The following is a 72089-nucleotide window of genomic DNA, read 5'->3' on the forward strand; positions in this document are numbered from 1 at the left end:
TAGCCTTGTGCGTGTGGCGTTCAAGTAGTGTGACATAGCTTCGTAGGGGATGGGCCAGTACTTGGAGTCACGTAGAGCGCCAGATTCACTAGCAAGGAGCACGCAAGACCAACTCCAAAACTTTGCTTACTTTCTTGGGCTGCATGGCGAGGTGTAACTTTTGATTAACTTATTCATTCATAATCGTTATGTTCAGAATTTCATATATACCAAATTTAGCGACAATTCGTCCAGTGGCTTTTGTGTCAATAAATGAAAACTAAATTATGAAATACTCAGACAGATTCAAGACAGAAAATTCAGACTCGGCTAAAATATGTAAGTATAAAAGCTAGTGGAAATTCTAGTATTCAAGTTCATTTTCAACACGACTACTGCATTTTTTGAGAATATCGTAAGAACTTCCACATTACGCGTCATGTCGAGGTCACAGTAGCTGGAGAATCACCGTTGATATGTTTGTTTTACTCAGAAACGCACAATAAATTTAAAAATTCTTACTAAAATGTTTCGGGGGAAATGTAGGAATACGCAAGTGTATAGTGACCTTATGTCTTATCTAGGAAAACAGGTTAAAGAAATGCAACCCTACAATTATATCGTTTATAGATTTGACATTATTGACTGGACTGCAAACTTTGAAATTCTGAAGCAAGCAGAGGTAAAATACATCGACGAAATATAACTACCAACTCGTTCAGAAAAAGTCGAAGGGCATGAAAGGCAGCACTTACTGTGAAGAGCGTGAGGCGGCAGCCTATCCCTGATTCTATTTAATCTGTACATAGAGCAGCCTGTGAAGAAACGAAGGAGAAATTCGGTAGGGTAATTAAAGTTCGGAAGGAAAAAAAAAATTTGATGTTTTTAGTGACATTATACTGCATATCTGCCAGAGAGGGCAACGGACTTGGAAGAATAGTTGAACGGAACGATTCTATCTTGAAAAGAGGTTATAAGGCGAACATCAGCAAAATTGAAACAAGAGTAATAGAATGCAGTCGAATTAAATCCGACGATGCTGAGGAAATAAGGTTAGGAAATAACACCACAAGTAGTTGATGAGTTTTGCTGTTTAGGCAACAAACTAACTGGTCTTTGCCGATGTAGAGAGGGTATAAAATGCCGGCTGGCAATAAAAAGATAACAGTTGCCAAAAATTGAAATTTGTTAACACAAAATACAAATTTAAATGTTATAAAAGATTTTCGAAAGATATCTGTTCGAAGTGTAGCCTCGTACGGAAGTGAAGTGTGGAGCATAAACAGTAAAGAGAATAGAAGCTTTAGAAATGTGGTGCTACAGACGAATGCCGAAGGTTAGATGCGTTTATCTATTAACTGACAAGGAATTATTCGAATTGGGGAAGATGTGGTACGTGTTGACTCAAAGAAGGGCTCTGTTGAAAGAGCACAATGTGGCGGACAACTTGCCAAACTGACTTATCTCATACACGTTCGATAGGTGAAATGCCACACGAAGGTACGGACAGGGGATCAGTGGTACCCGTCGCTCACCGAAGTACACTTGCCCTCTCCGTCCACATGTGGCCGGACATTGTCCTGCTGAAATATGGCATGTGAAGCTTCCTGAAAGAGAGCCACTATCTCAGCACTTACCGAACGCTGTAAACTGTTGTTTACTGTCTCCATAATGTGCGACCAGTTTCGGTCGCAGAGGAATATCTAATTTTTGTTAACAGCAAGGGTAATTACATGTATACCTCTGCATATCTAAACATCACTTACAATTATTGTATTTTTGACACTGTGTTCTTTTTTGACGCATATATGTAATTCTATCTGTTATCAATGAACTCTTCAGGATAATACTCTTTGACCGAAACACGTCACATAATAAAGAGTAAATAAAACAGCAGCTTAACGTGTTATTCGATGTCATTTCTTCAGTTTATCAAAGCTATGGAACACAATTGATAAAACATATTTAAATATCAATTATGTTCAAATCACGTCAGTCTCTGAAGGATCGTGATCCTCGTTGTTATATTCTTCGCTCTAAAGACTAGTCTGATGCAACTCCACACGCTACTCTATCCTGTATAAACATCTTCAATAGAATAACTATTGCAACTTACATCCATCTGAACCTGCACGTAGTGTATTCATCCCTTTATCTCTCTCTTTACAACTCCCGACGTTGCTTAACTTCCGTAATCTAACGAGAACCAGTCTATTCAACGAGGCAAGGCCGTTGGAGTTTACAGCTATGTTACTATATTTCGATTTATTTCATTATTCGTTTATTTTTAGGTAACAACGATTTGGAGCGTAAGTTTCGTAAGGTGAGCTAAACTACTGTTTAGTTGTTTTTACAGTTTTTTGATGTCTTATTATCACATATGTGTCGTCTTGGAAATTTACCTCGAAATATGAATCACCTTCGTTAGCGATTTCTTCTAGTGGTTTTAGTCTTAGCATTATTGAAGAGTAAAAGACCAGTAGTATATTTCCTGCTGCGAAGTATTCTACATCAAAGGAACAAGAGGTAAGGCTCTAATTAATTCCCGATTGCTTTCATAAGGAATAAGAATCCAGAGGCCCCAGAATTATGAGATTAGTCCTCCTAGAGGTAGTGTCTCCTTTTTCTTCATCCGACCCAGCTAAACAGCTACTTATGAGGTTATCTAATGTTCAAAGCGAAGTCTTACCCGGGTTGGAAACTGCTGTACATTGATTGACAAGAGATGAAGGACAGTGGTAGCCTTACTTAGGAACGCATTTTATTAGTTTTATGATCCTGAGTCATGTGCTTACGCTGTAACAAGTTGTATAAAGATCGATCAATCACGTGGCAGTGGATGAGAAGTTTACTACAGGCCTGTGCCAACGCTCCCACAAAGCCAGACGGCGGAGGATAAGTAGCAAAGTTTTGTATAGGTGAAAAGAGCGAATGAAGATACGTTCTTAGTTTCTTCTCTAGTATATTGGTCTTACATCGGGTATCAAGTGCTCGTTCTTCAGTTTCCTCCGTCCGGTGCCTCTTCCTTAATCTGCTGCAGCCTTGCTTAATTTTTAATGTCATCAAACATTTCAAGCGTCTTCCTGCTATCACTCGTTTCTCTGCAGTCTTTTCTTCGATGACCCTTCGTTGATGACAATCGCTTTGCAATGTATGCCCCACCAGAGACATTTACCTGATTACTCTCTTTTCCGTTAAATAGCTTCACTCTCCTATTCTTAGACGTTATGTTTGATTCTTGATTTCGTCAGTGCATTTCATTTTAGACATTCTTCTTCACAGACATATATCGGAACTATCCAAGTCAATTTTCCTCTTTCTTTTTGACTATCCATGATTCTTTGACATATTTACACCACACATAAAACGTTTGGAGAATATCTTTCTTAGGTATATCGGAATTATCCTTGCTGTCAGCAAATATTACTTTTCAAAAGCAGGGTAGTCTGTATCGTATTTCATACACATAGCTCCCATTTTCTGTCGCTTATATTCTCATGTATCTAAAAGATTTTGTTTGTTTGATGATCTTTCCTTCCAACGACATTTTAACGAAACTTTGATTATTACTACATTTGCTCTCATTCAAGTCACTTTAATTACTTTTACAGCCCTTACCATCGTATACTACAGTTCTTCCTCTGATTCTGGTTATCAGAATTGACTGGAATAACCATCTGAAGGTCTTGAAAGATGTGGGTGTAGAGTGGATGGGCAGAAGATTAGTTTAAGGAACGGTACACTAGGCAGTACATGAAAATATGAATGAGATGAGATGGTTATTGGAAAAGGTGGTAGACAAGGCTATTTATCGCTAACGTTTTCAGTATTCAGAGTGTTTCACTATTATAGCTACAAACGAAGCGAGCAAGTAGAGGCCAATGATACACGCAAATTATCCTAGTAAACATAGGTTCGTAAACCAATGGTTTCACCGATACGATGTATTATCACTGAGTACATGAAACACATCATAAAAAAGTGCCCAAGGATGTGAACTACAGATATGCCGTCGAGGACAAACACATTACAACAGGCATTCCACGTGGCCACCGTTCGTGTAAAGAAAGACTTCAGCTCGTCTTCTCTTCGATTGCCGGACACGTTCAAAAATCCAAACCGCGTCCGAACTGCAATGCGTTCGTGGTGTTCATCTAGACTTTCAACGGGGTTTGGGGATGCCAGAGCTTTTGAATATCCTCACATTAAAAATATAACGGTTTCGCGTGGGGAACCTGGGAGCCCATGGCACTGAAAGTCTACGACCGATACAACTGTTGTGGAAACGCTGTTTGCTGGGACTTAGGTATCCGGAATGATGGTCAGCTTGAACAAGGGTAGTTTGTCACTTCGTAATTCACAGCTCCTCACTTGCCGTGTTTCGAAGTAAATGTAGCATTAAATGTTAGCAGTGTTGTTACATAGACATGACTGCATTTGTACTTGCGTCATATCGGAGCAACAATTGGCTTCCGGACTTGCTTTTTTCATTGCTCTTTTCTCGCCCTGTCGTTTGTACCTACAATCGTCAGATACAGTGCATGTGCTGAAAAACTAACAGAATCGCTACAGAAAGCAAGAGGCATAATATCAGAAGGCGAAAACGTAGAGACAGATACGTGTGAAGATGAACTAGCATACAGATGTGTAGGGACTCAAATAAGCTGTACTTTGAAGGTGACCACCACTAGCTGATCATATTCGATAAGTAAACACATTTGCAGCTCAGTCTGACTCCTTTCAAGTCGCATATGGTGCACACCATACACCGGCGGAAGCGCAAGAATACGCCTGTAATTCAGTGCTCTACCACTACCAATGAGTAGATTTCGCTCTTTCTTCTTTTTCCTGGCCTTCATCTCGTACCTTCGCGGAGTCTTCCTTATCGCTACCGCTTCCCCACCCGCCCTCCCTCCCCACCTCTCCATCAACTGTAAGCATATGCTGTTCTAATTAGTTTTCAACTGGAAAAAATTTAACTTCGACAAAACAAAATTTTATCCACATTTGCATTTTTGTTTTTTTGTTTCCAGCTTTTACCTTTAATTGTCTTCGACACACTTTACACGAGTGTTCGTCTGTTGATCCATGATTCCCATTTAGCTAAATACAATTCATTTTTGCTCTACCTTCCATAACGTCCTGCTGTTGCCATACGTAATTGGATAAACAGCGCATTAGAAAATTCATCACATCGTTTCCAAACACTATGTGGCACTAATAATGCTAAACCTATTTTCGTAACTTGTACCAGTATAATATCGGTACATTACAGGCAACGTTGCCACTTTCTCTTTGGAAATTTCGTACAAACGAATCACAACGAATACAGTTTCAAGACTTCCAGAAAATTAAAATTGCTTCATATATATTCATTCATCAATAAAGCATTATGTTGCTACTTAGCTTATAACATCATGTACACAAAACGTCAGATCCAAACAAGAACAAAGTCAACGCTGGTTCCAGATGATTTGTTCCTCAACAGACATAACTCATGGCTGACACTATCGCTCCAAGAAGCCCGTAGTTCACATCGACCCCACAATATGTCGGACCGTACAAGAGGTACGAATTTTATAGTAGTGATACAAGTTAGGAGCTGGTACAATATGGCAACCCTCACCTGTTCTACGAAGTTTGGAAAGTAGCAAACAGGTACTTGCAGGATTGTGAAGATGTGAGACCGGGCGCAAACGGTTCCTGGATAGCTCGCAGCCTATGAAAAGCAAAGTTCCGGCTACGACTTCTGCCCGGTTCACCGGCAGTAGCGTAACATCTCTCAGTGGCGGTACCGTACGTCTTCCTAAATCCGTTTTGCTGTCAGAAATCTGTGACACCAGGTAACAGTGTCGTAGTGTAAACAAGGCGTAAAGTTACGCCTCAGGAATCACTCTAATGATGCACAATATGACGAAGAAAACATATGCAAAGAACGTCCGCTTCTGTTGCTGCAGGAAAATGTGTACAAACAAATTTGCCTTTAGAGCAAAGAAGCGTACCAATTCTGAATACTTTGCAGATAATATGCTACTGAAACTACAACATATTTAGCCGAAGGTCCTCCTGCGAGGCCCAAGTTTTAAAACACGTAGCTTCAGGTAAGCAATCTACAAGTACAGCTATATTCTGAAAACAAGTATGAATGCTTTGGTTCTTCACGTTCGATTCCCGAATGCAGCATCGACAGAGTGACTGCTTAAATGCTTCTTTTCACTCTGTAATTCGTTAACCTACCTTCGTCGTCCTTATACAGTGTGTTTCCGTAAGAGCGTGCAAAAATGTAACAGGACATAGAGAATGCTCCACTGAACAATTTGTGATACGAAACCTGAGGTCGGAGAAGCCAGTTTAGGGAGATATGGAAGTAAACTTCCCTACTGCTTTGTCTAGCGTTACAATATTCCAACTTATTTACAACTAACATACGTAAGAGGTTACACGTACTGCGCTGTTTATTTGCATGACCATTTTTTTTATTTTCTGCAAGGAAACGAGGCAGACATGATGCAGGTTTTGCTTAGTTTACTTGTCCATAAGGTGGCTCTGTTGTATTGTATTTACATTGTACCATAACGAATGTGCTATGAATCAACGACAGACTCATTCATTACTCAGTGCTATTCAGTGATGTAAAGTACAATATTAAAGAGCAGTAACTGTAGCTGTCTGCGATGTAATTAGAAACACACCAGGGAGGATTGTTAGGGTGTGTCACAACCTCGTTAGCCGATATCATGCTTGCACTGAGGTTGGTGACCGTCAGTTTTAGCACATTTTATAAGGTACAGCACAACTGGTATGTTCATTGTGTCCATGATGGTATTTGCTGTTAACTAATGTAAATATAAAAGTAAACAGTAATGTGATTTTATTTCTATTATCTCCTTAAGGTGGCTTCTCTAACCCCAAGCTCCCTACGTCAAATTATTCGTTCAGTGTAGCAACCTCTACGTCCTGTTAAAGTTCTGCATGCTCTTACGGAGACACCCTGTAGAAGGCCATACATAAATAGCGCTCGCAACAGAAAACATGCGTATGCTGTGGTTTTAACTACTCATTTTTTTTACAGAAATAAGACTGCAGCCTTCAAAAGATGACACATAGGTATAAAACAAAGTATGGGTAGCAAGAACGAAAAAGATTGTGTTTAGCAGTGGTTTCTTTTTAAAAAAGCTGCAATATATTTAATTAGCAAACGTGAAAATACACAGCAAAATGAGCCTCTTATTTCAGCTACATTATTCTTTACGTTAATACCAAATAAAAATGGCAGATACTTGAGAAAAATGTAATTTTATTCATAGTGTCTGTTCTTTAGATTGCAGTGATTATGTGCAACCATTTTAAGAACACAGATTTCATTTCTAATTTTTTATAATTATCAGTACCACAATGATATTACCAGATGAAACATGTCACTGCGTTCTGTGAATAACCAGAAAACCCCGATTCCTTATGGAATAGAGCTCCCTTCTATAAAACACCTTCAAATATTTGATTACTTTACAAACGAATTAATTTGTTAAATTTTTGATATTAACCATGTAAAACTTCAAAACAGAGAAAACGTTTAGAAAAGCTTTGAAATATTGTTCACAGTTTGTTGAAATTCACTAAACGCTCCCATCATCAAACATCGGAGACGCATACACTGAGGTAGCAAAAGACATGGGGTAGCGATAACCAGGTACATAAATGGCGGTAGTCGCGCATACACATGATGCAAAACGGCAGTGCATTGCGGAGCTGGCATTTGCAGTCAGGTGAAACGTGTCAAAAGGTTTTCGACGGTAACTTACAGACGCTGAACGCAGAATGGAAGTTCGAGCTATTCTTTGTTCATCATAAGAATAAACAGACGCTATAATTGGTCAATAGTCGTAGTAGACGTACAATGGTATTGCTACGCTCTTGGAGGTAGGACCTACTTACGCATTAGATATCTTATAATTAAGTTGGCTAAATGAAACTTTAAGATATTTCAATGGGAAAACAGCCATCAACATTATCAATGTTTATTTTTAATCATGCTTCAGCAATGTAGATTTTACTTAAAATCGTATACAGTCGCAGTCTCTGTAATGTTGTACTCTGATTGTAGTGCTGTTGATCTGCCGCGTGCAAATGGTTGGCGCTGCTCCCTGCCCCGTAGTAAAGACATTGATGAGGGACGTTGAAAAATGGCGAGAAACCGCACGTTATTAATGTTTTCCACACCTCTACAGAAAAAAAAATTGGTGCTGAAATTCCCAGAGGAATTGTATTAACTACAGTCAACTCTTTAAAAAAAAGAAAAAAAAGAAAAAAGAAAGAAAGATGCTGTGCAAGCTGAGTTGGTAGTGTTGATTAAGGTAATCTAGTAATCCATGTACCGCTGGTTCTAACCCCGCTTATATCTTTCTTTTTTTCCGTTGAATTTGGAATACCCACATTAGTTTAATGCAGAATTGCTTAAATTTATACGAATTAACACATATCTTATGAGAAACGCACGTCTGCTTGTTCCTTAGTACATAGTGAACGCAAAATTACAGTTTTCGTTGCAAATGTATATTCTGAATTATCGACATCTTATAAAACATAGTTAATGAATGTTACGTAACACAATAAAATATGACAAATTCAATTTTTAGTACAAAAATAAAAAATGAAATATCCCTACCTTATATTTAGACTATGTCCATTAATTTACTTCAGATGTGGTTGCAGACGAACATGAGTGAAGATTGTCGTAGAAAATGGAAAATAACAACTGTCACAGCTTCGAGCACGGCGGTTGGATGGCTTCGTGGATTCTGTTGTTGGTCGACTTGCTATAAATGTTTGGATATGGAAGGAGTTCAGAGATTACCAGACGACTGACTGTAAGTAATGCCTTTAGTGGCTTCAGTACATAACTATACGGTGAAATCCCTGCAATACGCTTTTGCGGCACTCGTAGCTTGCTCGGAAAAATTACCCCCTGTTTAAGTTAGGAATTTTCTTAACTCTTGTGTTTAAGTACAGTACTATGTTAGCTACGAAAGAGGGCGTGGTATGTATTTCAAATGGTTCCAATGGCTCTAAGAACTATGGGACTTAACATCTAAGGTTATCAGTCCCCTAGACTTAGAACTACTTAAACCTAACTAACCTAAGGATATCACACACATCCATGCCCGAGGCAGGATTCGAACCTGCGACCGTAGCAGTCGCGCCGTTACGGACTGAAGCGCCTAGAACCGCTCGGCCACAGCGGCCGGCCGTATGAATTTCGTCTGGTCCCCTAAGAAGCGAGCGGCATTGCTGCAGTTACGCGAATAATTATTTATTCTCTTCAAAAACTAAATGACAATCGAAAGGGGGCAAGTATGAATGTTGGCCTATATTATAGCTCAGTTGATGTGTGCGTAACGCACGGCATAAAACGTAGCCTTATTATTATACTTGACTCTAGTAGATGCGGCTTTTTTCCCACCCCACGTAAAACGAAATCCAATGATTTATTACATGGTGCGAAGCTAACATCATGTTTATTATTACTACGAACATAGAATAGCCGGATGGGACAACCCCTTTTTGAAAACTGTTAGGGAATTCAATATTCCACTATCCACATTGCCAAGAGTGTGTCGAGAATACCAAATGTCTGGCATTACCTCTCACCATGGACATCGCAGTGGCCGACGGCCTTCACTGAACGACCGAGAGCAGCGGCGTTTGCGTAGAGTTGTTAGTGCTAACAAACAAGCAACACTGCGTGATACAGCCAGAGAAATCAATCTGGTACGTATGACGAACGTATTCGTTAGGACAGTGTGGCGAAATTTGGGGTTAATGGGCTATGGCAGCAGACGACCAACGCGAGTGCCTTTGCTAACAGAACGGCGTCGCCTGCAGCGCCTTTCCTGGGCTCGTGACCATACTGGTTCGACCCTAGACGATTGCAAAACCGTCGCCTGATCAGAAGGGGCCGGATTTCAGCTGCTAAGAGCTTCGTGGTACGGTGCGAATGTGGCTCATACCCCAAGAAGCCATCGACTCAAGTTGTCAACAAGACACAGTGTAATCTGGTAGTGACTCCGAAATGGTGTTGGTTGTGTTTAGATGGAACTGACCGGGTCCTCTGGTCGACTGAACTATCATTGACTGGAAATGATTATGTTCGGCCGCTTGGACGCCATTTGCAGCTATTCCATAAGTTGATGTTCCCAAAAAACAATGTAATTTTTATGGATGACATTGCTCCACATCACTGGGCCACAACTGAATTTGAAGATCTTTCTGGACAATTCGAGCGAATGATTTGGCCATCCAGATCGCCCGCCATGAATCCCACTGAAAATTTACGGGACGTAGTAGAGAGCTCAGTGGTGCACAGAATCCTGCACCGACGACACTTTCGAGATTATGGACGGCAGCCTGGCTGAATATTTCTGCAGGTGACATGAAACAAATCGTTGAGTCCATGCCAACGTTGAGTTGCTGCTCTACATTGAGCAGAACGAGACATTAGGGGGTGTCTCATGAGTTTCGTCACCTCAGTGTTCTCTGGGAAATTTGCGCTCCGTTCTGAGAAAGCATCTCAGTGTTTATAACGTCATATCCCTTGAACTTGGGAATCTTTTGTGTGACGTCTAGTGCGCTGCACTGCTGTTGAAATAGCTAGTTAATATTTTAAAAAATTTTAGATCTCATTTACTTATTTTAAAGTTTATTTGTGTTAATATTTGCCGTAAAAATAACTTATTAGTGGATTTTCATTAATATCAGGCTTTCTTCCTGTGTTATTGACTCGAGTGGTCTATTATTTGTGAGTGTGCTTGCGTCGTACGTCTAAGCCTCGCGCCTCAGCAGTGTGTTTACATTTTGCGGCGTGCACTGCAGCTGTAGCGGTTATAAAGCTAAGTACTGACAAACTTATTTGTGCTCTGTAATACAGTAATTAAATTTTATAGATTTCAGCGGCGTTGCGTGCCGTTTGTGGCGAAATAACGACTTAATAAACTTTTGTAATCGTTCGTTCCCTGTGTTTTTAGAGTTTTCAGTGCGTTGAAGTCGTTTAGTAAATTTCGTGACTTAGTTTTCAACTAACATTTATTATTGTTTCGAATGAAATATTTCAGTAAAATTTTCAGTGTTTTAACTTCGATTAATGTTACAGTGGCCGTTTGAATTTTTTGGTTTTAGCTAATAATTTTGTGAAGTTTTGTAGGTTTTGGTATTGCCTGTGTTGTTGTAGTATTAATACAAGTAGTTGCTTTCCTAGTAGGCGGAGAATTTCGAGACCATTATTGTTGGTTCTTAAATAGTTTTACTGGTGTAAGTGAACTTTGGTAACTTAGATGTACAGTTTTTTTTTTTCAGTAACTGTAAAATTTTACCACGAGTGAGACGTATGGGCTCTGTCGTATGTTTGTGAGTAGTGGATTACGGTGTTGAATTTGTTCAAAGTATTTTCATTGGGGGGGGGGGGGGGAATGCAGTGGAGAAGCCAGTGGTCATTTTAGTGAGATCCTCTCCTGGGAATGCAGAATCTGTAGTAGAAACAAGTTAACAGAGGAGCAGGAGCGTAAGATCTGTGCGCTTCAGGTGCAGTTACAACGCTCAAAGGAGGAACTAGATAGGTTGAGGAGGGTGAAGGGTGGTGGGGAATGGGAACTGGCAGTTGGCAAGAAGGTAGCTAGGAAGAGGAGGTATTCAGACAGTTTTACTTTGCATACATGCAATAGATATGACCAACTGGCAGAGTTGAGTGGAGAGGAGCCTCGTGTAGCTGTAGATGTAGGGAACTTGCAGCAGTCCTCAGCAATTACGAGGCCTAGGTAAGTTGCAAAGTCTAGTAGAAAGAAGGTTCTGCTGCTAAGTAGTTGCCACGGAAGAGGTGTGGGCCAGCAGTTGCAGGAAGTGTTGGGGAGTGAGTACCAGGTTACCAGCATTGTGAAGCCTAGTGCAGGGTTAGCTCAGGTGACTGAAAGCTTAGGGGAGTTATGTAAGAATTTTACGGAGGAGGATCAGGTAGTGATAGTGGGTAGAGCAGGAAACAGTCTCGATAGGGATAGGGAATATGATGTCGGTGGTGACTTGGTTAAGATAGCTACTCAAACTGGTGGCACTAATGTGCAATTCCGTGCAACCGTTTCAGCGTCATTAGCCTCACCTTAATGCGGCTGTTAGGCGCGTTAACGTGGGGCTAGGGAGGGCACTGGTGGCAGAGGACATGGATCACATCTCAGTGGTGCCAGTTGGGACTATCAGTAGATCGGGTTTCACTAGGCATGGCCTGCACCTCAACAGGTATGGGAAGGGGAGGCTGGCTAAACTTATAGGTGACAGTGTAGTGGGTGGTGGTGGTGGTGGTGTCACTCACGGAAAGATTCCTGTAATAGTTGGTGTCAGAACTGCACCTTTTTGAGACTGAAGTCAGCTGGTAGGTATACCTACTTAAAGGAAGTCCCTCTAACCAAGGCACTGGACTCGCATTCGGGAGGACGACGGTTCAATCCCGTCTCCAGCCATCTTGATTTAGGTTTTCCGTGATTTCCCCAAATCGTTTCAGGCAAATGCCGGGATGGTTCCTTTGAAAGGGCACGGCCGATTTCCTTCCCAATCCTTCCCTAACCTGAGCTTGCGCTCCGACCCTAATGACCTCGTTGTCGACGGGACGTTAAACACTAACCACCACCACCATCTAACCAAGGGCTCACCTTCAGAGGATGTAATGTTCCCAAGTAGGGAAGAAATAACCATATTTCATCAAAATATAAGAGGTATTAGAGATAAATGTTGACTCTGAAATTATTGGTGTAACAGAGCACCAGTTAAATAATTTGATAATTCAGAGGCTTGATTTACCAGGCTACAGATTAGCTGGCTCTTTCTCAAGGAGTTCTTTGCGGGGTGGTGGAGTGGCTCTGTACGTAAAAAAACAGTATTCCATTTGAGTCCATAGACGTATCACGACACTGCACTGAACATATATTTGAAAGTTGTGCAGCGTTAGTTGAATTTAGTTGTTTATAGATCCCCTAACTCCGACTTCAGAGCATTTCTGCTCAAGCTAGAGAGGGTTCTTCATTCACTTTGTAGGAAGTACCAGAAAGTAGTTGTATATGGTGACTTCAGTATTAATTTTGTGTAAGATTGTGAAGAAAAAGGGCGTTAGTAGATCTCCGAAATTCATATGATCTGATGCAGACTGTGTTTAACTAGGGTGCAAGAGAACAGTACCACAGTCAGAGACAATATTTTTATTCATTCTTAATTACTAGATGGGCATTCTGTTAGTAAAAGCGTGAATGGCTTTCAGACAATGATGCACAAATTTTAACACTAAAAGGCTTTTGTACTCAAACCAATGTCATATTTAATTAAAAACTATGTAGGAAAGTTAATGCAACAACAATAGTGAGTTTCTTAAACCTTGTCAAGGAACAAGAGTGGCAGGATGTTTATAGTGCCGATAACATACATGATACATGCTTTCCATAACACATTTCTCATGCTCTTTGGGCGTTGCTTTCCATTACAACATTCCAAACGGGGTGCTAGCAGTAATGAGCAGCCTGGTGGCTGACTAGTGGGATAAGTATATCATGTAGAACAAAGCGGGAATTATATCCAAATGTTAGTAGTCACAATCAAGCTACAGTAGCCCATTACAAACAGCATTGCAAAGTGCTTAAAAATGTGGTATGCAAATAGAAGAGCTAATTCACAGGATAAAATGAAAACCATATGGTCAGTTGTGAAGGAAGTGTCTGGTCAGGTTGACCCTACAACATCAGTTCGCAGTAAAAATATTTCTGTTACTGATAAATCAGATATATGTATAGTATTTAACAATCATTTTCTGAACATTGCTGCAGATTTAAATGAAAAATTTAGTTTCTACAGGAAATCATATAACTTTCTTGGCAAATGCCTTTCCGAGATTGATGTCTGAAATACTCATCTGTGATACAGACAAGAGGGAGATTGAGTCAACAATTAAATCACTGAAGACTAAGGACTCTCATGATTGTGATGGAGTGTCTAGCAGAATATTAAAGTACTGTGTTGCATATGTTAGCCCTGTATTTAGCCATATTTGTAATTTTTCCTTTAGGAATGACCTATTTCTATGCCATCAGTGTTTGTAAAACTTACTGAAAAGGCTGTGTATGTAAGGATAATTGACTTTTTTATATCATACGATTTGCTATCAAATGTACAGTTCGGCTTTAGAAGTCGTTAAACAACTGAAAATGCTGTATTCTCTTTTCTCTGTGAGGTACTGGATGGGTTAAACAAAAAGTTTCGAACGCTTGGCGCATTTTTTATTTAACTAAGGCATTTGATTGTGTTTATCACAAAATATTGCTCCAGAAGTTGGACCATTACAGAATATGGGGAGTAGCTCACTATTGGTTCACCTCTTACTTTAGCAACAGGCAGCAAAAGGTCATTACTCACAATGTTGATAACTACTGTGATGTGGAATCTGAGTGGGGTACTGTCAAGTGGGGGGTGCCCCAGGGACCAGTGTTTGGGCCGCTCCTGTTCCTTATTTATATAAACGATATGCCCTCTATTATTACGGGTAACTCCAAAATATTTCTCTTTGCTGATGACACTAGCTTGGTAGTAAAGGACGTTGTGTGCAACATTGGCTCGGTTTCAAATAGTGCAGTACATGACCTCAGGTCATGGCTTGTAGAAAATAAACTAACGTTAAATCACAGTAAGACTCAGTTTTTACAGTTTCTAACACACAATTCAACAAAACCTGACGTTTTAATTTCACAGAACGGGCATATGATTAGTGAAACTGAACAGTTCAAATTCCTAGGTGTTCAGATAGATAGTAAGCTGTCGTAGAAAACCAACGTTCAGAATCTTGTTCAAAGACTTAATTCTGCCATTTTTAATATTCGAACAGTGTCAAGAGTGAGTGATACTTTGACACGAAAATTAGTCTACTTTGCTTATTTTCATTCGCTAATGACGTATGGTATTATGTTTTGGGGTTACTCTTCCCATTCTACAAGGATGTTTTTGGCTCAGAAACGGGCGGTTCGGGCAATAAGTGGTGTGAGTTCACGAACCTCTTCTCGACCGCTGTTCACGAGTTTGGGTATTCTGGCATTGGCCTCTCAATGTGGATATTTCTTATTGTTGTTTCTTGTTACCAAAATTAGTTTATTCCCAAGAATAAACAGCTTTCACTCGGTTAATACTCGGCAGAAATGAAACCTGCATTTGGATCGGACTTCCTTAACTTTTGTGCAAAAAGGTGTGCAGTATACTGCTGCATCCATTTTCAATAAGCTGCCACTGGAATTCAAAAATCTTAGCAGTAATTCACACGCTTTCAAATCGAAACTGAAGTTTCCTCATGGGTCACTCCTTCTGTTCTGTCGAGGAGTTCCTTGAAAAATTAAGCTGATTCTTATTGTATTGCCGATAGCGTTCTACTGAAACTTATGGACTGACTTTTTTCAGGTTCATGAACATTTATTTTTATTTGTTATTACTTTTATGTTGTAATTTCATGCATTGACACGTTCCATGACCTTGGAGATTTGCTCCTCAGTTTGGTCCTACGAAACTTGACGTGTAAAAAAATAAATAAATATATAAATATGTGTCGTAAAATGACACAAGTTTGCAGATACGTTCAGTGGACTATATGTGCATATGCAAAATATGTTGCGAATGAAGTTAGTAGTAAAGAAGTAACAAATATAAACTTTATGCCTGAGGCTTAAGTTTTACATCATGAACAATGAAAAAAATGCGTTAAACTTTTTATCTTTCAATATTTTGTGGAGGGCTCCAGAGACAAAAATTTTCTTAGAGGTTCGAAATTATATTCAAAATTTGTTGGAATTCGCGAAATACTCTTTCTCAAATAATGGGTGAATATATAACACACTTTCTACTTGTAATGCTTGATTTGCTGTGTTGAACCTTTAACACGATATTATATCTATTAATGAGTATATTATGCCAGCATTTATATTTTTGAAGTCCGTCGTCGTATGAAACATTGAAAATCAAAATTTCGTTGCTTCTGGAAGGCGTTAGGAAGACAAATTACAACAGGAGTCGTGTGGCCGTGTTAGCCATTTCGTAGCGCAGATAATTATCTAATTGAATAATAACACTGCAGCTCTATCCGTCCTTGATTACGAACGCTTATTAACGGGAAGGTAATTGGCAAGACCAGAACGAAGCTCTGTAGTTAAGCACTACCCCCCTCATTTGCTCGAAATATGTATTGGAGCCATGGGAAAAGCAGATCGATGTGAATGGGGTCAGTAATAACCCAGATCCAGCATTACAACAACAAAAATCTCAAATTTCGTTTGTTTTAATCGTTTACAGTAATGACAGTAATTCGCGAGGTGGAGTTATGTATTTCTACAAAGACTATAAGTATTCTTCCAAATAAAAAAATCTAGGAAAAATATGTTTGTATGGGATACGTAACCAGTTTGTAGGAATGAGTATATAGCCCAGCTGGCTGAATCGCTGTCTACAGCAGCTATGTGTAAGTGAACCAACAGGGGACTTACAACGTAGACAAAGGTGAGCACTTGAGAATGCTGACAGGCTAGTACGACTATCAAGAGAGTTCAACACAAACGTTGAAAAGTCTTAAACTAACAGACACTCAAGGAAGGTGCTGCACGTCTCGTGAGATATTACTTGCAAAACTTCAAGAACCGCATGATATGGTAAATAACAGCTCGCTCAAGAAGCAAGCAATGAGTCATTCTTCCCACGTTCCATCCGTAACTGGTATGGAAAGGAACCTTAATATTTATTTACTGCTTATTAGCTCGATTAGATTAGGGCCCTCTCTCACATCTGACCGGGAACAACACGTACGACTGTTATCAGAAAGCATTACCAATAATACCTGGCACTAATAATTAAATAATTATGGAAAAGATTTAGAATGATACAGATTAGCATAGCACATACCAAGCCATGTCTAATACTATGACAAGCGGACTGGATAAAGGAAGAGGATAAGATTGAAAGGACAGTGATAACGGCTGTTACGAAAGAACAAAACATAGAGAACGTAGGAAAATAATGTGAAGGAGCTGAACAGACGACAAAGAGCCACACAGACTGTGCGAGAGTTGGCTGTTATTACAGGAGGTGGACCATTAGCTGTCTTGTGAAGTTTGAACGGTATTTAATTTATCTGATATTCTGAGGAAGATGTTCCAAAGTCGGGTTCATGATACAGAAAATTGTTTAGAGAACACTGCAGTGTTATGTGACGTTACATATTTTTTTTTTTCTTATGGGACTCAACTTCTGTGGTCATCAGTCCCCTAGAACTTAGAACTACCTAAACCTAACTAACCTAAGGACATCACACACATCCATGCCCGACGCAGGATTCGAACCTGCGACCGTAGCGGTCGCGCGGTTCCAGACTGTAGCGCCTAGAACCGCACGGCCGGCCAGAGAGAATTTTACTTTGTTGAGTACGAGTATGTATGCTTTGCTGTTCAAGTAATAGAGTGAGAGCTAAAGACAAATAAAAAGGAGTGCAAATGTTTTTTATTTCAGTCTTTGATCACAATATCAATTATTTAGACGATGACCGGTTTCAGTCCGTAATGACCATCCTCAGATCTACAATATGCACCTAGTGAGTGGTGTATCTTTCAACGTAATACAGCAATACGTATCACAGTATACTATCACGCAACCAGGGAAATGTACAGATAAAATACAGTAAAAAGTACCTTTTTTTATTCTGTGTCCTAAAGTGATAAGGCCATAATGGCATCGTCAAAACATATAATCACCACAGCATCGTCACATAGATCTAAAATAAGGTGTAGAATAGGCCACATCGTCCATAGTCATTATTGAAACTGGCTACTGACGTACAGTAGCTACCAGAAATCTATTTGCCTACATCCTCCCTAGATGTCGCTACTGTGGGCTTAGATGTAGTCATCATTTACGCAAGAAACATAATCTAATAAAAACACATTAGGTAAAATACGTGTAGCAGACTTTTAAAATTGGTAACTATCATAGAAACCAATTGCGATACATTAAAAGACGAATACAGTTACCCCTATAAAATTTTTAAAAAGAAATATCTGAAGAGAATAGGTCTGACCCTTTTTATGGTGAATTTACGGTTAACAATTAATATACGTAATACATTGTCTGTAGCTACCTATAAATTGCCTATGAAAGATAAAATGTCTATATGACTGCTGAACAAAAGCCAGATCAATGATCAGCGCCCTCTGTTGGGTCGGCCGCCAGGATGTTATATAGGCGCGCACCGATCGTAAGATGCTGTGCTGATTATATTCATATGTTTTGACGATGCCATTATGGCCTTATCACTTCAGCACATGGTGTAAAAAAAGTACGTTTTACTGTATTTTATCTGTACATTTTCCTGGTGGCATGATAGTATACTGTGAAGCGTATTGCTTTATTATGTTGAAAGACACAATGCTCACTAGGTGTATATATTTGTATATTGAAGATCTGAGGATGGTCATTACGGACTGAAACCGGTTATCGTCTAAAGAACTGATATTGTGATCAAACACTGGAATAAAAAAAGTTTGACAGTATTGGATCACTGTTGGTATACACGACTATGTCACAGTTGGTGAAAAAGGAGTGCAGTACTGAGAAAACGAGAGAGCAAACACAGACTGTGATAGTCTCTAGGCTTAGCGGCTTGTAGCTGTGGTGGTAGTTCGTAGGCTGGTGTGATATGGTCGAAAAACCCTGCGAAACAGATGTGTCGTACACGTTATTTCATCGCCAGTTGAGGCCTGCGTGAGATTTCGTATGAAATTGATCCTGAAGAATGGCATCACTATAGTCTAGTATTAGGTGTGTTAGCGTCTCTACGCGTTTATTTTTAAGCTCGAAAGGGAATAATTTTTTGTATGCTACAGTAAAAACTATCCTCTGCCAAACACTTCAGTCATTCACGGTGAATAGTTGTTGATACTCAAAACTGGGCGTCTCATATACAAATCCTCTCCATGCATCCACATTCATACTCCGTGTGGTTACGGAGGGAGGGTGTGTATTACAGCAGGCCAGAATAATTTTCCTTCCTTGCTAATCCACTGGCATATACTGCACTGGAAGAACGGCTGTCTCTCTTATCAAACTATGAAACAACACGCATTAGAACTCACACATACACATACACGCATACACGCGCGCGCCCACACACACGTGTCTGGAAAGATTCAAACTTCGTGAGCGCCTATCGAAAACAAATCTGTGAAAGAAACCACTGTCACCAACGTACCTGAGACGTAAAACTGTAGCAAAAACTATGTCTAAGCCACAGCAACGCAGTAGCTTCCTGAATTCATCAATGACCACGAGAAAACTTAAGTAAACGCTTTTAAGGATGTGTAACACAATCTATAAACACCAAACCACACGATATACTTTTTTCCAAACCGAAACCTCTAGTAATTTTACCGATATCCACATCTCATGTTAAACATAAAAACCACAATAAAAAACGTTAAGCAGGCAAATGAGAAGCAAGTGCAGCTCAGGACACGTCAACTATAGCAATGGTAAGGGTCTGAAAAGTGAATATGCCACTACTGAACCTCATACACAATTTAAAGGTTAAATTATAAACAAAAATCAATTCAGTCGTTGCTCTGACTTACCTGCGTTGTAGATGACACGCTGTATTAATTTAAAATTGTGGCTTATTACTATTGGCAGCCACAGCGCACGCAAAATGTAAACTAAATGGCAAAGTATATGTGTAATTTAAACAACAATAAAAGATGACGTCAACATGTTTCTAACTGACATAAAATTTGTATGTATACATTTCAGAAACAATAAAAGAACAAACCCACGGGCCACAACTATGGGGAAAAGACTTTATCGGCTAAACAAAACGTAATTTGTGTTCTCGCGGACCCCCTTTAATTCATTATTGCCTCTATCAGCTATGTCTCTTGCTCACTAGAGGAAAGTTCTTGTCCTGTTTGTCCCATTTCAACGCCCACATGCTATTCCTCGTCTTTTTATCCTACGCGATACTCAAAATGTTACCACCGAAACACAACGTAATTTGGCGCGTTTAATACATAGAGGAGGAAAATCTATAGAATAAGCATTCAGATGCGCATAATTTCTGTCGCCAACGTACATTGCCTCCTGAGTCTCTTGACTTTGTGGTACATAAATATGAAGTCACTCTTTCACATATTTCGATTTGCGTCTGTAGCAGCTTCAATTACACCATTACTGTTAGTCATAAATACGTGCGTACAAATAGTTCCAGTATGGGTGATATCATTGTTTCGATCTTAGTACAAAATGTAGGCAGACACCATTAAACCAAAAGACACTGGAAATATAACATTTAGTGTTGGCAACAAAACATGTGCAATACGCTATGCTCATTTCATACGCATTCCTACTCTACAGTTTAGTATAGATAAATAATCATACTAGAATGGGTCGAGTATTCAAACTGACTCACCATTTTATTTAGTACGATGCCGTGTTGCGTAATGGCGCAAATAATTCGCGCAAATCAGTATGTCTATTCTGTATAAGACGCGGCGTCCGTTGGTCCCGATCTGCACAGTCGTCTTCTTTCTGCAGACAGTTGAATGAGTTGCGGCAGCAGAGATGTTCCTACCTGATACAGAGAGCTAACAGAGGCTCTAATCCGGTAAAGCATAGCAGGCAATGACCATAGAGTAGGAATATTTATGGCGTGCGCCTTCTGATGCGCGGAGTCGAATTTTTGGCGCTAACGTACGTCTCCAAAGATCACGTGATTATGATGTAGCGCAAGGTTTGTTCGTAAGAACTCTGAAGATCTTCAATGCCATCACATCGCTAATAGAGAAAGATGTCGTTCAAAAGTATGATGGATTTTGCTAACACGTTTCGCAGGCCTCTTAATACCGTAGTTTATATTCGGTGTCTGGAATGAACCTGGTTAACGCCTTTAAGAGATAACTGCAGTGGCATTTTGCTTGTTTGCGACAAATGTTGCAGCTTATGTGCCGCTAATTATGTTGCTGTGGAAAAAAAAAGGAACAGCCACAGACACCTTTCAAGTTTCTTGCTCCTGTTTTCAGAAATTATACTGCAGCGGCATTGCGAAATGTCTTCCTATTGCGACAAAGTAAGAGTGCCCCGAAAAATATCGAATTTTGACCTATGACAACCAGCAAATTGACTGTTACTCATACTGAAATATTTTTAGGGATGATATTCCCTTTACAACTTCTGGTTGTCATATCTTTTGGGTAGCTAAACTATTAATCGTATATACCCTTTCCCCATTGTATCTACGAGCTTGTCACAAACAGTCTGAAAAGCTTGTGAGAGTGTTGCAGATAGGTTGTGCTGAGAAATAGGTGTTAAGAAAAAAATCGATACATAGGGCCGTTTCCGAGTTAATCAGCATTGAAGTTAGCCAATGGGATCGTAGCTCACGTAAATTCAAGCGGTCCGTCAGAGACCGCATCGCCAAACGAGACCTTCGTTTGGTTTCCTAAAACCGAACATGTCATCCACCCTATGAGAACGACTGACACTATTTGTATCTCGAAGGACACTTGAGTTTGCTCGCGAAACGACCTGACTGATCAACTTCATTGCTGATTAACTTGGAAATGGCGTAGTTTATTGAATTTTTTAACGATTATTTCTCAGCACAACAAATCTTGTAACACTTTAACAAGTTCTCCAGACTGTTCCTGACCGTCCTGTCTATTACTACATGACTATGCAGGGCCGCGCGGAGTGGGTATGCGGTTTGAGGCGTCATGCCACGGACTGCACGGCCCCTCCCGCAGGAGGTTCGAGAACTTCTTTGGGCATGAGTGTGTGTGTTGTTCTGAGTACAAGCTAGTTTAAGTAGTTTGTAAATCTAGGGGCCGATGACCTCAGAAGTTTGGTCACTTAGGAGTTCACACACACATTTTGACCACGCAAGAACCAGGTTACAGGGTGTCTAGCTAACGACCTTAGGGCAAGAACCATTTTATTTTCAACATTTCGCGGAATTATCGGCCGCATTTAAAAAGTTAAAAAGCTGTCATAATCTATCCATTAAGAGGTATAATCGTGTGTTGCATGTTTAAGACAATAATACAAGCATTACAGTTAGAAATTGTGTGTCTTGAAGGCTAGATTTATCTAGTATTTCAGAATGGCAGTACTTACTAATTTCCAACAAGTTTATACAGTTTAAAGCCTTAACCAAATTTTTCCTCGCTGACACCCCCACAATATGATGAAAGGTAAAAGTTTATCGTTTACTACATTATCGCTTTTCGTGCAGTCAACCTTCAGCACCAGGCATACTTACTTTCAACTCTGTTCGCAACAGTTTCCAGACAGTATCCACATATCCACACTGAATATATCTGCAGCTTTAAACAGAGGCGACAAAAGTCATGGCACACCTTCTAAAATCGTGTCGGATCTCCTTCTGCCCGGTGTAGTGCAGCATCTAAACGTGGGAGGCTCCTGCAGAAATACTGAAAGGAAGGAAGACTAGGTTTGATGTCCTGTTGACATTAGAAACGGATCACAAGCTGAGATTGTGTCAAGGGTTGGGAAGGAAATCGGTTGTGGAGTTTGAAAAGAACCAACCAGGCATTTCCCTGAAGCGATTTATGGAAATCACGGAAAGCCTAAATCTCCTATGGCAGGACGTGAGTTTGAACCTTCATCCTCCCGAATGCGGGTCCAGTGTGCTAATCACTGCACTACCTCCCTCGGTGGAAATTTTGAGTTAGGCTGCATCTAAGGCCGTCCATAAATGCGAAAGTGTTGCCGACGCAGGATTTTGTGCACGAACTGACCTCTCGTCTATGTCCCATAAAAGTTCGAAGCGATTCATGTCGGGCAACTTGGATGGCCAAATGTTCTTCAACGCAGCCGCGAACAGTTGTGACCATTTTCATCAACAAAAATTCCACCGTTGTTTGTGTACGTGAAGTTCATGAATGGTGGCAGATTGTCTCCAAGTAGTACAACATAACCATTTTCACTCAGTGATCCGTCTCGTTGGACCAGAGAACCAAGTCCATTCCAAGTAAACAGAGCCCACACCGTGATGGAGCCACCGGCAGCTTGCACAGTGGCTTGTCCGTGGAGTCTGCGATGCCGTCGGACACTACCACCATCTCTTACCAACTGAAATCTGGACTCATCTGACAATGACACGCGATTCCATTCGTCTAGGGGCCAACCGACGTGGTCAAGAGCCTTGTCCCGGAGGAGGTTCGAGTCCTCCCTCGGGCACGGGTGTGTGTGTTTGTCCTTAGGATAATCTAGGTTAAGTAGTGTGTATGCTTAGGGACTGATAGCCTTGGCGGTTAAGTCCCATAAGATTTCACATACATTTGAATTTTTTTGGTCAAGAGCCCAGGATAGGCGCTGCAGGCGATGTCGTGTTATTACAAGATAGGGTAAATAAAAGTGACCCGGGGAACAGAATTCCAAGGTATAAAGAATAAAACAGAGGAAAACAAATACGGTACTAACCTGCCTACAGCAGATGTTGAAAGTGGCCACCGTTCATCTCTTGGCATTTTTAGGTCCTGGTCAGGAAGTTGCTGAAGGCGGATCGAAGCTGGACAGCTGGAATTGCCGCAGTCTCATCCGAAATGTCCCACTGCAGTACTTGCAGACTATTAGGGTTGTTGCGATACACCTTAGACTTGAGGGCTCCCCACAAAACGTAATCGCATACTGACAGGTCAGGTGACCTAGGCTAACAACTCTGGCAGACGTGAAGATCGTGTAAATGTGTTCCAACAATCAAGTCCATTCGTATCCATTCGTCTGGGCCACTTTTATTTGCCTCACTCTCTGCTAAAGGCAGTAGCATCGGTCGTCTGCTGCCATAGCCCATTAGTGCCTAATTTCGCCGCATTGTCCTAACGCATACATTGATTTATGGGATTATTTCATGAAGTGTTGCTTGTCTGTTAGCACTGTCACCTCTACGAAAACTCACCTGCCTCGAGTGACTGGGTGTTTGTGTTGTCCTCATCATTTCATTATCATTCCTGTACGTGGTGACATTGGACTGAGCAGAGGTTGGGAATTTGTACGGGCGCTGATAGCCGCGCAGTTGAGCGCCCCACAAACCATTCATCACCACCTACGAAAACGCCGCTGCTCTCGGTCGTCAAGTGAAGGCCGTCAACCACTGCGACATCCGCCGCGAGGAGTAATGCCTGAAATTTGGTATTCTCGGCACAATCTTGACAATGTGGACGACGGTGTATTGAATTTCCTAGCAATTTCCGAAACGGAATGTCCCATGCGTCTAGGTCCAACTACCATTTCCGGTTCAAAGTCTGTTAATTCATGTCGTGCGGCCATAACCACTGCGAAAACGTTTAAACACGGACCACCTGAGTGCAGAAGACAGCTCCGCCAACTTGCGTACGCGATACCGCCGTTATCTGTATATGTGGGTGTCGCCGTCTCATGACTTCTGTCACCTGACTGTGCTTTAAAAGTGCGACACAACTCTTACAATTAGAAACTGTATACCTGTCTTGATTCGCTCAAGTACCCCTACTTAATTCATCCACTATTTCAGAGCGAGAGTACTTAGCAACATCCAACAAACTTCATCTATGTCAAGGCTTTATTAAACGTTTTCTCGCTGGCACCCCCACAACCCCAACAAAAATGACGAAAGGAAAACTATTTATCGCTTGCTACCTTTTTCCTGTTCGCGAAGTCAAACTTCAGTAACAGGCACGACAATTTAATTTATTTAGTCTTTACAACCAACTCCTTTGGTAACAGTTTCCAGACGGTATCCACGTATACCGCCGAATGTAAGTGTAAAATTATAGTATTGTTGGACACACAGTTCAGGAGATACGACGTCATAAAAATTCACATGCGTGAAAAACCAGCTTTTCGTAAAACGGAGACAAAACTACCCCATCAGGCTTTTGATAATGAGTGTGCTCAGACGACTTCAAACACGCTTTACACATAATTTCAATGCTTTTTAAAACTTTTTTTCGCTTACAAACCCTCAAAATAAGAAGGGAAAACAGTTTTCGGCTTATCTCCGTTGTTTATGCAGTACAATTTAGGTATCCAGCATGACGTTTTTGATTTATTCTTTCTTCACCAAGAACTCAATTCGCTACTCATTTTCGTACTGTATCAAAATATACCACTTTTATTTATTTAATAGCACGGCTAGGGCCCCCGTCTGGCAGGTCGTTCACCGGATGCCGGTCTTTAAATTTGACGCCACTTCGGCGACCTGCAGTCAATGAGGGTGATAGGATGATGATGACAGCACAACACCCAGTCCCTGGGCGGAGAAAATTCCCCGACCCAGCCTGGAATCGACTCCAGGCCCAGAGGATTGGCAATCCGTCACGCTGACCATTCAGCTAACATATACCACTGGGAAAGATCCAAAAATGCGGAAAACATAGTTCAGGAGAAGTTAGCTTTTCTGAAAAATGTTACTAGAAATACACTGACGGGAAAGAAATTGCAACACCAAATATAACTAACACAGAGTAACGAAATTTCGGAAATAAATTTGTCTAGGTAACATATTTAAGTGATTAACACTGCAAGATCAGAAGTTATGTAAGTGCAATATAAGCCATTACAAATGCGAAATATTGGTTTAGTAACAACCGGTGTAATCGCCAGAATGTTGAATGCTTACAGTTGCCGGACGTCAGTTTGTGGCATGGAGTTCCATGCCTGTTGCACCTGGTCGGTCAATACGGGGATGATTAATACAGTTGTCGTCTGCTGATGTCCCATATGTGCTCGACTCGAGACAGATCTGGTCATCGAGCAGGCCACGGCAACATGTCGACACTATGTAGAGCGTGCTGAGTTACAACAATGGTATGTGAACGAGCGTTACCCAACTGCAAACGATCACCTGGAAAGCTCTTCATGAAAGGCAGCACAACAGGTCGAATCACGAGACTGACGCACAGATTTGCAGTCAGGGTGCGTGGGATAAGCACGAGAGTGTTGCTGCTGGCATACGAAATCGCAGCACGCAGACAAGTGGCCTGCTTTGGCCAACACACGGCCATCATTAGCACCGATGGAGAACCAGGTTTCAGCAGAAAACACAATGGAACTCCACCCCACCCTCCAAGGAGGTGGGATTCTCACTGCCCGGGGACTGGGTGTTTGTGTTGTCCTCATCATTTCATCCTCATCACAGTGACTAGATGGGACTGTGTAAAAATTGGACTGCATAAGAATTGGGACTTCGTACGTGCAGTTGAGCGCACCACAAACCAGACATCACCATCTTCATCATCACCATCTTCATCATCACCATCTTCATCATCACCATCTTCATCATCACCATCTTCATCATCACCATCTTCATCATCACCATCTTCATCATCACCATCTTCATCATCACCATCTTCATCATCACCATCTTCTTCATCATCTTCATCATCATCATCTTCATCATCATCATCACCATCTTCATCATCATCATCACCATCTTCATCATCATCATCACCATCTTCATCATCATCATCACCATCTTCATCATCATCATCACCATCTTCATCATCATCATCACCATCTTCATCATCATCATCACCATCTTCATCATCATCATCACCATCTTCATCATCATCATCACCATCTTCATCATCATCACCATCTTCATCATCATCACCATCTTCATCATCATCATCACCATCTTCATCATCATCACCATCTTCATCATCATCACCATCTTCATCATCATCATCACCATCTTCATCATCATCACCATCGTCTTCATCATCACCATCTTCATCATCATCACCATCTTTATCATCACCATGACCATCACCATCATCATCATCATCCAAGGAGCTCTCGTCTGACACCACTCAAGTTGCAAATGGCGGTGGTTTGGGGTCAGTGGGATTCACGCTACAGGGTGTCTGACTAGGAGCTGTCGTTGAAGTAACCGATTTGTAACAGTTCGTTGTGTCATTGCAGTGCCAACTGCTGCTCAGATGGGCTGCTGCAGGTGTAAGACGATGCGCCAGAGCCATGTGCAGAAAACGACGATCTTCTCTCTCGGCAGTGCCACAGACCGCCAGAGCCAGGTCTTCTTGCGACCGTACATTCTCTTGACCACCGCTGCCAGTAACCATGTACGGTGGCTACATTCTTGCCAAGCCTCCCTGCATTATCACAACGGAACATCCAGCTTCTTGGATCCCTATTACACGATCCAGTTCAAATTCAGTGAGATGCTGATAATAACTCTTTGTCGCCTCACTGACGTTCTTGACTAACATCAAATGCTTCTACGATAATGATCGAAGCAGACGAAATGAATTAAAATTTGTGTTACGGCCGGGACACGAACCTGGGTCCTCTTCCTTCCTAGGCAGAAATGCTAACTATTATATTTCTGCCTAGCAAGCAAGAAGACCAGTGTTCGAGTCCCGGCCACAGCACAAATTTTAATTCATTTCGTCTGCTTCGATCATTATCGTAGATAACAAAAAGACAAATATCACAGGGAAACAATTATTAAGCGCTTCGTTAACCCGCAACGGCCTTGCCGCAGTGGCTACATCGGTTCCCGTGAGATCACTGAAGTTAAGCGCTGTTGGGCGTGGTCGGCACTTGGATGGGTGACCATTCACGCCGCCATGTGCTCGCCTTTTTTGGGGATGCACTGAGCCTCGTGATGCCAATTGAGGAGCTTCGGTCAAGGGTACCATCGTAACGACCGGGAGACCGGTGTGCTGACCCCGCGCCCCTCCTATCCTCATCCACCACTGAGGATGACACGGCGGTCGAATGGTCCCGATAGGCCACTCGTGGCCTGACGACGGAGTGAGTGCTTCGTTAACCCATATAGGAATCCCTGGAGGAAACACTACGCTGTTTTCGCAAGGAACTATAGCAGAAACTTAGAGAACCGGCATTTCAGGCCGACTGCAGAACGATTCTATTGCGCGAACGTGCATTTCGCATTAAGAGCCCCGAAGATAAGACGAGAGAAATTAAGGATCATACGGAGGCTTATAGACACTCGTTTTTCTTCGCTCTGTTTACGAGTGGAACAGGAAAGGATATGAACAATAGTTTTACAAGGTACCCTCCGCCATGGTCGTTACGGTAGCTTGCGGAGTACATACGTGGATGTAGATGTTGTTAAGAAGTCGCTTTTAATGTTTCTTCAGCATAAAATAAAAATAGGTTACGAGGCTGTAGTAGATTACTCTAAACGGGTAACATCATATAAACATATTCTATGTGAAATTCAACCAATCCCTGTCTGTAGGCTATATACTACGCTGCTGGTATGTGGTACGTTAAAATGTCTGTTATACTTAACGTTCCTCTCTTTCGCAAACGAAGACTTGTCTTGCCACGACCTAGACAATTGCAAGTCAAATTCGGTTGATTGGTAGGATACTAGGAAAGTGCACCCAGTCTACAAAGTAGACTGCTTACAAAATACTCTTGCGAGCCGTCCTAGAATATTGTGTGTGGTACACCTACCAAATTGGAGTATTAGGGGATATTAAACGTATGGAAAGCAGGACTTTATGAATGGTCACAGTCTTGTTTGACTCACGGTGGACCACTGTGTACATGCTGAAGAAGATGGAGAGGCAGCTGTACTACGAAAGTCTACTTACAAAGTTTCCAGAACCAATATTACGTGGGGAATATAGGAATGTACAGAGTGAGCATATAGTCTTTTCCTGATTACAAAAATTTTTTGCTAGTGAACTACACGGGATACAGCTATGCACTTGCTGCAGTTTGCAGCTTGACTCAAGTTTTTTGTGGATAAAAACTCATATCGCCATCGCAGAAGAACAATGACATAAGTGCCTAATGAATAGTTTACAGGAGAGGTAGAAAACAAAGCGACATTTTTTAAAAACGTCATAAAACAAAAGTAAAATTATCTACGGAACTGAAAGTTGGCCTATTTGTAACACTAAGTGTTCTCTACAAAATAGAAATATTATTCCCTTCAAGAAGAAGAATTAAATGATATGCTGAACGGAATGAACAGTTTAATGAGTACACAGTATGGTTTGACAGTAAATCGGAGAAAGACGAAGGTAATGAGAAGTAGTAGAAATGAGAACAGCGAGAAACTTAACATCAGGATTGATGGTCACGAAGTCAATGAAGTTGAGGAATTCTGCTACTTAGGCAGTAGCAAGGAGGACATCAAAAGCAGACTCGCTATGGCAAAAAAGGCATTTCTGGCCAAGAGAAGTCTACTAATATCAAATACCGGCCTTAATTTGAGGAAGAAATTTCTGAGGATGTACGTCTGGAGTACAGCATTGTATGGTAGTGAAACATGGACTGTGGGGAAACCGGAACAGAAGAGAATCGAAGCATTTGAGAGGTGGTGCTATAGACGAATGTTGAAAATTTGGTGGACTGATAAGGTAAGGAATGAGGAGGTTCTACGCAGAATCGGAGAGGAAAGGAATATGTGGAAAACAATGATGACGAGAAGGGACAGGATGATAGGACATCTGCTAAGACATGAAGGAATGACTTCCATGGTACTAGAGGGAGCTGTAGAGGGCAAAAACTGTAGAGGAAGACAGAGATTGGAATACGTCAAGCAAATAATTGAGGACTTAGGTTGCAAGTGCTACTCTGAGATGAAGAGGCTAGCACAGGAAAGGAATTCGTGACGGGCCGCATCAAACCAGTCAGTAGACTGATGACCAAAAAAAATTCCCTTCAAACAACATCGCATTCACCACCTTACAACCCTTAAAGTAAATGTGTCATTGTTCTTCCGACCTTGTTATCGAACTTAACAAATGACTAAAGAAGCCGTGTGGTAAAAAAAAAGAAATATATCTGTAAACCATAATTTTTGTTCACCCTTACAGTTTCATTGTTTTATCATTTTTATTATTTTCATCGTACAACTGACATAAAATAATATACTAAGTGAAATAAAGAACTTCCAGATGACATAAAAGCAACAAATTACGTGTCTGTGGAAAGAGACTCATAGAAGGTCTTGTAATATTTAGGAATGATTTTGCTGTTAACCAAATTGTTTAAATCTTGAATTCTGTTTCCTGAGAGCGTCATTCTTGTTGTACAGGCAGGTTTCAGATACAAATTACTCCCATCTACATTCCCTGTTAAACGCCTCTTTCTCCCTCTGAACTGAACTTGTACCAACTCGGACTGTTTGTAGCTGTTCTTATACTGAAATATATCACTTCCCTTTTCACATCGAAATAGTTTAATTTAGGAAACTTTGAAAATACTCCCGTCAACGTCGTTGGCCATTTAAGAAGCTATCTCATTATGCAAAGCTTTAATGTCATTGAAATCTGAAAAACGCATTTCTCTAAGATGTAGCACATTTCCCTTCTTTTTTGCATTTCAGATGACTGATATGTACTGATCGGAAACATAAATGGGCCCTGACTTCTTAGCACTCTTAACCGCTCTCTCAATGACGCTGTGAAATGCGTCTCCCTCATTCTCGGTGTCACCACGAATCAGATACGTGTGAGTAATGGGCCGAATATCCAGCCTGTGTACTGCACACAGATATGTTGCAGTCATGTATCTGAAATAGAAGAGAATGACCATTTTAATCAATGTGATTTTTGCAATAGAAATATTTTGTTGCACGATTTATGCGAATCAGTCTAAGTTTATGGTACTTACTTTTTCTACTGTTTCCCTCCACAATTGTAGGAGTAAAATACAACCGTCTCAGGAAAGTTCTTGGATAACTCTTCAAGATATTGTAATACACAAGTTGCTATTTCTACTCTGTAACTAAACATTTGCGGGCCTACATTTATATGAACATTTTTCTTTAGTTTTACGTATAGAATAGCACACTGAAATATTTTCATATCTTCGCGAATCACGCTGTATACTTACTCGCTACAGGCAGTAATGATTTTTATTTGGAAGATACTATACTGGTAATAATTAAGGTAAAGAAAGTCATTTTGTTACCAATGCAGTGCGCGTATTCGTATGTGATGATAGAGACAATCACATCCATTAATTTTGTAAAGCTAATTATTAATGTATTGTGGTGTCACCGCCAGACACAACACTTGCTAGGTGGTAGCCTTTAAATCGGCCGCGGTCCATTAGTATACGTCGGACCCTCGTGTCGCCACTGTCAGTGATAGCAGACCGAGCGCCACCACACGGCAGGCCTAGAGAGACGTACTGGCATTCGCCCCAGTTGTACAGCCGACGTTCATAGCAATGGTTCACTGACAAATACGCTCTCATTTGCAGAGACGATAGTTAGCATAGCCTTCAGCTACATTTGCTACGACCTAGCAAGGCGCCGTATTCAATTGATAATTAATATTATGAAGCATGTATCATCAAGAGAGATGTTCTACAATTGTGGATCAAAGTTAAGTATTACATCATCTACGTACTTTATTTACAATTCTCAAGATATTGTCCTGTTCCAGACCTCACGCCAGTCAGCGTGTAATTAAACGCGTGCATTTCGGCCTCCTCTAGAAAAAAAGTGTTGGCTTTTCTGCCAACACTACATGTGCAATCAGTTTATTTTGTTTTAATTGTGAGAATTATTAATTTTCAGAGAGTCAAAATACAAGTTTTAAAAGTAAGTGCCACATTTACTTACGGTGTAAGTCAATGGCAGTTCCAAGAACAATGTCGTTTCTAACTATTTTGCTCAAGAAGTTATAGTCTGTCATATTCGATTTAATAAAAATGTATGCTAAGCAACAGTCTTGCGCAAAAGCTCTGTGCCAACTATACAGTTTAAAGTACCAACAGAGAGCAGTACGAAGAGCATTACCATTGCGCAAATAAAGGTAAGAAATTTTATTGTTTCAGGGATAGCATTCATTAAGCACAGGGACCATTATTTTCATATTGATCAAGTTTTGTTTTATTACCAGGGCCAATTTCAAATCAATAGTGTTGCAACAGATTCAGTTTTTGCGTTACGTAACTTCATGCAGTTTTGGTTTGGTTTAAAGTTGTTGACAGTTTACATTCTCGCAGTCAGAAAAGTTCAGTACAAGGCAAAGTGCATAATCGAGGAGATAAAGTATACGTTCGCATGCCATTCCCAGTCTAACATATATGTGGCAGGTTACTGTCAGTTACGTTATATCGCACGTACGTGTTTCGCTTGGTGACAACTTTACGCAGATCGAAATTCTTTTTGGAGCCTTTTGAAATAATACATTCAGGCATACGCTCTGCTCCTCGTTATTTACTTAGTTAGTGTAGTTAGCAATTTTGATCTGCGCATTTACTAATCTGTGTCAATTATTCCTAACAGGTCAACGGCAAATTGCTCTTTATTTCTTGTCTATTTGTTTGTTCTTTGATTGTATCTGTACATCATGCTGCGTAAAACGATTAATAGTAGTACGCGTAGCTCAGTTATGGACAATGTTGAAAATTGTCTCAGTAACCGTTAACTCACGAGGTGTGGTCTCTCAGACCGAGCGAAAATTTTCGAGCTCTCTCTCCAAGACCACTTGTGGTGGAATGCTTCTATACTCCCCCTACCCTCCTTAAATTGCCAAGCCTACGATGTTTTCTTGTCGGTTGCGTCATCGCCTTCTGTGTTTATTATTGACACGTGTTACTGATAGATGTTGGAGTCTCCTAGAACGCGCCACGTGAACTACGTATCCGTTTTCTTCAGTACGGTGCCGTATAGCTCAAAATGTGTTGGCACGAGTGTGTCATTTTTAACTTTCTCGATTTTGATGAAATTATTAGTCTGTCTATGGGAAAGATGTCATTGATACAGATCAAGAAATAAACGAAAAAGGCGACGATTTTAGATTCGCCATGATCAGATTACTGCTATCGAACAAGAGAATCAGTCAGAGAAAGAACTTCAGGAAAGTTGTGATGGGGATCTGTCTGTTTCTTCAATGAAATACTTGAAGTGTCTGTTAAAATCGAATCTGTTCTGAGTGGTGATAAGAACAATGTAGTTCCCAGCAATGAGTGTCAATTTGACAAAATTTCTTTTCGTACCTCCATCGGGCGGAATTTTTACACTCAGATTTAAACCCTGTAATTTAGTTTCCTTTGGAAATTTATTTGCTGTATAATTTTTCATAATATAAAATTCAGTACTCTAACAGTCTGTGTACTATTTAAAAGAACCACATAAAATTGTGCTTTTGTGTGAGAAGTAGTAAAATGCTGCAGGCTTTGTTTAGTGCAATAAAATAAACTAGAAGAATTTAAAAAACGCTTAAATAATTATAAAAATAAATGTTATATACCATAAATTAAAAAATTTCAAATTATTTTTTGCCTTAAATTTCAGTTTAAACATAGGGGTCCCGGAGACCCCGTGGTATACGTTACAGAAAAGTTACCTCGCGAGTTAAGGGATAACTGTGTTGCAATGAATACCAATTCTGACAATACTTCACTGACAATAGTGAATCACACGACAGTCAATGAAAGTGCATCTTCAATGCCAAACAGTCAAACTACCTTGAATTTTGCTTGACCTACCGATATCGCAATTAATCAGACAGCTCATTCCACAAACTGGGAAGCCGCTGTTACACATACTTCCCATTTACAAAATGTACACTCTGATCATTTACCTGTAGAATCCAATGAAAATGACGATACCCAGACCTTATCGAACATGGCAAATGCTGACTCTATTGAACAGTTTACACAAAATACTTTAAACACTGATGTTCAGTTGTCGAACAATGCCATTAAGATGACATTTCAATAGATCATGGATAGCAATAAAAAGTCAAGAAACAAGACGAACGTTTCACTCTAATTAGAGATGCGATGAACCAAAAGACACAAAAACTCAGTGACGAATTTAGTAAAGTCTCACAAAAACAAGAGGAACTAACGCACAGTACGGAACAACAAATTAACGATTGTTTTGAGCAACTAGAAACGCGACTTAATGAACGCCTCAGTCAGCACATAGAGACGTGTAATCGATTACAAGGGCACGCTACACTTGCCATCCAAGCGCAAAATGAGACCATTAACCAAAAAAACCAAAAGATCGGACAGATACGCCAAAGTCTCTCCCACGAACAGCATAAATCAGCAAAAATGTTATAGCTCACGTAGAAAAATACAAGACAACTGCTGCAGCACTATTCCGTGATAAGACACGAACACCGAACTTTAAAGCGATTTTACAGAGCAAAAAACACAAGTAGAAACTCGTTTGAGTCAACAACTCAAAAAACACAAAGCAGACAATACAAACTGCAACAATTAGACTTAAACAATTAGAACGTGATACTGACGCTACCGTAATCAAATCGGACACACGCAAAATAAGTGTGCAAAGAAACTGCAGAATCAGACCGACGAAAATGACACCAACAAGACTGCTCAAATTTCATCACTTACAGAAAAACTTGACCTTTCGAGCAGAGTAGAAATTTTAGAATGTAATACCGATACTAAATCTGAAGACACATTGCCTTCTCCTTTCATTCAGTCTGAACAATTTCAGTCTATGAACATTGCTATTAATGAGCTGAACTCACGTAGTAGTGCACTGAATCATACAGTTAACTTTGCAACACGAAATTGCCACTTTATAGATCAGAGATCATACAGTCAAGTACATAGTAACCTCCAATATAATCAGGCAGAACAATTTGACACTACAGCAATAAAGCACAATTTTGGCAGATTACAACGTGTGAGAGAATTCGGCGGAGAACATCGTCCGCAAAACACCTTTTTTACCAGTACTCAAGCAACACAAAATTTCCGACACGATCGTTTCGATTATAAGTATTTTTTGTCAGTCGATAAGTTCAATGTATTCCGCAATAGCAAAACAGACCTCCATCCCTCATACTGAGTACAACAGTTTTCACTATCATTACCACCTAACCGGCCTACTACCCATAAATTAGAATTCATTTGCAGTTTTTTGGAGAGCGAGCCCGCTACCAGGATGCGCACCATTGCAAGACAATGCTATTCATTAGAATTTAAAAACGCTTTTTTGTCAGCTTATTGGTGGGAAACTACACAATGAGGAATTAAAAATCAGTTTATCAGTTTAGCGTCCTTTGAAAATTCTATCTTCCCGACCGTTAAACAATTTTTTGAACATATGGTTCAACAAAATCAGCTCTTACCGAGCCATATAGTCAATCAGCATTAATACAGCTATACATCTCTGAACTGCGGGCCTCATTACGAGTCTCCCTGTTAGCTCGACAACAAAAACGTAATAATTTCGTGTACAGTAAATCAGACATCGCATTTCAGCCGAAATGTTCCGTATCAGAATAATTACAGCAACAAACGAAGAGCTCACGCTCAGAATTTTCAACATAATTATGGCAATAACAGTTTTTTTCCAGAATCACGGACCATTTCAGCAACAACCTCCACTTATTCTGAATGAACCTGACGCACGTTTACACCCACCTCAAAACTCTAATGACCACAATAGCAGAACTGTACAAATTATTGAGATATCACAACAAGCTTCGACAAGTGATCAAATTCCGAATACCACATGACTATAGGACAGCACCGTTGGTTTAGCCTGCAACGACGATCAGCTATTAGAACTTCACGAAACAGTAACTGGTAATGTAATCACTTTCTACGACATTAGAGAAACGCTTTTACAAGAATCGAACTAAGAAGACAACTTCACACCCCATCATTGGAGAACAAATAGGTACACATAAATTTATTGTTGTGATAGATTGTTTCGCCTGTTACTGTGATAAGTGACGCTACATTTAATAAGTGTAACTACAATAGTTCCTGTCCGACTTTTCTAGTGAGCAAATCAACAGAACGTGACGCAGCTCCTAGCAAAGGCGTTGACGTAAAACTTCAAACACATTTAGATTTCTCTCTACATGGTTACGCATTTTATTCTGATCTTTGGATTGTTCCCTTACTCACCACCGTAAGAACATAAAGCTACTCTGGCTTTCAAAAACTCGCACCTCGTATTAAATGAAAATAACCACCAGGTTGCTTTGCAATTTCAGCCATCTTTATCATCTGAGGAACAAACCGTCAATAAAATTGAAGGTATTTATGTTACCAAAAATATGCATCTTCATACATACTTTTACACTGAAACTTATTTTCATTGCGCTAATGTACCAGACAATATGGAATACGACGTTGAAGAAACAATTACCAACAAGCTCAGCGAAAGCCAAGCAACGACTAATGACGAACGGCGACAATTACATGATATCTTACTACAACATTCACGTGTCATTGATAACATTCCCTGTACTATGACAGGTTTCTTACATGAATTTCAAGTCAGACCTCACCGTTGTTTCAAATCTAACATTATTCCATGCAATTCATTTATAGAGAACAGGTCAAATAGGAACTTCGAGCCATGCTTGACCAAGGAATTATATATAACGAGCTGTTATTACACTACACATTGTTATTAGAAAAGATGGATTATTTCGCCTTGTTCTCGATTCACGCCAGATCAACGGCATTATGGTAACGGAAAGTGATCGACCAGACTTAAGACGAACTGTTGCAGAACTTTCATGGTACATCTGTTTAATCAACACCAGATCTGATATCTGGTTTTTTGCAGATTGAACTTCACTCCAACTGTAGAAAATACACGGCATTTCTGTTTTGGCAGTTGCTATTAATTTAGAAAATTACCATTTGGTTTGACATTATCTTCTGCTGCATTCATACGAGATATAAACACAGTAATACCAGCTGAACTGAAAGACAGAATAACAACGTATGTTGATGACATTTTAATTGCGGAAACCACTTGGTATGACCATAACAATACTCTTAAAGCTTTACTTCAGATATTTCTCCAGCAAAGCCTCACAGTTAATGTGAGTAAATCCCACTTTGGTGAAGACTGTATTAAATTTGTAGGCCATATCATTTCTGCCGAAGGCACGGCGCCTAATCCAGGAAAGCTTCAAGAAATTAGAGATATTACGAATCCTACTCCAAGAAAGCCGTTTCGTAGCTTTGTAGGACTGATCAACTTTTTTCGTCGCTTCATTCATGATTCTGCACTGGATACACCGAGATTGTCAATTAACAGGCAGAAACGCTATCTGGACATGGGATGAACATGCTCTTTCTGAATTCTTGAGCCTTAAACATGCAGTCTTGAATGCACCGATACTATCACACCCTGATCCCACGAAGAAATTTTCGATCACCACTGACAGTTCCAACAGCCCTCGGCGTATGCTTTTTCCAAGAGATAGAAGAAGATAGCATCATTGTGATAAAAAGAATTGCGTTTGCGAGCCGCATTCTGTCTGATGCAGAACGCCACTATTCGATTACAGATTTGAAAACCTTATCTGTCTTTTGGGCCTTTACTAAATTTAGACACTTTTAGTATGGAAGACGTACCACTGCTTATAATGACCATTGTGCTATTCAATTTCTGCTTCCCGCAAAATTTTGTGACTACCGCCTTGGACGATGGAAGTTATATTTACAAGAATTTGACTTTGCTGTAATCCACATACCCGGTCCTCACAACTTGGTAGCGCATGCTTTATCCCGTTCTCTTACTAACAGATAACAAGACATTGCTACAATTTTTGCCAAACTAGTTACAGTATTTTGCACATACAGCGAGTTGCGTTTGAAAACTCTACTTCGTCATCTCTTAAAGACATTTCCAAAGAACAGGATAAGGACTGTTCTGGAAATATATTAAGCAGCTGTGGCATGACGAGACCAATTCAACAATCAGACTTCACTACTTAGTATGTAGCAATATTCTCTTTCAACGTACACATCCACACAACGACAATTGGGTCTTATGTACACCAGATGATTAGTCAACAAACTAATTTCGTACACACACTGAAGTTACGCACAGTAGGATTCACGAAAGTCCTTCCTTATTCTCAGAAAGGGTTGTTACTTTGCAAATATGGGAAAACGTATACGACGTGTACTAGCAACGTGCAAACTTTGTCAGCAAGCGAAATCATCGACGACTTCTTATCTCGCTCCCTTATATCTCATTATACCAATTAAATTATGTCACATGGCCACCGTGGATATCTATTGACCAATTCCCACAAGCGAAACAGGATTTTATTACATTTTTCGTTGCAGCAGAATTCACTTCCAAATCTGTAACATTCTCACCGTTCTGTAAGGCTACAGCAAAAAATGTTTCAGCGGCTTTTACAAAACATTTCTTACCGACTGTTGGTCATGTACAAGAAGTTATTTCTGATAATGGACCACAATTCAGATCAGATAAATGGACACGTACTCTGATAGATAGGAAGATTACACCTATATACATATCCAGTTTCGATGCTTTAAGAAACCCATCTCAAAGCATTAAGAAAGAAATTGGTAACCTTTGTCGTCTATACCGTCATAAGAAACACACTGATTGTGATAAATATAGCTCCACAATTCAAGAAATTATTGACTCCATTCCCAATAATTCTACATTGTTATCTTCGTACATGGTATTAAAGAACGTTGAACCGCCGAACAAAATTAAGGAATTAGTAGCTTTTCCTGCTTCATGACAACTACGTCACCATGAAGTAATCGGCACTGCAGTCAACATCATTAAGCGTGCAGCTGAATGAAGAAAGAACAACAGAAACAGGTAAGTCATCTCCGCGAATTTGAAATCGGTCTAAAAGTATTAGAACTTAATCATCTTTCCAACAACGCAAAAAATAGGTGCAACAAGTTTGAGTTGATGTGGAGTAGTCCGTACAGAATAAGACATTTTCCGCATCGATGTTGTTCACGTAGAAACTTCGCGTACGGAAAAGTCACGAGGGAACCATCATATCAGTAACGTAAAACATTTCACTGAATGAAACCATTTTCTTTCCTGCTTCAGACGATATTTGATACTACACTGTCACAGCGTGACGTAATAATTCTTTTTACATTTTTCTCTTGTTTTGCCACTTTTATTTCCACTATGCACTATGCATTTTTTTCTGTAGCTTAGTACCATTTCAGGCACTATTATGTTTGTATGTTAAGGTAGAGACAAGATTTCTCATGCTTACTGTCTATCGTCATTACTGTTTACTCATTGTGCTTATTCACTGTTTCAGAACAAGTTGTTACCATGTAAAGTGAAATAAAAAGAAGTAAACAAAGATACATTTTGAAGCATCGAGGATATGTAATACGTTAATGGACAATGAGCGAGACAAGTGTAACGAAGGTCATCCTTTACATAAACTAAATTTTTTCTTGCAGGTTTTACAGGAAACGACAAAATATACATTTAAGGGTAATATCCGTATACTACAGACTCACTCAATGTTTCCACTAACCAATTCTTTATAGCAATATCAAGAATGACATGCACTAACGATTTTTTATGTATACTAGATGTAAGTTTCAATTTGATAGTTGTAGTATTTTATGAAGTGATAGTAGTGAAGAGACAATGATGTTCTACTATTGACAATAATGATTATATGTGAATGATGAGGTAAAGAAAACTGATGACGCATTGTCACACTGTTGTAATGAGAACAATTCCAGCATTATAATTCCCTCATGCTTTACAGGTACAATGAGCAGTTTCTCTTCACTCAACATTTTTTCTTTTGTATGCTTTGTAATCTATGTTTGTACTATATGATTCTAATAGTTAAGTCATTCTGATTTCCTTTACGTTTTCATTTCTTTGCTTAAAATAGTCTTGTGATAACACATTTCATCTTGCTCTATTCTGACTGACCAATTTGACAACTATGGACGATAATGACTTTCTTTTGCAGCGAAAGTGCACTTTCCTTTGCATTATTCCCATTTTCCCCAATAGTTATGCGCATTTCTTGCATCTGCTATTATTAATTTATTTTCACTTCTCTGTACGAGATATATTATTTATGTATAGTCAATATTTGCAACAACTACCATTTTCAAATCTCATGTGCTGTAGAGATGTTGTGCTATACTGATCTTCCTTATGGGCTCTCACAGCATATAGACTGATTAATTGTGAACTATGTATTTATCATTTATTACTGTCAATCTTCATGGACTGTTTACTAAAATTACTGCCTGTATACACAAAATTTTCAAGTCTACTTACTGGCACAGCCATTGTTATTCTGAATGTAACCACTACAGTATCGCGGACAGTCACTACCAGAAAATGTATGTATCACTAGCTTACTATTAGAATAGCTCAACTATGAGTCTAAAACATACTCTATGTACCATGCTGTCAGGTACTGAACTGGCTCTGAGCACTCTGGGACTTAACTATGGTCATCACTCCCCCGGTAATGAACTATGAACACAATAACTACTCACTTGTACTGATGGCGCTGCCATAGCCGCACGGGATTAGCCGAGCGGTCTGAAGGCGCTGCAGTCACGGACTGTACGGCTGGTTCCGGCGGAGGTTCGAGTCCTCCCTTGAATGGCTCTGAGCACTATGGGACTTAACAGCTATGGTCATCAGTCCCCTAGAACTTAGAACTACGTAAACCTAACTAACCTAAGGACAGCACACAACACCCAGCCATCACGAGGCAGAGAAAATCCCTGACCCCGCCGGGAATCGAATCCGGGAACCCGGGCATGGGAAGCGAGAACGCTGCCGCACGACCACGAGATGCGGGCGAGTCCTCCCTTGGGCATGGGTGTGTGTGTTTGTCCTTAGGGTAATTTAGGGTAAGTAGTGTGTAAGCTTAGGGACTGATGACCTTAGCAGTTAAGTCCCATAAGATTTCACACACATTTGAACATTTTTTTGGCGCTGCCATAAATAATGAAGTTATCTGTATAAGTTTAGAATTTTGTATTTACATCCACCACTGCAAACTTAAGAAATCTTAAAAGCATTTATTGCCTCTTTTCATTTTCTCTTTATGGTATTTTCCTTCTCTACCTTATCCACTGGCATGGTCATGAAACATACAGCTGTTCACTTGTCTGCAAAAATATAAATATATGTTAGCTTACTGATGTCGACGATAATACATAGCAAATGAGAGACCCATTAATTGTGCTCACGGCTGTGCAAGGCAGCACTTAATATGTAATTGGATGAGTTGTCATTGAGTACTGCTGCTGCCAATGAGTCTGCTCAATGCCAAATCTCACTACTCTGACATACCTAGCGATGTTCAAAAAAATATTCAAGATAACTTGACTTACAAATATTATCCTCTGATGAAGAAATATGAACCAATGTTACTTTGTCTATTTGTTTATCTTTATTTACACGTCAAGTTCCGTAGGACCAAACTGAGGAGCAAATCTCCCAGGTCATGGAACGTGTCAGCACGCGAAGTTACAACATAAAAGTAATAACAGATAAAAATAAAATGTTTATGAAATAAAAAAGTCAAACCGTAAGTATAAGTAAATGCAATCAACAATATAACGTAAGAATCAGCTTAAATTTTCAAGGAAGCCCCCTCCATTCAAAACACGACCACAGTATAACGCCATCGCCTCCGAATTTTTTACTGTTGGCGCTACACACTCCCGTAGATGACGTTCACCGGGAATTCGTCATACCCACACCCTGTCATCAGATCGTCACATTGTGTACCGTGATTCATCCCTCCACACAACGTATTTCCACTGTTTAACTGTCCAATGTTAACGCTTCTTACACGTCTGCCTATCACACGTTACGACCCTCTTCAACTGTCGGCGGTCTCTGTCAGTCAACGGACGAGGTCGGCCTGTACGCTTTTGTGCTGTACGTGTCCCTCCACGTTTCCACTTCATAACCACGTCAGAAACAGTGGACCTAGGAATGTTTAAGAGTGTGGAAATCTCGTATACACACGTATGACACAAGTGACACACATTCACGTGACCACGTTCGAAGTCCGCGGAGCGCCCCATTCTGCTCTCTCACAATGTCTAATGACTACTGAGGTCGCTGATATGGAGCACCTGGCAGTAGGTGGCAGCACAGTGCACCTAATATGAAAAAGTATGTTTTTGGGGGTGTCGGGATACTTTTGATCACATAGTATACTGATTGGCGAATATGTTCGTAGCGTTTTTCCATAAGTTTAATACATTCACATATACACATAACAGCGAACTTGGTTTCCAAAAATATATTCTCCTTCACTGTTTACGAGAGTCTGGCTACGCTGGGGTTAAGTTTTCGATTCTGTGACTGTAGAAATCACGGGTTGTTCGACAGAGAACACAAAGGTTAAAATCTGATGGTGCAATATCACAAGATAATTTCAATAACGGTGGCGGGGGGGGGGGGGGGGGGGGGAAGGGGGGGTGCGGAATGACTTCCAAACCCATCTATTTTTGTCAATCTAGCAGAATGCGAGCGGGTGTTATCATGGCGTAGCATCACTTCATTCACTCCTCCTGGTAGTTGTTCTAGAACTAAGTCTGCAAGACGTCTCGTATGTTGATAATAAACGTCAGCAATGATGGTTACATCTTGAGGAAGCAATTCGTAGTACACCTCACAGTCGCTTTTCCATCAGATGCATAACATTATTTTTTGTGGATGCGCACAGGTCTTTCTACGGGGAGTCGATGCTTTGTTTGGATTTAACCATTTCTTTCTGTTCCTTAAGTGGGCATACTCATACAATTTTTCCTCGCCAGTAACGATACAGGGTAGGAATGGTTGGAATTGTTCACGAGCCATGTGATTACGAGCAAAAGGAGATGTATATGTGGCCACCCACTGATTTTTGTGATTTTGTATCAGAGCATAGGGTACCCGTACACCCGGTTTTTGAACCTTCCGCTTTGTGTGCAAATATCGCACGATGTTGGAATGACCACAGGTCATCATCACTTCTGCCAGTTCTCGAGGACAGTGACGTGGTTCGTGGTGGATTAATGCGTTTAAACGATCTTCCTCAAACCCCGTAAGTCTTCCTGAACGTTGATGGTTACTAATGTCGAAACGATCTTCCCTATAACGAGAAAACCATCGTCTTGCCGTGCTCTGTCCAGTGGCATTACCCTCCATAGACGACGCAAACGTTCCTGGCTGCCCGCTCTGCTGTCACCCCTCAAGAGATCTTAAACAGAAGAATGTGTCGGAAACATTCCAATTTCTCCACTTGGCATTCCATTTTCTAGCGCCCACAGCTCCACTCACTGTCTTCAAACGACACAATGACAATATGTACACCTAAACAGCAACAGCGAACTACAAGTAAAAAATGGCAATCGACAAATAAACCCATAGCATCTGGAATCGCGGTTCTAGGCGTGCAGTCCGGAACCGTGCGACTGCTACGGTCGCAGGTTCGAATCCTGCCTCGGACATGGATGTGTGTGATGTCCTTAGGTTCGTTAGGTTTAAGTAGTTCTAAGTTCTAGGGGACTGATAACCACAGCAGTTGAGTCCCATAGTGCTCAGAGCCATTTGAACCATTTTGCATCTGGAATACAAACATGCAAAACAAAAACACGACGAACTTAGGCACTAACCTAAAGCATTTCCACAACTGAAATCAGCATCTTTTATAATGAACCGTTTTTCGACCTAGAAAGCAAGCCAGTTTCATTACAGGCCACTGACGATGTTCTATTTCAAAGAAACGAAACGCGTTTGGTGATAAAAGCATGTATTTTCTTGTAGTTGCAGAGATAGAATTAAAATAGCTTAAACGATTGTTACATGCTGTTAAAAGGTGCAGCTACCAGGCGCTCTGCGGGGGCCTGAACAGTAACCGAAGGTGCACTGCTGGAATAAGCGCTACCTTGGACAAACGCGACATCGCCAATAGTCCTCGACGTGGCTGTGGAGCAGTGCAACAACCTTGGAGTGGATTACCCAACAGTGCTCCAGAGGATGATATCCTGGGAAATGGACGGACGTCCTGGAAATGACAGCTGAAGGTGTTAACTGGGCATCTGACACTGATATGGGTTTGTGCATTTGGAATTATGTGTCAAAACGAAAATTTCTTTGCAGACTTCGTAATTTTGTTGTGGAATTTGCAATTTGGAACTTTTCGATGTTTGCTCCGCCATACAACAAACAACAGAGAGAAGTCAGTATATACAGTGTATCTGTCTGTCTGTCTGTTCGATAACAGACCCTGTAAAACACGAACTGAGACTAACTCTTACTCATGCTGCACGTAACCCGTTCGCGGTTGATGAGACACATACGTCTGCAGGTCTGTGCATTGGGATATCTTTACTTTATATCTTTACAGTGCTAGCATGTAGCGAGATGCTTTCGAAAGCTGCAGAAAAAAATCTCCGCACCATGGGGGGGGGGGGGGGGGGAAATATATAAATGGTAGAGAACGATCAAATATGGCAGCATGTGTTTATATGTGGGACGGTGTGCCTGTTTAACGAAAATCGGTTCTAACTATCAACTTTTTCATGCTAAGAATGTCTGAAGTAATTGACTGTATCTCTTATACATCAGAGCCATTGTTTTGGAACATTACTAAGCCCCTCAGTAATTCTGATGGTTTGAATATAATCTGTATGCAGTGGGACGTATATGCCCCAGAAAACTTCATACTGTGTAGAAAACATTGGTATGTGGTATGTCAAAGCCATTTTGAAATATGTTGAAAACTAGTGTTTGATTTTTTGTGTTCCTTATTGTTAGGAGAATAAGCGGTTTATGGTAAATAATGCCCACCCTGATGAAGTCATTCTAAAATTAAAATTCTGACTCTGAAAATCCTAGGTTCACATGCATACATGGATGTAGTTACATTCGTGGGACACATGTACCCCACTTCACCGATTTTCAAAATCAGTCAGCTTAAAATTTCTTTGGTAGTGATAGTTCATTTTTTTATCATGCAGGTAAATGGTTTTTGACCTTTTATTTTTCAAACAAGTCCTAAATAAGTTTTAACCATAAAAGGGTTAGGAATAGGTAAACCAGATTTACTGGTCGAACTAAAAATTTATTTATTCGCGTTGAAAGCTACTAGTTGAGCGGCTACTTTAAAGTTTTAAATACCTTTCTTTCAGTAGCTGGCGATCTTGTCTTTGCTGATACTTCGCAGATACTACACAGGTGGTTTGAAAAGTTCTCGGAATCACCACGAGAGATCAGCGCTAGCGCAACGAGCTGTTCGCATGATATTCATTGGACTGTTGCCTGTAAACACGTGCCACGTCAGTGCTGTTGGGAGAGAGTTGTGGCAGTGACGCGGCTCTGTTGGTGTTCCCGCATAGTGATTTGTGAAGATGGAAAAACTCGAGATTCGAGCAGTGATTAACTACTTCGTAAAGAAAGGTATGAAAGCAAAGGATATTCATGCCGATTTGAAGAATACAAGCCGGCCGGTGTAGCCGAGTGCATCTAGGCCCTTCAGTCTGGAACCGCGCGACCGCTACGGTTTCACGTTCGAATCCTGCCTCGGGCATGGATGTGTGTGATGTCCTTAGGTTTAAGTAGTTCTAAGTCTAGGGGACTGATGACCTCAGATGTTAAATGCCATAATGCTCAGAGCCATTTGAACCATTTGAAGAATGCGCTGGGGAACTCTGCTCCTTCATACTCAACTGTTGCCAAGTGGACAAATGAATTTAAATTTGGTCGGGAGAGCTTAGATGATCATCCACGCAGTGGTCGGACAAGATGTGTCACTACTCCAGAAATCATTGCGAAAGTGCACAAAATGGTCATGGAGAATCGCCGATTGAAAGTGCGTGAAATTGTTTACGCCTGCCAGATGTCATCTGGAAGGATATATCGCATTTTAACAGAAAAATTAAAAATGAAAAAAAAAATTATCTGCGTGATGGATGCGGAGACAAGAACTAAAGTCAGACCTGTTGCCACACCCGCCTTATTCGCCTGATATGGCTCCATCGGACTTCCATCTCTTCCGAGAACTGAAAATTTTTCTTGGTGGACGAAGATTCACTTCAAACGATGAATTGATAGCCAGACTTGACAACGATTTTGCTGGCCTGGAGGAAATTCATTTTCGAGATGGGATCAAGGCCCCGGAACATTGTTGGACCAAGTGCATTAATCTACAAGGAGACTGCATTGAAAAATAAAAGTTTCAGTGATGTAAGTGGTTTTTTCCTATTCCGATCCGAGAACTTTTCAAATCACCCTCGTAGTATCGACATACGCAGTATGTAGATGCTTTGAGCTGTCTCTTTATATGTGGCAGATGTGGTCATTTCTATCGCTTCCGGAATTTTCATCCAGTCGGCAGACTGGTGGTGAAGAGCCTCTGCTTGGGACAGCTGTGTAACAGACTTGGTTACGTGCGCTTCTGATGGCTGGACGGCGAGACTGGAGGTTAGTTGCGGCAAATAAGTGCTTATCTTGGAAACAAACGTATCAACCTCCTGACAATTTATTTTTTCATATTTCCACTCAGAGAATAATTTTCAGGGGTAACTTATCACTTAGGAAGTAGTGATTGCATAAAAAGGACCAGTAAGAATAATACGTCGTGTTCATCCATGGCCGGCCGCGGTGGCCGAGCGGTTCTAGGCGCTTCAGTCCGGAACCGCGCGACTGCTACGGTCGCAGGTTCGAAATCTGCCTTGGGCATGGATGTGTGTGATGTCCTTACGTTAGTTAGGTTTAAGTAGTTGTAAGTTCTAGGGGACTGATGACCACAGATGTTAAGTCCCATAGTGCTCAGAGCCATTTGAACCATTTTTTTACTTCGTCACAGTAAAAATTTTTTCTCGGAAGTGGGGTACAGCAAACAGCGCCGCAGTGAAACTAAATAAAAAAGCTAAACTAAAAGTTGTATTCAAAAACGTGGTTACGGTCACACGTAATGCGGGTCTAGCAACATAGTATTTCTTGCATGGGAATAATCTGGGATAGTAATGTTCTAAAAACGATTCTTATAAAACAATTTTATCGGTAAGAATTACTTTATACCTTCACTTTCAAGATCATGAACAATATTGACTTCATACAATAAAAAAAGACTACTTTTAGGAACGATTGTAACTGATTGTTTATTCAAAAATATACGTTGCTCAGAAGATTACCTCCACAAAGTCATCTCTATTTTTTAGACACTGTAAACGGTGGGAGGGGGGGGAGGGGGGGAGAGAACTAACTTGTCTAGCTTGAGCAATCCATGAGGTAAACCAATTCTCGGTACGACAGCTAATTTTACGTCACAGTTCTAACCACGCGTAAGTCCGCAAAGCTGCGGATTTATCTTCAATTAATTCTTCGCAAAACTCTTTTCTAAATACAAAAATACTCTCATCATTGCCTCATTCACTCATTTCCAGCAGATCTCTACTCAGTATTTTGCAACTCAATTCCACATAAAAATTTCCTGACCATTCAGTTCAACTTCTGCTACCTAATAATGCTCTCTGTGAACGCCCTCGGGTACAGACGGTGCAGCAAAACAACCAAAGACCGCGGATTAACATCGCTTCCTCTCAAATGTGTGCCTATCGATATATATGAAAGTAAGAACAATTCTGTAATAGCCACGATGACATTTACACTTCATAGGTGTCGTCTCGAAACGAAAGTATCGAGACGGCTCGCGTTATTAAGGAAGTTCCGGTTGTGGCGTATTAGTAATTGACGTGAACTTTTTGTACTAGGTTTGAGTCTATGTTCTGTAACAAGTTTCACAAAATTCGACTAACGCTAAGGAGGAGGAAATTATCGAATGACACTATTGGCCGGGAGACCCCATCTAGGATTGACTTTTTCACTCCACAGCGGAGTCCGCGCTTATATGAAACTTAGTGGCACATTAAAACTTCAGTGGCGGACCGAGGCGATAGTGCCGAAAGTTTCGCGGTGGAAATGCTGTGAAGTTTGGCAGGTAGGAGACGCCGAGTTGCGCCGGGTTTGGAGGTCCACAGTAAACAGTAGGTCCCCCTGTAACAAGAAAAGTAGAACACTTGCGCGCGAAAAGCAAATGTCCCGAGTTCGAGTCTTGGCCCAGCACACAGTTTTAATTTGCCAGGAACTACCCGTCTGTGGTTGTTTGGCATCCTCGTGCATACCTTTCTATTTGGCACCACTTGAAGACTTGAGAGTCTTTGTGATGGAGGTGAAATGAAATGATTAGAGCAACACAAATACCCAGCCCCCCCAGCCCCTGAGCGAAGATAATCTTCGACCTGACCTAGAATCGAACCCGGGATCCTAAGATTTAGAGGCAGCGACGCTAAACAGCAAATTGCTAGTAGCATACAGTGGACGAGTAGCTTACAACAGGTGGCTAAAACGGCGTGGTTTCTCAACAGTCTCCCTTAAATCGACGCGCAGGAGTTCTACCTTGAATACGACCACAACTAACTGAAGGTGCGTATTTTATGTTTGCAGAAATTTGTAGCATAACTAGCCGGTCGAAGTGGCCGTGCGGTTCTAGGCGCTGCAGTCTGGAACCGCGAGACCGCTACGGTCGCAGGTTCGAATCCTGCCTCGGGCATGGATGTGTGTGATGTCCTTAGGTTAGTTAGGTTTAACTAGTTCTAAGTTCTAGGGGACTAATGACCTCAGAAGTTGAGTCCCATAGTGCTCAGAGCCATTTTTTGTAGCATAACTTTTTTATGGTAAGGGAACAAATGTATCACATAGAAACTTTTTTTATTTTCTCAAAGGCGAAGGTATGTCTGCTCAAAAATGGTTCAAATGGTTCTGAGCACTATGGGACTTAACTTATGAGGTCATCAGTCCCCTAGAACTTAGAACTACTTAAACCTCACTAACCTAAGGACATCACGCACATCCATGCCCGAGGTAGGATTCGAACCAGCGACCGTAGCAGTCGCACGGTTCCAAACTGTAGCGCCTAGAACCACTCGGCCACCCCAGCCAGCTGTCTCACACTGAGGGCCCCTCTCAAGGTAACACTTTCACTACAACTATTTTTTTCAACCATTGTTCGCATATGCACTTCTAACTTCGGTCTTAGCCACCTTCAGCTCTGTTATAGCAAACAGAAAAGACAAATTACACATTAACCACTGCGTCACAACAGCGTAACCAACCACAGTTTAGATTAGTATAGCAACTACGAGTAACACAGGTGAAATGTGCAAACATCCCACTTTACTCCACTACTCATATGTCAATTCAAAATGTATCCTTTCATACGTTTATCTGTACACATTTAAAAGTGCTCTATATAGATGGTATTGGCATCATTATAAAATAATTACACATAGACAAGTTAGGTGACGTGCTTCATGTCCAGTAAATTGCATAGCCTATTCATTACTGCTAAAATAAGCTATTACTTAAAAAATACGAGTGTAAATTGTCTATCTCTGTCTCTTACATGCCAAAATCAGCAATTTTTTGAAAATATGAGTTTACCTTCTCTACAGCCATGGGCACTTATGTTTTTCATTCCAGGGCGGGCTGTTTGAGATCCGGTCCATTTACGGGTCCGCAGGGGTGTTCAACGAATTAGCAGACGAGCTGATGGTGGCGTAGATAGGGGATCCCGATTGGAAATAAGGGGAAGTTTAGCATTCCGTCATTCGCCCTACAACCAAAGGCAACTTTCTGAAATTCTTGGTCGGAGCCGAGGGTTTGGAAAATGATTAAAATTTCATTCTCGGACAACATCCTTCGTTGAAGTCAGTCTCCCACCCATAAACTATGAAGTGTGTGTGAATGAGTGACGGACCGAGAGTGAACGAGTACATCTGTTTCTGATGGGTACAGTGTTGCCATATCCTGTGAAGTATGTGTGTGTGTTTTTTTTTGTGTGTATATATGTGTGAGGCTGAGTGTGTACGTTTTTACTTTGTTGGATAATGGGTTGTTTGGCGGCATGGCATCCGAAGTACTTCAGTCTCCCACCCATAAACTATGAAGTGGGTGTGAATGAGTGACGGTCCGAGAGTGAATGAGTACATCTGTTTCTGAAATGGATACAGTGTTGCCATAACCTGTGTGTGTGTGTGTGTGTGTGTGTGTGTGTGTGTGTGTGTGTGTGTTCGTGTGCATATGAATGAGGCTGAGTGAGTACGTTTGTACTGTGTGGGATAGACTTGGCCACTGTTTCTATGTTTCGATACAGTGTATCGATACGTGGAACTGTTTCAGTGTTTCGGAACGGCTGTGGTTCACTGTTTCGAAACAGAGGTGTTTCATTCCGCCCCTGTCTCGGATATCCGGACCAGATTCGATCTCGAGCCAGACACAGAAACTGTATCGTTGTTTCAAAATAAGGCTGTTTCAGTCCACCTGTGCTTGGAACGGACTAATTGTTTCGATACAGTGATGTCTCATTCCGCTCTGTGTCGGACGAGATTCGGGCTCGCCACAGGTACTGAAACACAACATACCACTTCGTGAAACACTTTCAAGAGTGTCGAAATCGTTTTGACAAGCGATGGCATGAAGCTTAAGATATCCGAAAATAAAGCTTCGTTTCTAGATGACTGTCGTATTCCGAAATGGCGTAACATTTGCTTTATAAACATTAACCAAACAATAAAACAACGCATACTATTCACATTCAGAATAATAAATATGTGAAAATCATTCAGTTAAATTACACTTTTTTTATATAACATACGTTTCTCAGTTCAAGTACAGTAATCATATTAAGAAACGCAAGTAAGCCTAGAACATTTTGAATAAAAAAAGGCGTAGAGTGACAGTTATTAGACATATACATAAATTTGATGTAGGTATAATTGCAAGCAATCTGTTTGACAAATCACTGATAGTGTAATGGTGAACGGGAAGGGCTGGGAAGCATGGTGAATTTATAGTAACGGTTCGAAACACCTTGAAAGACAAAATACTTTCTGTTATATTTTGTTATTTATTTGAATTATTTGGCATTATTTGTGAGTCTATAGTCACTGTGCCTATTATCCACAATGATTCCCTTTGTGTGTACGAAAATTAGCAGGATGGGAATATTCCCATACTAGCGGAGTGTGGGAGCTGCATTGTACTATTTCATTTGTTTCGAAACAGTTACGTGTATCAGTTCGCCCACCTACAGTATCGGATATTGGGTTGCTTAGCAGTAGGCATGCGAAGTACTTGATCTACTGTCGAATGCTACATTTCGACAGCGAGAAACAGCACTGGAACTGGTCAACACAACTAACGTGAATAACGTCCAGAGCGTATTGCGCAAAATTGTCCATAAAATACTTAAAAAAGAAATCTAGTTATTATATATGAGGATAGTCTATACAATGAGTTTATTCAGTACACACACTCATTGAAGCAACGCTTCACGAGAGTGTCACAGAAGACTGAAAACCCCCTCAGAACAGTCAGGGAGTGTTTGGAAGGCTGCCACAGTCCATAATCGGACGACTTCCTGCATGTTTACGGGCAGTGGAGAACACATATGGTCATGTTTTTGCGAGTTTCCAAGTTGAGAAAACTGTCAAATAATATTTACTTAGAAAATAAAGAAAAAGAATGCGTTTCCTACACGTAGTTCTATTTGTATTTACTTTTTTCTCTCAATCTGATGAGAGGATCCTCCCATCAAAGTTTGAAAAACTGTTCCAGGTCCATGCCGTACATCTTGCAGCGCTTCTCCATTATTATTGTCGTCACAAAACATACGGTAGATGGAGTAGTCATAGTTGGCGTCAGTTTATACGCCTGAATGAAATTTTTTACTCTTTTTTTATCCTTGCATTAAATGTATTCGCAACTGACAATGTTACCACCATCAGATGTATAATGTAATGACGACAATCACAATTTGTGGCGGATCGGGTCTCGAATGCGGGTTTCCCGTTATCGCGAGTGGTTGCCTTACCATTTGGCTATCCGTCACGGGATATGGGGGTTCGGGTCTGGCCCTGAGTGGTACACGCATAACCAAATGGTAAAGCGACCGCTCGCGATTAGCGAGAAATCCCGGTTCGAGTCTACGCCCGGGACAAATTTTCATTCTCATTCCACTTCGCAGCTGATGGTTGTCCATATTCGTAATTTCGAATACATTTAGTGCATTTAATAACGGCTGTAGTCGAAGCATTGCGCATGTTCGAAGGAATCTTGCATCGTAATTCGGAATAACACAGGCACTGCCTTCTATCCTTGGGTCCACAGCCACATTAAATTTCTTGAAAGAACACATTACCCCACACCATTTTGGCCTGATGCAGCAACAATGATTCAGTGTTCCAAAAAACGCAAACCGTCTGTGTTGCAAGTGTTTTATTATCAACAACACGTTTCGCGCTGTTAGCGCCTTGTCAGATTATTATCAGTAATCTCTACGTATAAAAGACAATCTCCTCACTGGCTGACCCTTATCGCCCAGCCCAAACCGATAAGGCTAGAAACTTGAAATTTAGGCAAGGTATGGATCTTACACCGTAAGCGCCGTTTAAGAAGGGATTTTTCAAAATTCCGACCTTAAGGGGGTGAGTTAGGGGATATAGGGTTTTTCTGAAAAATGTCGCTACTGAGGTAACTTTGAAGCTAGACTTACGGAAATTGGTATTTGTTTTCTCGGTCAGAAATAACGAAATTCGTGTTTCAGCATTTTTAGGAATTCAACACTATGAGGGTGAAATAGTGGGTTAAAGCTTTTTTTGAAAATATATGATTGTTAAAGAACTACTAAGGTATTTTTAAAGCATCTATGAACATTGGTATTTGACTCTTGGGTTACAAATAAAAAAAACTTGTTTCAGTGTTTTTGGACACCTAAGGGGTTGAAACAAGGAATAAGTTTTTTTGTGAAGATATTATAGTATGAAAGCATTTTCAAAGCTACATCTATGAAAACTTAAATTTGGCTTCTCAGTTAACTGTTTTTGCAAATTCAAACTTTATGGGGATGAAACAGGGGATGAAAGTTTGTATGGAAATATTTCATTGTGCAAGCGTTGTTTAAGCTAAAACTATGAAAATTTGTATTTGGCCTCTCTGTTAGAAATAAAGTATACACATTTCACTGGTTTTCCGTAATGGGGTGAGAAAGGAGGTGACATTTTTCGTGGAAATATTTCGTTGCGAATGCATTTTTAAAGCTAAATCTTTGAAATCTGCTGTTTGGCTTCTCGGTCAGAGATAAAAAAAATACGTGTTCGACTCTTTGTGGAAATTAAACCCATAAGGAGGTGAAACAGAGTCTGACTCACTGCTCATCAGCGCACAGCCCACCCCTAAGGATTAAACACTGGAACTTTGAAGAGAGCGTGGAACTTATACTGTAGTCATCGTTTCAGAATGGACTGTCCGAAATTCAACTCTTAAGGGGGTGAAACAGGGGATGAAAGGCTTTTTGAAAGTATTTCACTATTGAAGTAATTTTGAAGGTAGATCTTCGAAAATTGGTATTTGGTTTCTCGGTCAGAGATAACGAAATTCGTGTTTCAGCATTTTTGGAAATTCAACCAGTAAGGGGGTAATGTAGTGGGTGAAAGTGGTCCTGAAAATAAATAATTACTAAAGAACTACTAAATGATTTTTAGGGCTACATCCATCACAACTGCTATTTGACTTCTCGGTTACAAACAAAAAAGAAGTGTTTTAGTGTTTCTCGTAATTAGACCCGTAAGGAAGAGCAAAAGGGGATGCAAATTTATAAGAAAATATTTCTGTTACATTAAACAAAGTGTGAAGCTAGATTTATGAAAACTGGTATCTCACTTCTTGGTTACAGATAAAGAAATACTTGTTAGGGGATGAAAATGGCTATGGAAATATCTCCGTAAGAATGCAAAAGTCATGATTAACAAAACCTTTGGACTCCAGCTAGCAGGAATCGCTTTTTGGTCAGTAGTATATTCGGAAAAGACCATTCCTTAACAATCGTGAAAAGCTTAGAAGGTATTGCAGTTCATGAACAATATAAAACTTCGATTAAGTGAAATCAGAAAAAATCTCTGCAGGCCATACAGTTTACGCGAGCGAAACAATGGACACTAAGTTAGTGATAATAACCTTTTTACTCAACAGTTTATTCGATTAAAGGGGAAGCTAACCGAAAGATAAGAAGGTGACTATTCCGGTATATTGATAGTTTTTACTTATGGACCGTCTGACAGCAACTGAATAAAACACAATTTTAGTGCCATACGCGTCTCGCCTTTATTTTCTGCAAGGCATCATCAGTGGCAGGTAGAGTGGACAATTTCTTACATATTACGCTCCTGTTGCATTATTTGTGTTGTTCTTCTTCTTATGAACGCCAATTTCCGTTTTTTTCCCAACATTCCACAGCACTATGAACTGAACGCTTGTTTTAATGCAATGTTTTTGACGGTCCATAAGTAAAAATTATCAATATACCGTAATGTTACACACAACTGAGGAAGACAGGACTACTGATGTTGAAGGTGACTATTCATTTAGATTGACATCTCGGTTAATTTCAGTGAAATAGTTACTTTCCATATCATCACTGTACTTGTTGTGGTCTTCAGTCCTGAGACTGGTTTGATGCAGCTCTCCACGCTACTCTATACTGTGCAAGCTTCTTCATCTCCCAGTACCTACTGCAACCTACATCCTTCTGAATCTGCTTAGTGTATTCATCTCTTGGTCTCCCTCTACGATTTTTACCCTCCCCGCTGCCCTCCAATACTAAATTGGTGATCCCTCAATATCTCAGAACATGTCCTACCAACCGATCCCTTTTTCTAGTCAGTGGTGCCACAAGCTCCTCTTCTCCCCAATTCTATTCCATACCTCCTCATTAGTTATGTGGTCTACCCATTTAATCTTCAGCATTCTTCTGTAGCACCACATTTCGAAAGCTTCTATTCTCTTCTTGTCTAAGCTATTTATCGTCCACGTTTCACTTCCATACACGGCTACACTCCAAACAAATACTTTCAGAAACGACTTCCTGACATTTAAATCTATACTCGATGTTAACAAATTTCTCTTCTTCAGAAACGCTTTCCCTCCCATTGTCAGTATACATTTTATATCCTCTCTACTTCGACCATCATCAGTTATGTTGCTCCCCAAATAGCAAAACTCCCTTACTACTTTAAGTGTCTCATTTCCTAATCTAATTCCCACAGCGTCACCCGACTTAATTCGACTACATTCCATTATCCTCGTTTTGCTTTTGTTGATGTTCATCTTATATCCTCCTTTCAAGACACTGTCCATTCCGTTCAACTGCTCTTCCAAGTCCCTTTCTGACAGAATTACAATGTCACCGGCGAACCTCAAAGTTTTTATTTCTTCTCCATGGATTTTAATACCTACTCCGAACTTTTCTTTTGTTTCCTTTATTGCATGCTCAATATACAGATTGAATAACATCAGGGATAGGCTACAACCCTGTCTGACTCCCTTCCCAACCACTGCTTCCCTTTCGTGTCCCTCGACTCTTATAACTGCCATCTGCTTTCTGTACAATTTGTAAATAGTCTTTCGCTCTCTGAATTTTACCCCTGCCACCTTCAGAATTTGAAAGAGAGTATTCCAGTCAACATTGTCAAAAGCTTTCTCTAAGTCTACAAATGCTAGAAATGTAGGTTTGCCTTTCCTTAATCTTCCTTCTAAGATAAGTTGTAGGGTCAGTATTGCCTCACGTGTTCCAACATTTCTACGGAATCCAAACTGATCTTCCCAGAGGTCGGCTTCTATCAGTTTTTCCATTCGTCTGTAAAGAATCCACGTTAGTATTTTGCAGCTGTGACTTATTAAACTGATAGTTCGGTAAGTTTCACATCTGTCAACACCTCCTTTCTTTGGGATTGGGATTATTATATTCCTCTTGAAGTCTGAGGGTATTTCGCCTGTCTCATACATCTTGCTCACCAGATGGTAGAGTTTTGTCAGGACTGGCTCTCCCAAGGCTGTCAGTAGTTCTAATGGAATGTTGTCTACACCGGGGGCCTTGTTTCGACTCAGCTCTTTCAGTGCTCTGTCAAACTCTTCACGCAATGTCATATCTCCCATTTCATCTTCATCTACATCCTCTTCTGTTTCCATAATATTGTCCTCAAGCACATCACCCTTGTATAGACCCTCTATATACTCCTTCCACCTTTCTGCTTTCCCCTCTTTGCTTAGGCTGGGTTTCCATCTGAGCTCTTGATATTCATACAAGTGGCTCTCTTTTCTCCAAAGGTCTCTTTAATTTTCCTGTAGGCAGTATCTATCTTACCCCTAGTGAGATAAGCCTCTACATCCTTACATTTGTCCTCTAGCCATGCCTGCTTAGCCATTTTGCACTTCCTGTCGATCTCATTTTTGGGACGTTTGTATTCCTTTTTGCCTGCTTCATTTACTGCATTTTTATATTTTCTCCTTTCATCAATTAAATTCAATATTTTCTCTGTTACCCAAGGGTTTCTACTAGCCCTTGTCTTTTTACCTATTTGATCCTCTGCTGCCTTCACTATTTCATCCCTGAAAGCTACCCATTCTACTTCTACTGTATTTCTTTCCCCCATTCCTGTCAGTTGTTCCTTTATACTCTCCCTGAAACTCTGTACAACCTCTGGTTTATCCAGGTCCCATCCCCTTAAATTCCCACCTTTTTGCAGTTTCTTCAGTTTTAATCTACAGTTCATAACCAATAGATTGTGTTCAGAGTCCACATCTGCCCCTGGAAATGTCTTACAATTTAAAACCTGGTTCCTAAATCTCTGTCTTACCATTATATAATCTATCTGATACCTACTAGTATTCCAGGGTTCTTCCATGTATACAACCTTCTTTTATGATTCTTAAACCAAGTGTTAGCTGTGATTAAGTGAGGCTCTGTGCAAGGTTCTACCAGGCGGCTTCCTCTTAGCCCCAAGCCATATTCACCTACTATGTTTCCTTCTCTCCATTCTCCTACTCTTGAATTGCAGTCACCCATGACTATTAAATTTTCGTCTCCCTTCACTACCTGAATAATTTCTTTTATCTCATCATACATTTCATCAACTTCTTCGTCATCTGCAGAGCTAGTTGGCATACAAACTTGTACTACTGTGGTAAGCGTGGGCTTCGTGTCTGTCTTGGCCACAATAATGCGTTCACTATGCTGTTTGTAGTAGGTTACCCGCACTCCTATTTTTTTATTCATTACTAAACCTACTCCTGCATTACCCCTATTTGATTTTGTATTTATAACCCTGTATTCACCTGACCAAAAGTTTGTTCCTCCTGCCACCGAACTTCACTAATTCCCATTATATCTAACTTTAACCTATCCATTTCCCTTTTTAAATTTTCTAACCTACCTGCCCGATTAAGGGATCTGACATTCCACGCCCCGATCCGTAGAACGCCAGTTTCCTTTCTCCTGATAACAACGCCATCTTGAGTAGTCCCCGCCCGGAGATCCGAATGGGGGACTATTTTACCTCCGGAATATTTTACCCAAGAGGACGCCATTATCATTTAACATACAGAGAAGCTGCATACCCTCGGGAAAAATTACGACTGTAGTTTCCGCTTGCTTTCAGCCGTTCGCAGTACCAGAACAGCAAGGCCATTTTGGTTAGTGTTACAAGGCCAGATTCGTCAATCATCCAGACTGTTTGTAACACCATTGCTCTAATGCTGTACGGATTTATTTTGCTTTTGTTTCATTTAATGTTACATCGTTGAGCTTCTGTAAATATGTTTGATTGAATAGACAACACAAAATTGTTTACTCCTTTCTTTGTTAAAACTTTGATGTCATGATGTGATTCTATGCAATGTAGTGTATCTGTCATTTAAATTATTTGTCCCATTTAGAGGGAACAAATCTTATTGAATGTAATTGTAATTTCTGTGTGAATAATTTTTTGTAGAAATGTCAATATGTGCAAATGTTCTGTTTCATTTAATGTATTTGTTTGCTGTTATGTGAACTGCTGATCCTCACTTAGGGTTCTTAGTTATTCTGTACGTAAAAGTTGTTGTGGTTCCCCTCGGGAACGGAACTGTGTAGCGCGCGCAAATTGTGGTTGGCCTAAGTAGAAAAGGTGGAACCAAGAACCAGTTGGGGACGAGCTACCAAACTGTGCACTGCCATGTAAATGTTGTATATTGTGCTGGTTCCGAGACAGGCTTTTCCTGCCGCTTTCCAATGCCTCGGATGGATGGATAAATAGCTGGAAATATTCCGGGATTGGTATCGATCATCGCCACCAAGAAATGAGAGTCCAGCAATTCTGCCTGCGAATCCACCTACCAACATGCAATCGCCAACATATTGCGCAATCACTATTACCGAATACTATAATAATGTACAGTGAAGGATCAGCTTATTGGATGTGTTAGTGTGCTCAAATATAAGGTAATTTATAACTGAATTTATGTACCTACCTTGATTTTTCTCCTTATCATAACACCCCTCAGGTTCCTCTCCGTTTGAACTAAAGTGATTTCCGAGTGTCCCTACTGAAGGAACATTAAAGCCCAGTGTTTTGTTAATTGATGCCTCTTGAACATAGCGAAAAGAAAGTTAAAGTTAATGTGGCAAGAGAGTGAGTTAAAGTTAATGATGCCTGCTGAAAATAATTTTCCTAGTAAAACTGCTTATTAATGAGTTGTCGCCAACTTCAAATTAAAAGTTCTTAAGACGGAGGCTTATAAAGGTTTGCTTAGTAAATGATCACATTACTGCCTGTTGTAAATCGCAGAAGGTGAGCCAGTATCTTACATATATGTTAATTTTGTCTCTCACTGCAGTAAAAGTGGAAAACTGCAGTTGTGAAACGTTATATACTCATGTTTGCTAAGTGTTTGTCTCTCTTGTGTATTAGAAGTGCTTATTAATAGTATAACAGGATCCATAGTATGTCTATTGTGTTAATGCTCGGTAACAAGTAACGGAAAGACCACTAATTATGAAAACCATAATTTCTTTATTCAAATGATAGTGAGAAGCAACCTGTTAGTGGATTCCAATTAACTTTCATTTTAAATAATAAAGTATTTAACTGAGAGAGACTTAACCTATATCCAGTTAATGATTCTGTAGTGAATAGTAATAATAACGTTATAACGACCATTCAGTTTGTGTAAGCCCTGAAAGTAACAGTGTGTTTCGGTACCTGTTATAATTTTGCAAATGGTTTGTGCTTCAGTTGTTAGCTTCAATCTTAACGTAAACATATGTATGTGTCAGAGTTCACTGCACTCACGTGTGACAAAGTATAGGTTGTGTTTATCCATTAAAGTTACTAATAACTATTTTCTTGAACGAGAATGTTAATCATTCTCTTGCCTAGTTAGGCTGGCGACCTTTTTCTTTATCAGTTAAACAGTGCAGATAGGCAAAATTTTGTTTGTTACCGTTCAAATATTTACGTAATTCTGACTTTCATTTCCGATAAGCCACCTCAGGTACAACACGGTCAACATAACAAAATTCCTCTCAGAGGGTAACATTGCTCTGTTGCTTTATACCATAACTGCTTTAACAAGATAGTTTTATTTCACGACCTGCTTCCAACTTTAAGGTTATGGTATAGCAGTAGCGGACAGAAGTGTTATATGTTGCCCCTGCAACTACTGAAAAGGCTGCTGCCCCTCTTCAGGAACCACACGTTTGTCTGGCCTCTCAACAGATACCCCTCCGTTGTGGTTGCACCTACGGTACGGCTATCTGTATCATTGAGGCAAGCAAGCCTCCCCACCAACGGCAAGGTCCATGGTTCATGTATATTCAATTTTTAAGAGTATTGTATTCTGTTCCATCATTTTAATTTTCTCTCTTTAGCACTTACTTTGTTTGAAACCAATTTTACAATCAGCGCCGCCACCCGGCTTGTCCCCAAAGTTTCGCTCTCCAGGCAGTTTACTGTGTGGCCCACTCGCTTGAGCATCTACGTCGTGTAGAGCAGTATATGTTTACCGCCGTGATTCATGACCGTGGACGTTATCCTATCTTGTCTTCGTACTGCATACTGCCACGGATTGGTGAGTTTCTTTTTGGTTTCTAATCCCGCACTCACAGAGATTTAGTTGCTTATTAAGTTGTAATATCATGCTTTTAACATACAGGTTTTCACTTGCAATTTCAGACTTCCCTTTTGCAGACATATTTGATGATTGCGGCCCCGCTGAACAAGGCAAGTGAATCGCTTTTCTTCTCACCTTTAGCTTATCCGTCTCATTTATCGATGCTAAACAGTTCCACGAATAAAGTGTTACGTAGCAAGATTTTTATTACTATTTTACATTTAGAGAGGGCGCTGAATTTATACTGTAGGTGCCTCTCGAGAGGAGAGTACATCGAAAAAGTTCAAAGAAAGGCAGCACGCTTTGTATTATCGCGAAATGTGGGAGAGAGTATCACAGTAATGATACAGGATTTGGGATGGACATCATTAAAAGAAAGGCGTTTTTCGTTGCGGCGGAATCTTCTCACGAAAATCCAATCACCAACTTTCTCCTCCGAATGCGAAAACATTTTGTTGACACCGACTTACTTAGGGAGGAACGATCACCACGATAAAATAAGGGAAATCAGAACTCGTACGGAAAGATATAGGTGTTCATTCTTCCCGCGCGCTATACGAGATTGGAATAATTGCAGAGTATCGATGTAGATGTAGATGTAGATTCTTTGCAATTCCACTCCTAAGGAGGTGGGTATGAAAGGCATTTTTAAAATATATCGTTATTAAAGTTTTGAAGCTGGAGTTAAAAAATTGGTATTTGTTTGCTCAATCAGAAACAAAAAAAGGGCTTCAACATTCTTGGCAATCATTATCGAACTACTATAGCATTTTTAAAGGTATATATGTTAAAACTGGTATTTAATTTCTCGGTTGGAATAAAAAAATAATTGATCACTGATTTTGTAAACTGATCCACTAAGGGGGTGAAACAGGGATGAAGCTTTTTAAGATTACATTGAAAAAATTTTAAAGCTAAATCAATGAAGATTGGTATTTCACTTCTCGGTTAGATGTAAAGAAATATATTTTAGCTGAAAGTTTGTGTGGAAATATCGCCACCAAAACGCAAACGGCGTGATCGACAAAAGTATTTAACTCCAGTTATCAGAACTGGTTTTAGATTAGAAATACATTCGGAAGAGACTATGCTTCTATGGGCTTAGTTAGCATGAGAAGTTTAGGCGTTGCAAGTTGCGAACAACAAAAAAATTCTATTAAAGAAGAGACACCTTTGCGGACCGTATAGTCTAAGCGACCAAAGCAGCGGGCACTGAGCTAGTTACACATAAACTCAGGATGCGCTAACCGCGCGAAACGAGTTTACTGTTCACCCCCTGTAGCTGAGTGGTCAGCGCGACAGACTGTGAATCCTAAGGGCCCGGGTTAGATTCCCGGCTGGGTCAGAGATTTTCTCCGCTCAGGGACTGGGTGTTGCGTTGTCCTAATAATCATTTCATCCCCATCGACGACACACAAGTCGCCGAAGTGGCGTCAAATCGAAAGACTTGCACCAGGGGAACGGCCTACCCTACGGGAGGCCCTAGCCACACGACGACTAGTAATATTTGCAACAGAGACTGTTTTCTATTTTTTGATTTCTTGAAAGGAGTCACTCTCCTGTCTCGGGCTGTTTTTATCTCCAACCAAACTCTTGAACTAGATAATTTAGCTCCTCTTTGGCATTCTAAAGCAACCTGCAGACAAAAACGCCACCGACGCGTGTTTTGTTACGTATTGTTAGAGGTAACACATGACTTCATTACTGTTTTTTTTCCGTCCAGGTTGCTTTGATAATGCTCAAGGCTAAATTAGCTAATTCTCAGAGCATTACAGCACGTGTCTGCAAGAAACGTTTTGAAGGAAAGCGACTTCTGGCAAGAAATAAACTTTTAATGCCCTCTGCTCCTCGTACACATAGTCAGAACAGTCTATGGCCAGTGTAGTTCAGATTTCCTTTGAAGCAGCTGTGGCTGATGCTCAAGGGCGTGGTAGTTGCTTAGAGTCCCTCTGAAGAGCGTCAATTGTCATAGAAGTGCCACACCTCTAGCAAAGGGTATGGGAGTGTAGTTGGATATGTACCGTAGGAAAACAAGCACTTATAGACAAAAAACAGCCAGGTGAGAGGAGGACCTGAGCGTTGGGGGTTCATTACAAACTTAATTATGTGTGTAGACATTTCATCCATTCCGTGAATCGAGGATCTCGACCATTTCTGCCTGTTACCAATATTGATACTGGCAACCTATCGGTCCCAGGGATTCAAAGATTTTCGAGAATGCTTCGATGATATTGAAATTAATGTCACATAGTCACGGAAGCAGGTGACCATTATTTAAATGAACAGCAGCTCTCCTTTCAGGCTGAGTTGGTCGCAGCGGCAAAACATCAGGCAAGGAATGACATTGTTCGTAAGATGCGTTTCGCAATTTATCCGTCACAAGATATCCAGGCACGATTGCTGCACGTTGATATATGTCTGAATATTTAACATTGACTTGAAACGACATATCCACGTGCAGTAATCGCTCCTGAATACCTGATGATGGATAATTTCGGAAACGCATCAGATGAACAATGAAGTAATTCTTTGCCTGATGTTTGAATTTTACCACTACGACCCAGACTGTCTGAGTGCAGAACTACTGACAGTTTTAATTTGAAGATCGACGTCGGATAACAAATCACAAAAGAAATATATTTTCGTGTGACATAATTACAGATAAACTATTTTCTGATTTTTCCCTTTACTTGTACTGTGAAATCTTGCTTCTCGTCAAATTTCGTGACTCCAGGCCAACGGCAAGTACCCTATAGCTTGTAAAGAGAGTTTCCTAGTATGTGACATAAACGACCGTGTGTTTTGATTGCGCTGACTTACAAGCTTCAACGTTTCACACAACCAAGGGAGCGTACACCTCAGTATGTGACACCAATTTGATCGGTTTTCCGTTCCTGAGGAAAGGGTTTTTAACAGTCGAACATACATACAGGGAACAAAGGCCTCTATACGGGTTTCCGTTTTTACCGACTGAGTTACGCAACCCAAAGGAATGACGCCTCTTTTTAATACCGTCACCGTTAGTGACTGTGCATTAGATCCAGTGTGTTACTACAATCTTTTTGCCTACTGTTCGAAAATATTAGTTTTAGCAGACCCTACTTGATGTAACTCAAACAGGGAGGGAGTTAGCAACCAGTCTCAGATCTATATGTACTTCAGTGCAGATTTAGAGTTCAGCTACAGCGTAGTTATCATCAGTGCTAGAAAATATAAGAAACACAATGGAATCAGGTCCGCATCTCGTGGTCGTGCGGTAGCGTTCTCGCTTCCCACGCCCGGGTTCCCGGGTTCGATTCCCGGCGGGGTCAGGGATTTTCTCTGCCTCGTGATGGCTGGGTGTTGTGTGCTGTCCTTAGGTTAGTTAGGTTTAAGTAGTTCTAAGCTCTAGGGGACTTATGACCACAGCAGTTGAGTCCCATAGTGCTCAGAGCCATTTGAACCATTTGAACAATGGAATCAGGCTCCGATTGGCAGGACACGGGTTCTATATCGGAGTAATACAGAATTCGAGACTCCATGCAGAGTAACACATGCGACGCAAAATTCTTTCTACGTTATTTTCGGGTCCACTCCTGCTGCACTTCTGCGTGAATTCTGCCATTTCTTGTTTCAGAATTCACCGACTGTGGTTTTCGTCACGGGAAAGTTGTGGGTGTGGTGTCTCATTTCTAAATTCGCTTTATTCGGTGTACCTGTAATGCGACTTCAGGTAGCATAGAGACTTTGTTAACGGCTGACGAGAACTATAGGCTTCCGCCACGTAATTGAGATCGTGGGGTAGATTCCAACCTCGTTTTTGGGTGTGTTTCCTAAACGTTGTGTGTCAATGCTCGTTGTAGTGATAAGATTAACTGATAGTTTTCATTACACGTACGTGCTGTTCCTGAAACCGATGTGAGTAATAAAGGTTAATTGTAGACATCAGGACGGTGATATGCAGCGGAATATTTTTCCAAAAAGAGCCTTGGTGAACTGATTGAAAGACCAATGACGAAATAAAAATATTCCGACGACAGGCCAAATCATCTTAAATTGCATTGAGCGGTTGTCGGGAATGTGCACGTAGTACACGCCTTAAATTATCGAGACAGCTAAGGTAGATGACCTGGTATGTTGTCGAAATAGATAACGAAATCGAATTGGCAGCGTATTGTTTCTTTTAGGTTAGATGCCGACCGCCACGAATTCCTAGCTTGAGCCAACCTCCTCATGTCAGAGCAACCTTTGCAACAAACGTTCTCATTTTTTTACATGTATTCTAAGCTGTCTTTCTTCACCGTTTTTGCCCTCATTGGTTCCCTCTATACGACTGAAGTTATTTCCTGATACATTAACATAAATTTTCGTTCAAAAGTGGATTAAAGTGCAGCACCGCATCCGAATTATAGACTGTGGCCTTTGGCGAGTATGCTAAGTGCAATACAAGAGTTTAACTTGAATAAGCAGCCACAGAGGGTGGAGAAGACGTTGAAGACGACGACCGCCCCGGATGCCCTAGCACATCTGTTACTGACGACAGTGTGCAAGAAGTGCAGAAAATGTCCCTGGCATACGCTCCGTCTCATGCTAACCAGTTGTTCCTGATTTATTGGGCATGACACTTACAGCAGCAAAGCTTGTTCCTAAATCGTCGGATTTCGACCAAAAACGACGTCGCTTACACATCACTTAAGAATTTCCGTATGAAGTTTACAGCCATCCAAAACTTCCAAAGAAGGTTATAACAGGTGTTGCCATGACCTCGAAACAGAGGCCCAATCGTCCCAGCAGAAACTGCCTGATGACCCGAAACCTGAAAAATTTAAGATCAATCACATGTGAAGGTTCTCCTCGCTGTCTTCATCGATTACAACAGAACAGTGCATCATGATTTCCTGTCTTACAGTCGACCGTAGGATTGCCTCCTGTCGCTTCGGCATTAACTTAGGCTTTGCCGCACCTAGTGCGATCACTGCTTTCTAAAATGTTACGCAGAGCTTCTTCTTTGTTTTCTCGTATGTACAGCTGCGTGTAAAAATTATTACCTTCGGTCTTTCGTTTATTTTCAGTATTAAACCTGATGATGATCATGTAAGAGCCTGAAACCACTCGTGGTTTAAATGCTGGAATATGAAGAGAACCTTGCAACTGCAGCGGTACTTCGAACCTCTGCTAAAACCGTTTTGTTACCCGCAACCGTTTTCACCGGGAATGGCCCGCTGCGACTCCGTTCTACACCTGAGGCAGAAGAGAGCCACGAATGAACGTCGTTCTGTCGCCACTGAGGAGATAAAAACGGAATCGCTGAAGGAGTTCAACACCATAACGGAAACTAAGTTGCATAAGTGGTTCCATAACTGGAAAAAGCGATGGCGAAGTGCGTTATATTTGAGGTACATTAGTTTGAATGATAGGGTGAGAGGGTGATAGTGTTCATGACTAAAGTTTCTTTAGGAACAACAAAAATTCCCGTCACTTCTTGATCACATCTAACACTACATCCGCTAAAATCCGCATGGAGCTTCTGACATTATCCGCTAATTCCTTTATATACTCGTATAACGTGAAAAGAAATGACGTCTTGAGGTATGTCCGAAGTTCTATATCTATTCTCTGCAAACCACCGTGAGGTGCATGCTAGTGGGGACGTCCCTTTGTAAAAGTTATTAGGATTTCTTACCGTTCGATTCACATACGAAGCGCAGTAAAAATGATTGACTCCTCACGATCCTTACTTGAGCAATAAATGTATAATATCCCCTTAGAGAATCATTTAATGAAGATGGTTCTTGAAACCTTAATAGGCTTTCTCAGAATAGTTGACGTCTGTCTTCATGAGTCTGCCAGTTCAGCTCCTTCAGCACCTCTGTGGCTCCACGGATTAAAGAAACCGGTGACCATTCGTGATGCCCTTCTGTGTATACGTTCAATATCCCCTGTTCATCCTCTCTGGTACGGGTCCCATACACTTGAGCAATATTCTAATACAGGTCTCACGATTGGTTTGTAAGCAATCTCTCTTGTAGGCTGATAGCAGTTCCCCAATATTGTACCAGTAAACCGAAGTCCACCACATGCTTTCCCACGACTGGACCTATGTGATCTTTCCATTTCATATCCCCACAAAGTGCTACACCCAAGTAGTTGTATGGGTTGGCCGATTCCAACAGTGACTCATTGTATTATAGCCACCGGATACTAAGTTACTTTTGCGTCTGAATATTTCTCTCCTTTGAGAATATCCCGTTGTTCTGCTTGATGGTCTGATATTCCGAACGCACGTATGTTGTTCATTCGGCGGCAGTCCAGAACTTCACTGAATGCCTTCCGGATGTCAAGGAACACGGAGCTGCCTAGGTGCAAATATTTACTGGTTTCTGGATCTTGTGGATGACCAGAGCGAGTTGGGTTTAGCTCGATCATTGCTTCCGAAACCCATGTTGATTCCTACAGAGATTTTTGGTATCCAGAAAAAACGTGACATGCGAGAGTGAAACATGTTGCAGAATTCTACAACAGTCAGTCTTCAGATACGTACGCCCATAGTCCTTGTGACTGTTCGATGATCCTTCTTGACTTCTCTGCAAGAAATGTGTGGTGAGCGGTGTTCCCTATCAATACGCTGATGTTTCCTGATAACATGCGTAAGACGCCACCAGTTTGCTATATGAATCCGCCAAAATAGTTCCTATTACATGAAAACTTCGTTTCGGTCGAACCTAGATCACATGTTCCATATTACGTAACCTAAAGTTCACGATATAATCAAGTCTTCTCTCAGATTTTGGCAATGCAAGTAAGGGCTTCGTAAAAGCAGGTAAAATTTAGTATATTTGTAGGAATTTTTCCGGCCGGTGTGGCCGAGCGGTTATAGGCGCGTCAGTCTGGAACCGCGCGACCACTACGGTCGCAGGTTCGAATCCTGCCTCGGGCATGGATGTGTGTGATGTCCTTAGGTTAGTTAGGTTTAAGTAGTTCTTAGTCTAGGGGAGTGATGACCTCAGATGTTAAGTCCCATAGTGCTCAGAGCCATTTGAACCATTTTTTTATTTTGTAGGAATTTTAACTGAATGAAATATTGCTTGCAAATCGAATACAAGGAGAGATCTTGAACTGAATTTTAATACTCATCCATGATAAAAATTCGTGTAGGTGTGTGAGACTTCACAAAGAAAACGGAAATCTCAGACTAGCTTGCTTACGAAGTGCCGCTTCAGAGTCGCGTCGAAATTGTGGTAAATTTAGCCTCTCATAGTTTCCTCGTCAGCAGAAAAATAAAGACTTTGATATAATCCATGAACAGAAATAACTAGCTTACGAAAACGACCAAATTGCTGTCAGTAAAACTGAGTACTTACGTACTTTTGTTCAAATTTGCAGTGTAATGGGAGAGACCCATACAAGATTGGTTAAACAAATGTGGGATATCATTATCAAACACCTTGTCTTAAACATATGATCTCTAAACAAATTTCCCAGCGGAGTGCTATAAGAGGAAAATATCACGCACAAAGATTGCGGGAGTTTTCCGAATGGTTTATCACGTTCACCAACTTGCGAGGGAACGAAAAAAAGATTTAATACAATCCTATCTATAAACATCTCGTCTTTGCACGATCAGGCTCCAATATTAGCTGATTCATGCTTCGTCACAGACGGTTGAAGTTCCGACTGCAGTTTAGAACGAAGAGAGGTGAATTTATGGTAAAGTCTTATCGTACAATAGTAAACAACTAATCAAATTACTGTACTGCACACATGTAAATACTTTTTTGAAACTACATAATGCATTTTTATTAATAAGACTGTGTGGGCAAATTCAACAGCTCAGACGTGTTACAGACATACGTGGGCCGTGAAATAAAAATAATTTTAATACATTTTTATTCATGCATCTTTAGCTGGTTGCTCTGCATTTCGACAGAGGACTCCGTGGTAGCGACTGGTGATGCCGTCGCAAGTGTGTGGGTGGTGCTCAGATCTAGTTTTTTTAAAAGATGTCGAGGAGACCAGCATATGGACAGAGGGATGGAGATACACGTGCAGTAGTCAGGAGGAATTGGTTCACCGTTAACATAAGCCACATTGAGATTGGTTTGCTTAGGCCTTTTTGCCACGATTGGTAGCAGCGAATCTCTGCAATTTGAGGTTGTGGAATGTGGGATTACACGTTTAATTGATGTAGACAGTACTGTTGCTATGACATCTGAGTGGCCTGGAGCTTAGTGGAGATTGAAGGAATGTGAAAGAAATTGTGGCGATTCCATCTTCAAGAAGGGTCGTCGAGCAGATGCGCAAAACTATAGACCTGTATCTCTGACGTCGATCTGTTGTAGAATTTTAGAACATGTTTTTTGCTCGAGTATCATGTCGTTTTTGGAAACCCAGAATCTACTATGTAGGAATCAACATGGATTCCGGAAACAGCGATCGTGTGAGACCCAACTCGCTTTATTTGTTCATGAGACCCAGAAAATATTAGATACAGACTCCCAGGTAGATGCTATTTTTCTTGACTTCCGGAAGGCGTTCGATACAGTTCCGCACTGTCGCCTGATAAACAAAGTAAGAGCCTACGGAATATCAGACCAGCTGTGTGGCTGGATTGAAGAGTTTTTAGCAAACAGAACACAGCATGTTGTTATCAATGGAGAGACGTCTACAGACGTTAAAGTAACCTATGGCGTGCCACAGGGGAGTGTTATGGGACCATTGCTTTTCACAATATATATAAATGACCTAGTAGATAGTGTCGGAAGTTCCATGCGGCTTTTCGCGGATGATGCTGTAGTATACAGAGAAGTTGCAGCATTAGAAAATTGTAGCGAAATGCAGGAAGATCTGCAGCGGATAGGCACTTGGTGCAGGGAGTGGCAACTGACCCTTAACATAGACAAATGTAATGTATTGCGAATACATAGAAAGAAGGATCCTTTATTGTATGATTATATGATAGCGGAACAAACACTGGTAGCAGTTACTTCTGTAAAATATCTGGGAGTATGCGTGCGGAACGATTTGAAGTGGAATGATCATATAAAATTAATTGTTGGTAAGGCGGGTACCAGGTTGAGATTCATTGGGAGAGTGCTTAGAAAATGTAGTCCATCAACAAAGGAGGTGACTTACAAAACACTCGTTCGACCTATACTTGAGTATTGCTCATCAATGTGGGATCCGCACCAGATCGGTCTGACGGAGGAGATAGAGAAGATCCAAAGAAGAGCGGCGCGTTTCGTCACAGGGTTATTTGGTAACCGTGATAGTGTTACGGAGATGTTTAATAAACTCAAGTGGCAGACTCTGCAAGAGAGGCGCTCTGCATCGCGGTGTAGCTTGCTCGCCAGGTTTCGAGAGGGTGCGTTTCTGGATGAGGTATCGAATATATTGCTTCCCCCTACTTATACCTCCCGAGGAGATCACGAATGTAAAATTAGAGAGATTAGAGCGCGCACGGAGGCTTTCAGACAGTCGTTCTTCCCGCGAACCATACGCGACTGGAACAGGAAAGGGAGATAATGACAGTGGCACGTAAAGTGCCCTCCGCCACACACCGTTGGGTGGCTTGCGGAGTATAAATGTAGATGTAGATGTAGAACAGGTATGTGCATCCCATTTTTCCAGCAGCCATTCAGTGTGTGTGTGTGGGGGGGGGGGGGGTGAGAGTGTGTGGGTGTGTATATTAAAAACAGGATAGATCGCTGATCACCATATAGCAGAGATGTTGAGTGGGAGCCACCACAGACACCTAAAGAGGCGATCATTCGGCCAAAAGGCATTCTGAAGGACACACACTTTCTCACACACACTTTCACACACACACTCACTTTCACACTCACACACACTCACTTTCACACTCACACACACACACACACACACACACACACACACACACACACACACACACACTTTCACACACACACACACACACACACACACACACACACACACACACACACTCACACTTTCACACACACACTCACTTTCACACACACACACACACACACACACGAGACTGGTATCCCAATTGCCACAGACAGTGCCTGTCTGTAACTCAACATATCCACTATATGGTAACAATCTGTGCGTTTCGTAATATTGTGATTATTCCAGCCTAGATTCCCATTGTTTGACTTTGCATGTACTTAGTTTATTTCTGCTACACTGTGGTCACTGCTCAGCCCAATTTGTGGTTGGAAAGGACATACATATTTCGGATAGTCTCATATATTTACTGTCTTCCAGTGACGTCACACACTAACACTACGATGGATACATGTCTCTTCATTCTGCCTGGGTTCCCTGCCGGATTTAGACGACAGTCTGCGTGCTTGCGTAATTTTACTTATGAGTCCCACAAATTAATGGTATTGTGGGGTTCATGTATCTAAATATCGTGTTACGGCAGTTTGTAGTATTGCCCTGGTTTCCACTATTATAGCTTACATGTGTACACCATCTCACTGATTATTAAGAGCCAGATTGATTTTGGTAGCTATAACGTTTAGGAAAATGCTGCATTGCGATAAATATCTCGCTTTGTCCGACCTAGTGCAACAGTACGATGTGGCACTGAGTAAAGTAGTGGTTGCAAGTCCCACTGAATACGTTTGTACTACAGCAATTCATTCCTTCAATTATCACACAAACAACAAAATGACACATAGCAAAATAAGTGCTCGTCGAACGGTAACTTAACCATAATAGATAAGAACTGGAAAGACAAGAGTCTGATAAGATATTTGTATAACTACACGTATGCTATATTAAAATATTAAAGAGCCTATTGCCCTTCGAACAGCAATGTGTCTTCGTTCGCTGGCCCAACAAAGCGTGCACAGTGATTACAAAAGGCAAAAATTCTAGAAACTCTTCGAACAGGTGCACTTATAGAACTATATCACCTACATAAGTCCGTGGCAAAATTACGTAACACGTTATATGCTTGCGTATTACGTTTTTTGGACTGAAGACATCCGGGAATCAACATAGATTACGGAAATAACTTTCACTCGTGGCTTGGTTCAGTCTGTTAGACCTCGGCATCCGGTAGGCAGCAGAAAATGGCATGCACATTGAAGTAGTGTGCCACACCGCCACGTACTGAACTTAATGAGAGATTATAGAATATAAGGCGGTCTTTGTTATTCGATTGAACACTCGCTGGTAAGAATAACTCAATACTGCTTTTCTGTCAGGGGTAAAACGACGGGACTAGGTCAATGTGTGTTGCAGACCAAGTCATTTCATCTTTCGTCGATGCCTGTACACGTTCAAAAGCCCCTGTCGTGTTCCCAATGCAGTGACTATCGTCCACAATGAATTTCCGGAGGTCGACCCTATCAACAGGGTGCAAAAACCAAAGCTGAAACTCTAGACACAAAAATAGAATGGTTTTAAGTAGGAAAACGTCATAGCCAGTGATATGGCCCATCCGCGATCGACATATTTCTTGTCCATGATACATGCTGCGTATTCCACAACAGCGTCATGAAAGTGTGCCGGTGCACCTGCATGCATTTACGATATACGCATCTTTTCACCGCAATGAACACCATACAAACGGTGGCGTTCCTATGACAGCGCGAGGGTTCTCATAGGCTGGAACGAGGAGGAGATAAGTGTTCAACGTCCCTTCGACAGCAAGATCATTAGAGACGGAGCACAAGCTCGGGTGAGGGAAGGATGGGGAAGGAAATCGGCCGTGCCCTTTCAAAGGGACCATCTCGGCATTTGCCTGAATCGATTAAGGGAAAACCATGGGAAACCTAAATCAGGATGCCCGGAGACGGGATTGAACCGTCGTCCTCCCGGATGCGAGTCCAGTGTGCTAACAACTACACCATCTCGCTCGGTTTATCCTAATCGTTGTGGCTGCTCATAATATCGTCTTCGTCTCTAAATAACACGTGCACATAGGACCGTGCACCATTCTCACATTGCGTTAGGACCCACAGACAGAAGGTAACCGGAGACGGAAAGTCACGTGCGGCCAGGGATTGCACACTTCGTACATGTCCATGTAATATCCGCCATATGGTGGAGGGCGGAACGAGTTCCGCTGCAGCAATCCCTCTGGTACTTGAACTCGGCAATAGCTCCTCTTCATGTCACGATCCTCCTTATGTGTCGACACCATTCTTACTCTACGTGCATGTTGCATTTAAATGAAATGGTCTCTCTCAGGCGCCCATGACACCTAGTAAACACTCCGCTGTCTGGCTGCCCTATCTGATGATACACATAGCTATACTGGGTTACTGCAGAAGTTTAGCACTCTTCC

The 72089-nt window shown here is 40.9% G+C and overlaps 1 protein-coding gene across 1 annotated transcript; it reads right to left on the minus strand.

Annotated features, from left to right (window-relative positions):
- Nucleotides 1-1895: 1895 nt before the first annotated feature.
- Nucleotides 1896-40111, minus strand: LOC124718699 (prostatic spermine-binding protein-like). Its single transcript, XM_047244321.1, has 3 exons — nucleotides 40100-40111; nucleotides 26284-26864; nucleotides 1896-1917 (listed from the first exon to the last, which is right to left on the minus strand). The coding sequence occupies exons 1-3, from the start codon at nucleotides 40109-40111 to the stop codon at nucleotides 1896-1898; spliced, it is 615 nt and encodes a 204-aa protein (XP_047100277.1).
- Nucleotides 40112-72089: the final 31978 nt, after the last annotated feature.

The sequence above is a fragment of the Schistocerca piceifrons genome, chromosome 10 (genome assembly GCF_021461385.2).
Source record: "Schistocerca piceifrons isolate TAMUIC-IGC-003096 chromosome 10, iqSchPice1.1, whole genome shotgun sequence".
Taxonomy (NCBI): Eukaryota; Metazoa; Arthropoda; class Insecta; order Orthoptera; family Acrididae; genus Schistocerca; species Schistocerca piceifrons.

What these genes read in the sequence shown, in the direction of transcription:
- LOC124718699 (XM_047244321.1), bottom strand. An exon ending in GATGAAGATGGTGATGTCTG is followed by an intron (nt 1,918 to 26,283) that starts GTTTGTGGTGCG and finishes TGTGTTCCATAG; the next exon opens with CTTTGATAAACTGAAGAAAT.